At 38.7% G+C, this 69,285-nt stretch overlaps 8 protein-coding genes and 1 non-coding gene across 12 annotated transcripts in view; all 9 read left to right on the forward strand.

Annotated features, from left to right (window-relative positions):
• Positions 1-4,157: 4,157 nt before the first annotated feature.
• On the forward strand, positions 4,158-6,079 carry LOC121955507 (blue-sensitive opsin-like). Its single transcript, XM_042503504.1, has 5 exons — positions 4,158-4,568; positions 4,663-4,831; positions 4,920-5,085; positions 5,281-5,520; positions 5,604-6,079. The coding sequence occupies exons 1-5, from the start codon at positions 4,190-4,192 to the stop codon at positions 5,703-5,705; spliced, it is 1,056 nt and encodes a 351-aa protein (XP_042359438.1). The 5' UTR covers positions 4,158-4,189; the 3' UTR covers positions 5,706-6,079.
• A 2,069-nt stretch (positions 6,080-8,148) lies between these two features.
• On the forward strand, positions 8,149-10,723 carry LOC121955527 (blue-sensitive opsin-like). The gene is made up of 5 exons (XM_042503528.1): positions 8,149-8,527; positions 8,647-8,815; positions 8,908-9,073; positions 9,623-9,862; positions 10,625-10,723. The coding sequence occupies exons 1-5, from the start codon at positions 8,149-8,151 to the stop codon at positions 10,721-10,723; spliced, it is 1,053 nt and encodes a 350-aa protein (XP_042359462.1).
• Positions 10,724-12,415: 1,692 nt separating this feature from the next.
• Positions 12,416-16,599, forward strand: LOC121955517 (blue-sensitive opsin-like). Its single transcript, XM_042503516.1, has 5 exons — positions 12,416-12,794; positions 14,168-14,336; positions 14,553-14,718; positions 14,818-15,057; positions 16,405-16,599. The coding sequence occupies exons 1-5, from the start codon at positions 12,416-12,418 to the stop codon at positions 16,507-16,509; spliced, it is 1,059 nt and encodes a 352-aa protein (XP_042359450.1). The 3' UTR covers positions 16,510-16,599.
• A 6,264-nt stretch (positions 16,600-22,863) lies between these two features.
• Positions 22,864-25,476, forward strand: LOC121955532 (red-sensitive opsin). Its single transcript, XM_042503542.1, has 6 exons — positions 22,864-22,966; positions 23,618-23,914; positions 24,021-24,189; positions 24,797-24,962; positions 25,044-25,283; positions 25,378-25,476. Exons 1-6 carry the CDS (start codon positions 22,864-22,866, stop codon positions 25,474-25,476), a joined length of 1,074 nt encoding a protein of 357 aa, XP_042359476.1.
• Positions 25,477-26,563: 1,087 nt separating this feature from the next.
• On the forward strand, positions 26,564-26,636 carry trnaf-gaa. Its single transcript has one exon. It is a non-coding gene; the product is annotated as a tRNA-Phe (tRNA).
• A 501-nt stretch (positions 26,637-27,137) lies between these two features.
• Positions 27,138-33,534, forward strand: gnl3l (guanine nucleotide binding protein-like 3 (nucleolar)-like). Its single transcript, XM_042496591.1, has 15 exons — positions 27,138-27,231; positions 27,324-27,367; positions 28,770-28,880; positions 28,981-29,097; positions 29,203-29,286; positions 30,568-30,703; positions 30,853-30,956; positions 31,076-31,220; positions 31,313-31,400; positions 31,497-31,674; positions 31,760-31,902; positions 31,990-32,126; positions 32,600-32,766; positions 32,883-33,057; positions 33,428-33,534. Exons 1-15 carry the CDS (start codon positions 27,138-27,140, stop codon positions 33,493-33,495), a joined length of 1,791 nt encoding a protein of 596 aa, XP_042352525.1. The 3' UTR covers positions 33,496-33,534.
• A 1,008-nt stretch (positions 33,535-34,542) lies between these two features.
• Positions 34,543-44,791, forward strand: tfe3b (transcription factor binding to IGHM enhancer 3b). 2 transcript variants are annotated; one of them, XM_042503552.1, is made up of 9 exons: positions 34,543-34,695; positions 38,086-38,311; positions 38,397-38,621; positions 39,113-39,208; positions 40,245-40,356; positions 40,462-40,518; positions 40,692-40,767; positions 40,938-41,103; positions 42,566-44,791. In XM_042503552.1, the coding sequence occupies exons 2-9, from the start codon at positions 38,120-38,122 to the stop codon at positions 43,022-43,024; spliced, it is 1,383 nt and encodes a 460-aa protein (XP_042359486.1). In that variant the 5' UTR covers positions 34,543-34,695; positions 38,086-38,119; the 3' UTR covers positions 43,025-44,791. The 2 variants fall into 2 exon arrangements, with proteins under 2 accessions (XP_042359486.1, XP_042359495.1); XM_042503561.1 differs by having other exon boundaries at positions 40,956-41,103.
• A 4,201-nt stretch (positions 44,792-48,992) lies between these two features.
• On the forward strand, positions 48,993-56,034 carry cxxc1b (CXXC finger protein 1b). The gene is made up of 14 exons (XM_042506738.1): positions 48,993-49,408; positions 50,178-50,293; positions 50,393-50,493; positions 50,611-50,750; positions 51,352-51,507; positions 51,618-51,764; positions 51,892-51,999; positions 52,099-52,277; positions 53,131-53,338; positions 53,524-53,634; positions 53,743-53,792; positions 53,871-53,967; positions 55,218-55,370; positions 55,628-56,034. The coding sequence occupies exons 1-8, from the start codon at positions 49,406-49,408 to the stop codon at positions 52,267-52,269; spliced, it is 942 nt and encodes a 313-aa protein (XP_042362672.1). The 5' UTR covers positions 48,993-49,405; the 3' UTR covers positions 52,270-52,277; positions 53,131-53,338; positions 53,524-53,634; positions 53,743-53,792; positions 53,871-53,967; positions 55,218-55,370; positions 55,628-56,034.
• Positions 56,035-60,886: 4,852 nt separating this feature from the next.
• The window catches only part of mbd1b (methyl-CpG binding domain protein 1b), a 17,434-nt gene continuing 9,035 nt past the window's right edge, over positions 60,887-69,285 (forward strand). For all 3 annotated transcript variants that reach the window (XM_042503572.1, XM_042503580.1, XM_042503588.1), the window contains exons 1-7: positions 60,887-61,159; positions 61,585-62,204; positions 63,490-63,630; positions 64,522-64,657; positions 65,340-65,626; positions 67,618-67,700; positions 67,801-67,844. In XM_042503572.1, the coding sequence (XP_042359506.1) occupies positions 61,792-62,204; positions 63,490-63,630; positions 64,522-64,657; positions 65,340-65,626; positions 67,618-67,700; positions 67,801-67,844 (1,104 nt within the window). In that variant the 5' untranslated portion in view covers positions 60,887-61,159; positions 61,585-61,791. The remainder of the gene's footprint in view (positions 61,160-61,584; positions 62,205-63,489; positions 63,631-64,521; positions 64,658-65,339; positions 65,627-67,617; positions 67,701-67,800; positions 67,845-69,285) is intronic.

Consider the following 69,285-nt stretch of genomic DNA (forward strand, 5'->3'; position numbering starts at 1 on the left):
CGGCACCTTTTGCTTTTATTTGATAGGACAGCACAAGTATGAAAGGGGGAGAGAGAGAGGGAGTGACATGCAGCAAAGGGCTGAGGCTGGAATCGAACCTGCGGCCACTGCGCCGAGGACACAGCCTCTATACATGGGGCGTCCGCTCTATCCCCCTGCTCATCCTGGACACAAAAGTTTTACAGTTTTCCCGTGCTGTAGCGTACAATTTTGATTGTATTTGTGTCCCCTCCACTGCCACCTGGTGGCCGCTGGAAGTACTTCACCATGTGAAATGGCTCACTCCAGGGTCCAAACTCTGCATGCATTATTGTCCGACTTTCTCACAAATGAACGACCTCTTCATACCAGTACCCCCGACTTACATGGGGGTGCAAGGGCCCTTTCATCACTGCTTGCAGCTTTAATTATATTTGGATTTTCCTTCTGTTAACAATCATCATGTACAATATCAGTATCAGTATACTGAAACGTGCAATATCTATACTTCCCGCTTCTTGTTTTGCACTATCCTCTTTGCTGCTGTAACAATGCAAATTTCCCTGCTGTTGGACTTATAAAGGGTTCTCTCTTATCTCTCCCTTGAAAATAACTTCCCCAAAATTATGCAGGGGTCAAAATGTTAATTGGTCAATTGTCCAGTAGGTTGACACAAACCTTTGTGACAGAGTCCTATGTAGGCTAATGCACTCCTTTCAATTCTAATCTATTAAAATCTCTTCTTTCCTTTGACCAGGAAAGGGATTAAATTGTGATGTCGTGGAAAACACATTCAAACACATAAGAGACTCATTAGGTGCGTCATTCAGGTAGTTAATACTAAAAACACAACCGAATCTGTTTACTGACAAAATAATGGAGATGACTGAATTTTGTAAAAGCATCCATAATAATGTCAGTGTTTGACTTTTAACAAGGTGACTACTCTATACAGTTAAAACCTTCAACTCTAAATAGCTTTTATAGGATTATAATCACACAAATGTCTTTGTCAACGTCATTATTTTGACTGACGTGGTCTGACGTGAAGTCACACTTTTCATTTTCAGCCATCTTCACTTAGGTTTTTATAAAGATATACTACACAGGACTTAAAAAAAACAAAAAAACAACCCCAAAAAGTTTTAACTGACAGCAATGCAGCTCCTCAGTCTCACACTTAATCTACCGGGGTTTGAATTAAGGACGTGTTTTTCGCATGTGCTTACATATTGTTTCTTTTCATTGTCACATAATCGGTCAGCATTCATACACATGAACGCAGTGTGAGCGAGCACAGCAGCGGGTTAAACAGGTCAGTGAGCTCAGACAAACACCTTGACCTTCCCTGATACTCTGAGCTGCTGGTAATGGTTTACACACGATAAGAGTCTTAGGAAGCGGCTGGAGAACTGAACTTTAAAAGCCTAAAGAGATCATGATGTAAAGCCTCACAAGTGACATGGATCAAGGATTATGGCAGCAGGAGGTGGAGGTTTCTGAGGAGGTTTATGTGGGTCATCTATCTCCATAAACAGCACAACACATCACTCTGCTAGCCTTCCTTAAAAGAGCATTTTCTGCTGCAATATTGTGTTATCACATAACCTCCATTTGGTTGCCAAGTAGTCCGATGTTTTAAGGGATTTTTCACAAATAAAAGCACATAGTATTATCACTGTTGCGAAATAAGAAATCCAAACAATCGTAATTGTACAGAGGTCATTACACCATGGAGTCCTGTGAAAACATTCAACTGTTTCAACTTTTTCTACCAAGTGCTTATTACAGCAAAATTATAAAACCATGTACTTTTGCTTTTACTACTACTTTTACAAGTATTTCAGAAAAAAACTCCCATCCCAATGCTCTTGTAAGCCTGCTGTTTTTTTTTCAATTCTAAATGCCAATTATCCTAATTGCTTTTGTCCTCAACCTATTTGAGATGACGTCTTATGTAAAACCCCATTAACCTGCTTTGTTATGATTGTACATCATAGTACAAACACAGTACTAAAGGCTGATAGTTTACAGATTGTTTCTATTGTTTATTAGTGAGTACACATTTAAACAACATCTCTAAGTTTCCTTTTAGATGCAATATTGTTTTTGTCTTCCTCAAGAAAGACTTACTTTAAATATTCTTCAATGAACTCAAAATTCATTTTATTCTTAAAGTCTGTTCACTATCTGCTGCTATCGGTATTCGATTTTAGTTTTAGTTTCAGACAGGTACAGCTGGTCTGGCCTGAAGGGTTTGTTTTTGCACTTCAGTGGAATAAGACTGTTATAGTTTCTCTTTGCAATCAAATATAGTATTTAGAGTAATATTTATTTATTTATTTGTAAAAGTTTTTTTGCTTTTAACAAGTGCCAATATTTTTTTATCCTCTGATTCCTGTGTGTTTTTGTGCTGCTGTGTTTTGACATGTGTTTTTGTGATGCTATCTGTCCCCATTTGTACTTGTGTACAGTGACTGGTGAAAATGTGGAAATAATAACTGTGATGTATAATCAGTAACAAAATCTCAAGACAAGTGGCTGGAAACGGACACAGGTGTGAATAGCAATGTGTCCTGGCTGTCCACTTCTGTCGGTTCACCTAACTGCATTTAAAAACTAAAGTTATATGTCACAGCCAAGCAATGTAGTACAACTCTTCTGCACTTTTCTTTGTCAGTACTTAATTACAAAAATCTTTCAAAATAAAGGGGCAGTTTAGCAAATCACTTGCACACCTTTTGCAGTGCCTAACTGATAGGCAGAGCCGCAGGAACCAATAATTGCTGTTAACTATCGAAGATGTTGTTCAGCACATTAAATGTGTATATCCAACAGTAACTGAGTGTAAGTAAGAGTTCTGTTTACATATGAGATTAGACTTCCATAGTGGTAAATATGTTTCTCAAAGGTCCAGTGTGTACGATTTAGTGACATATTGGTTAAATGTTGTAGAATTGAAAGCCGTATCTTGTGTTTAGCATGTGAGAGAACTACTGTGATTGAAGCGAAAATGCAAATTCACCAAATATCTCAACGCTTATCTAGAGTCAGAGTCTGTGGAGGAAGACCCGCTCCATGTGTAAATAGTAAAGGCTCTTTCTAATGAAGAAAAAAAACACACAACAATTTTTATTTTCTGGTGATTAGAAACAAATGGCCACATTTATAAATATTATATTCTATTTCTGCCAATAAATGCCTTCAAGTCCTGGATCTTGAACTGAAGTTCAGCATTCACCTCAAATCCAATAATGTGTTAAAAAGCCTGATTCTGATGTGAGAGAAAGGAAAATACCCTGCTTTGTGCTGAGATCCACAATCAACAGCCTAGCAGCAGCTTTCCACATCCAAGACTAGCTGCCCCGTCTTCCTCCCAAAGATAACAACACATCCCCCTTTAGCATCCAGTCAATTACAGTTACTGTGGCTCACATACCTATCTCATAGGTATCTGACATGACAGATGGGCTTTACAGTGTCTAGGCTGACAACTCATGCTTACTCCTCTTACCTCTGAAAATCTCAGTGCTTCATCAACACTCATCTGAATTACTGTCTCTAAACAATAACAGATCTCACAGTGACAAAACTGGTAACACTAGTAAAATAGTTGTAAACACAGTCCATTACAATATGAAACATAAAAATGTAACAAAGCTATGGTTTGCAGAAATGCACAATGGCAACTTTTATCCCAGCAATTTAATTGCAAAATTAGGTAATCCTTTCTTGATCCTGATACGATAACTAAAGCAGAGATCATCCATCCTAATACTAACAGAAAGGAGGTTGCCTAAGGACAAATTGAATGTGATTAGCAGTCGTAATAGCACTGATAAGTGGATTGACTGATTCCAAAACAATTTTGTTGCTTCAAGATTTGCTCCCATGGAACCAGTTTGGATATTGGGAGACAAAAATGTTTGTCAATGTGGGTAAACTTTTCCTTTTGACCTGGAGGAGTGTCTCAGTGATGAGATAAGGACATGATACAATTGATAAGGAAATCTTTGAATGGCCTCAGGTCTGGTTTTATTCCAATTAATCAATTAATTTAATTAATTCAATTGACTAAACGTCCGGTCAGAAAGCCCTATAAATGTTCTCTGGTTTGTAATGGACTGCCATTACAATAAAGCAGGAGATGCTGAACTGACCATCCCATGATAAGAAAACTCTGATTTTCCGCATTTACGTTCAGGGCAAAATGAAGCACGGTCGTGTTACGGAGCTTCCGGAGGACTTCTGGATCCCCATACCTCTGGATACAGACAACATCACAGCTTTCAGCCCCTTCCTGATCCCCCAGGACCATCTAGCAAGCTCAGCCACCTACTATGGAATGGCAGCATACATGCTTTTTTTATTCACTGCGGGCACCTCCATCAATGCGCTTACAGTTGCCTGCACCATGCAAAACAAAAAGCTCCGGTCCCACCTCAACTACATCCTGGTGAACTTGGCTGTTGCAAACCTTCTTGTGGCCTGTGTCGGAACCTTTATGGCCGGCTGCGCCTTTGCATCCAGATATTTCATCTTCGGACCACTAGCATGCAAGATTGAAGGTTTTGTGGCAACACTTGGTGGTAAGACAAACACTGAGACACAGATATATAAGATTAGGACACTTTAGTTTTGATAAGCTAAAAAAAAATGTAATTCTACTTTATGTCATTCCAGGGATGGTAAGCCTGTGGTCTCTTGCTGTGATAGCTTTTGAAAGATGGTTGGTCATCTGTAAGCCACTTGGGAACTTTATTTTCAAGCCCGACCATGCCATAGCTTGCTGTGCATTCACCTGGGTGTTCGCACTAATTGCCTCAGTTCCCCCACTGTTCGGATGGAGCAGGTCAGCATTACACACACACCTTTACATTTGCACTGATCGTGATGCAAGGCTGCCATATAGACTCATGCTAATGTGACTATCCCACCAGGTATATCCCAGAAGGCATGCAGTGCTCCTGTGGTCCTGACTGGTACACCACCGACAACAAATATAACAATGAGTCCTATGTGATGTTTCTCTTCTGCTTCTGCTTTGCTGTTCCCCTCGCCACCATTGTCTTCTGCTATACCCAGCTCCTCATCACACTGAAAATGGTGAGGCAAAGTCAGAAATTGGAAACAGAGTTAAAAAAATGTTTTTCTGACTAGTGGTTGCTGTTCGAAAAGGTGTAAACTACTTCTACAAAATGCTAAATTGAACCGTATCTCCTGTGTAATGAGAATATGTGGTTTTAGGACCTCTAAGCATGCAGAAGTTTTTAGACTAAAGTCACCTCTCTCACTCAACAGGCAGCAAAGGCCCAAGCCGAATCTGCCTCCACCCAGAAGGCAGAGCGTGAAGTGACCAGGATGGTGGTTGTCATGGTGCTGGGCTTTCTGGTGTGCTGGATGCCTTACACTACCTTTGCTCTTTGGGTCGTCAACAACCGCGGGCAGCCTTTTGACCTGAGATATGCTTCTATACCTTCTGTCTTTTCCAAGTCCTCTACAGTGTACAACCCAATCATCTATGTTGTCCTCAACAAACAGGTCAGTTGGATGTCCTGTCACACTGGAAGCACATTAAGGTTTTCATGGTTTATGTTATAGTTTAATTTCTTGTCATCTTTCAGTTCCGCTCTTGCATGATGAAAATGCTGGGGATGGGTAGTGGAGAGGATGATGAATCATCGTCAACGTCAGTGACCGAAGTCTCCAAAGTTGGGCCTGCTTAGACTGAACATCAAGACTGTTGACTTCTCTGCCACCTACTCCTGTGAATTGTAAATAACAGTAAATGTACGTGTGTTTTGTCATATGAAAAAATCAGTGCGTTCTCATTCCCAGGGCGTCAAACACGGCAGCATTACCGATGACCGTTTGCATATGATTCCGACACATAAGGCACCCTTAAGCATCTGCACAGAATGTATCAGGCTATCAGCAAACTGCAGACAAAACCTATCCGCTACAATGACGGAGTATGAAGAGCAAAAAAAGTTCCCTTAGGGAAGGGAGAGGAGAGAAAGAAAGAGAAGGTGGATAGGTCAAACAAATATAATACTTTCACCCTGAAAACAACCCTTCGTGTGTTGTGTAAAACCAAAGTCAATGCTGATTTTTTTCTAAAACAACATACGTAGCTGACATCATGCTTATTAACTTTTTAAATAAAGTAAGTCAGAAACGTATTTATTTTAACCCAAACCATATTTTCTAAACTTATCCAGATAGTTTTGTTGCCTGAACCCAAAGTAGTTTTGGTGATGAATCCCACATTTTGTGTGGGCACAGTTTTTTTTATATGACATTCTGCATGAAGCAAGTAAAACCTCACATGCTGTCCCTGCACATCTAAAAATGACGCTAGAGGGGAGCATAGAGGGTCATAGTTTGAGGCTTAGGACCACCAACCAAGCTGCCATACTTGATGAGTTGGAGATGAGAACGTGTTGGAAAAAATATATGAAATGTTGCAATTCAAATAGTAAAGAAATTATAAATAATCTGCGAAGTGAAAATGAATAAAAAAAAAATACAAATATATATATGGTGTCTGTATGTTGTTGTTACTGGAAAACAAACTGGTCACTGGATTGTGACTGTTTACTGTACTTTATATACTACGTTTCTGTACATAAGCATCCTGTTGTCACACAGATATTTGCTGCAGGATGTGTGAGCATGTTACAGAAGTTGTGTCGTTAAAGTAGCTGATAATTTATTTATTGAAAATTTCTAAAAAGTGAATCCGATGACAGTAAAAAATATTTTTGTTGTTCCAGTGAAATCCATGTTAGGTTTTTCCTAGTTTCAAAAAACAGCTGCACAGTCATCAGAGCATTTGTGTTGACATTGCTGTTTTATTTATTATAATGCTGCTTTTAATGTACTGATGCAATTCGACACTTTTATTTTTTAAATTGAAATTCACCCTCTTGTCTCTGTTACATCACCTGTCTCTCTTGATATAATGATGTATAATCTCCTTCTCTGCGGCTGGTTGTTGGCTTGACAAAGTTACTGTGCAGCGAGTCCCTTATGCACTTAAACTGTTGTCTACGTCTTATGCACCCTTTAAGCTCAGGGAAGGAGGCAAAATGCCAAAAGGTAACACAAAGCTTGAGTTAAACCAACAGAGTGGATTACAAAAAGCTACAGCAAGTGAGATTATCAGAATTAACGTTACTGGAAACCGGATTAGCAGGCAAAGACCTACTGCGCTCCTCCTTAAGACAGCAGGATTAACCTGTTCAACTTGGTTTTGATGCAGTCCCAATATGATGCTTTGGGACACATGCAACATTTTTTGCCACCTTATGTTGCATCACCTTTATTCTTAGAATGTAATTATGCAAAAGAAGTTGATCATTTGAGTGCAGAGCTATGCAGAGCTTTGTGATCTGTCCCATGGACACTATTTTCATACAAACTTTAAAAACAACACCTGGAGGAGGATAAACCCAGAAGTTGGGATCTCTGGGAAGTAGGTTATGGTCCTAAGTGTTAGGTGCAACCTGCCTCCCTGACCTTGAAAGAGTAGGTGCAAGTAGCACCCAGCACCACCTCACATTTTCCAGGTAGTAAAAGACGTAGCAGGTGTATGAGCCCGTATGCAGACAATGCTATAGTCTTTATAACAGAACACCCTCTCCCTTCCTTTTTAAACCATCAATCCGTTTTCTAAATTATTTGGGTATAAAGTGAACTGGGCCAAATCAGACACACTTCCTCAGAAATGTTGCCAAATGACAATAACAGTGGCTGTTTCCTTTGAATGTGTGCCAGACATTGTCCTCAACCCTCTGAGCTTTAATGCCAAAGCTCTCTGGCAGTGCCAAACTTTTTCAAAACATCCTGGCTGTAACCTCCTTGGCAGCACAGCCAGAAGGGGAAACCACTTAATGACTTACACCAATTAATGCAAACCCCAATGAATCAGTCGATTATAGAATCAATTAACCTTTTAATGGGGATAAGCAGCATCCTTTGGCCTTTTATAAAAGTCAGTCCTCCACAAAAGAGCATCATGAGACATTAGGGACGCAGAAAACACAGCATTCATGTCTGCCTCTTAAAACTTTTGTTCCTCCTCACTATTGTATGACATAGGCAAAGCAAGAACAAGGAGCAAAAGGGTTAAACCATTGTGATTGTAACTCATATAAAAAGGAATCAATGAGGGCAAATCGTGGCATGGAGCTGCCAGAGGACTTCTGGATACCCGTCGCCCTGGACACCAACAATATCACGGCACTCAGTCCTTTCCTGGTTCCTCAGGACCACCTGGGGGGCACAGGCATCTTCTATGCCATGGCAGGATTCATGTTCTTCCTATTTATGGGTGGCACTTGCATTAACACCCTCACCATTGCATGCACTATTCAATACAAGAAACTGCGGTCCCACCTCAACTACATCCTGGTGAACTTGGCTGTTGCAAACCTTCTTGTGGCCTGTGTCGGCTCTTTCACCGCCTGCTGCTCATTTGCAACAAGATATTTCATCTTCGGACCACTAGCATGCAAGATTGAAGGTTTTGTGGCAACGCTTGGAGGTAAGAATTAAGCTGTACTTTTGTAACAGTAAACTAATTCCACTGGATCATGCCGTTCTACGTGACTTATTTATAATGGTTTGAAAAATGTTTTTAATTGTATGTCTCTGTTGTTTCAGGAATGGTTAGCCTGTGGTCTCTTGCTGTAGTAGCTTTTGAAAGATGGCTGGTTATCTGCAAGCCACTCGGTAACTTTATTTTCAAGCCCGACCATGCCATTGCCTGCTGCGCCTTCACTTGGGTGTTTGCTCTGATTGCCTCAGTTCCCCCACTGGTCGGATGGAGCAGGTCAGCAACACCAACAAACATACACTCTGAATCTCATCACAAAACTGGGAAGCCGGGATGCAAACTTAACACGCTTGTAATAATCTCACCAGGTATATCCCCGAAGGCCTGCAGTGTTCCTGTGGTCCTGACTGGTACACCACCGACAACAAATATAACAACGAGTCCTATGTGATGTTTCTCTTCTGCTTTTGCTTTGCTGTTCCCTTAGCCACCATTGTCTTCTGCTATGCCCAGCTCCTCATCACACTGAAAATGGTAAGGTAAACAAACTGACCTGGCATAAGAATGAAGTGACTGAGGGGACTGTTTAAAATTGCGAGGGCCTAGGTTTCATAAATTAGAATTAAAATCCTAGATAGGCCTTAATAACAAAAACATAAAATAATTTTTTAAAAAAACAAGCAAACATAAATTAGCTTATGATTATTATTCACTTAAGAACGCAGCACTAGCAGAGCACAATACATTTTTTGAACTTCTGAAAGACAGTCAGCAGGTGTAGGTAGGCACACCTGTCATCAAGTGCAGGCACACCTGTCAGCAGGTGCAGGCATGCATTGCAACAGCTGTTTCCAGCTTGCAGCTCTCGCTCTCTTTTTAAAAAGACTACATTTGTGACACTGTTAGTAAACATTTGCAGTGAAATGCATGTCATCCTTTGTTTTAAGCCTAAGTTAATCAGTACAAATCACCTGACTGACTTAGTAGGCTGTATCATCAACAAAGAGGGGGCTCTGCAATTGCCAGTGACACTGCTGGTTTATCAGAAACTTCTTTGACATAACTATTTCTCTTCCTCAACAGGCGGCGAAGGCCCAGGCTGAGTCTGCCTCCACCCAGAAGGCAGAGCGGGAGGTGACCAGGATGGTGGTGGTCATGGTGCTGGGCTTCCTGGTGTGCTGGATGCCGTATGCCTCCTTTGCTCTTTGGGTTGTTAACAATCGTGGGCAGCCTTTTGACCTGAGACTGGCGACTATACCCTCCTGTCTGTCTAAAGCCTCAACAGTCTACAACCCGGTCATCTACGTTCTCCTCAATAAACAGGTCTGTCAAATGTTGTGAACAACACATTTTAAAATGCACTTTGCTTTGTTGCATGAGAGAAACTGATTAAGAACGGCAAACAACAATAACAACCCCCTTATGAGGCCTAAACACACTGAGCTGAAAATGTGCCCAAATTTTCTGTGTATTACACAGGGCTGGGCAATGTGTTTTCTTTATATTGTGATATAAGGCTCGACAATGTCTTTTAAAGACTGCGTTACAATAAAGTGATGTAATTTTCTGAACTTACCAGACTGTTTTAGTTGTTCTATGATTTGCATTTACCTACTTAGCCAATATAACCACATTACTGATGATTATGTATCAGAAATGTGGTACAGTCTCTTTACACTATCAATATTGAGGTAATTGGTAAAAAAAAAAAAAAAAAAATCATATTTGATTCTTTGCATATTGCCCAGCCGTAGTATTACATATGTACGACCACATTCTCTGATGTCAGTCAGTGCAACATTTTGTTACACAATAATTATGAGTGATTGGTTGGGTAAAATCAAATTCCCGTCCCCCACAGAAATCAGTTGGGTTGCAGTGTCAGACTGAGGATGGAAATTGAGTGTAACGAGTTGACAAGTCTGTCTGATATCAGAAAACCTTTAATGTTTAAAATTACCATTTTGCTTACTTTCCTTTCCCCATTATCCTCACACATGACGCTAATAATAGATACCACGCTCTTCTTCTTCAGAAACAATGTGCGCTTTAACTGATTTGATTATCTTTTTTATTCCTTTTCAGTTCCGTTCATGCATGATGGCGATGCTGGGGATGGGTTCACTTGAGGAGGACTCCTCATCACAATCAGTGACTGAAGTCTCCAAAGTTGGACCTGCTTAAACTGAACATAGAGACTTGCTGCTAATGATTGAGAATTGTAAATAACAATAAATGTACGTATGTTTTGTCATACGAAAAAAGATATGCTCTGCTGCTGTTCGAGTGAGAAATAATAAATAATCTGCAATATGAAAAATGAAAATAAAAATATAAACATGTAAAAATAGTGTCTCTATGATTATGCTATTCGCTGGTTTGTACTGTATACAGTTTTCTTTTGGGGGTTTTGTGTTGTACAGCACATAGTAGCTGCAACATGCAAGAGAAATAAAAGAAAATGCATTGTGATGACAGTTGTTACTTTTGTTACTGGTAAAGATTTCAAACTACCACAAAAAGATTATTCAAACCAAAATATTGCAAAATGTATTTTCATGGATCTTTGCAAGGACTTCCAACAACATTTCCAACACTTTTTAAACAATCATTAGATTGTTTTAATATTAGTATTACTTGAAACATGCTCCCAAGTCTTTCTTTTATTAGGGGTGTTGAAATAATTTTAGTTATTGGGCCATATATAACCCAATGTGATTATTCTGATTATGTTCAAGGTTAACAATCACCTCTAAAAGACGAGGGAGGATACCACTAAACAAGTCCAAATTTGCAGTTGCCGCAGCCTTGTAAACTCATGCATCTACATGCGTCCCCTTTTTGCCAGTTGGCTTGAAATATTAAACCTCTGAGACCCAGAGTGACATCACTTTTCTTGTGCTGCTTTCAGAAGCCTTTTACAAGTATTTAAACCTCTGAACAGTGGGAAAATTGTATGATTTCTCTCAAAAACATGGGGAAAAAAAGGCAATGAGCAACTTTGTACAAAATGTTACACAAATTGCAAGAAAAAAAAACATCTTTGAAAAAGTTCGGGGAAAAAATATACTTACATATATACTTATATATTATCACAATAACACATTTAGTGTGTTTTTTAAAGAGTAATTATAAAGTTTAAGCACTTTCCTTTCACTTTTTAAGTCTTTTTTCCTTGCCATGTTTTTTGAAAGACAGCCAGTTTGCCCCAGTTTCAAAGGGTTAAGTCAGTTGTCCTTTGCTTAATGACCAAACTTTCCTTAAAATCATAAAAAGCCTGTGAATCAATTTGGAAGTGATGGGCATTTTTACAACAGGTCACTCCTATTACCACACACCCTGTAGCCAAGTGACATCAACACGAACATACACACAAACACACACACACACGCTTGACCCCCATTAAAAATAACATATCATGCCTGATGTAAACCAGTACAGTCTGGATCACTAGGGCCAAATGCACGCAGTGACCACCTGAACATCACTGATGATGAGCTTACATGGTTTACAAACACAGTGCTACATTCGGTTGTAATGAGATGATCCTTGCCAGTTCTGGTACTGAGCTACTAATCTCTGTTAGCCCAAAGGTGGCACATATTATCATGAGAGTGCGTGATGTGTGTGTACGTACATCAGGACAAGTATGTGTGGTCTGTGAACCAAAGCTTTAAAGCCCCTCCTTGAGCCAATTAAGTTGAGTCTGAGTAATATTCAGAGTTCCTATAAATGCACCCAACAGAATACTCTGTTGTAGGACAGTAAAATATCAAGTGTATCAGGATTATTTAAAATCAGATACAAATTTTTTAAAATTTTAAACATCTTTTTGAAAAGTGCTTGAATTTTTAATTTTATACACAATAAGTCAAAATGAGGGGAATTCGCCCTACAGAGCTCCCAGAGGACTTCTGGATTCCCATCCCTCTGGAAACAAACAACATCACAGCTCTCAGCCCGTACCTGGTTCCCCAGGATCACTTAGGGAGCCTAGGGATATTTTATTCTATGTCAGCGTTTATGTTCTTCCTGTTTGTGGCCGGTACAGGCATCAATATCCTCACTATCGCATGTACTGTTCAATATAAGAAGCTGCGGTCTCATCTGAACTACATCCTGATGAACTTGGCTGTGGCAAACCTCCTCGTCAGCTCTGTGGGCTCCTTCACCTGCTTCTACTGCTTTGCCTTCAGATACATGATTCTTGGTCCGCTGGGGTGCAAGATTGAAGGATTTACAGCAACTGTTGGTGGTAAGGATTTTAATGAATGGAATAAATCCTACTAAAGAAAAAAAAGTGGGGAGATGGAGTGATTGATATCACATTATACCAAAAGGCAAACATTTGTGCTTATGCAACTTTTGATCTATGCAATATTTTGTGCCTATGTTTATTATATTATAACTGCAAGCCTCCTATAAATTGTCTTGCAATCCCATTGTGCTGATTTTATTGTCAGACAAACCACCCTCAAATAACACATTGCCACTTCTTCCTGCAACAAGACAATCTATCATGGATAACTGCGTAGTTTATTCATCAGCATCACAGTATTAATATGCTATTTTTCTCATATGAACATACATAAAAACAGCTCTTAAAGGTTATGTGTAGGGTTTAGGGGCATCTATTGGCAGAGATGGTTTGTAATATCAATAACTATGTTTTCATTAATTTATAATCACCTGACACTAAGAACCGTTGTTTTTTCACCTTATAACCTATTTGGAGCAGGTTCTTTTTCCATGCAGTTCATCAAGTTGTTTCAACAGTAGCCCAGACATATCAAACACTGGCTCTAGACAGGGTCAATCACATTTTTTTGTTTTTGTGTCAGTCATTGTAGTTCTACGACAGCTTGGTACCCATGAAAAATTTCTGCAACCTCATGGAAAGATGCCGCGAAAGCCTACACACTGGACCTTAACTGGCACTTAATTTTTTAATATCAGTAGTCTATTGGATAATTATTTTATTAGATCTTTTCCACAGAAACAACAATTTGCAACTTCAGTGTCTCCGTCTTAAAGCTGCAGTTACAGTCTTAGCCTAAACATATAAAAACAAAATTATATTTGTCTTACGTTAACATCGTTGCTGTTGGGTTCTTGTTGGTTTATGAACTGAAATGTAAATGTTATGCCTCAGTCTCAAATAAATGCTAATCTTTTATCTGCTTGGAAAGCAACATAGAAACCTCAGGCAGAAGACTAGACATGAGTCCTTTTTCTAAACTTAAAACCAGCGTTGCAGCACTTGACATTGGTCGTGGTATCAAAGCCAGTTTTTGAAGGTCTGCATCTGGAACTTATCCACATTTTTACTCAATCTTTTCTTGGTTTTGGACAGACAAAGAGCACTTGTTAGAGTATTGAATACAGATGTTTAAGTCGACTTCAGCTTAGTGTTTGTATTTGTTTGCTAAAGAAAAAGAAAGGAAAATGCTTTCACATTAAATACACTACTGCAATGCCCTTTGATTATTTTACCAAGGCATCTTTCATGATACATTTATAAATACTGCATATGGCAATTTAAGAGGTGAATGAAAAGGATCTTTATTTTCTGGGGTAATTTTTATTGGAATTCAGATGTTTCAGATATTAATCTGTCCTGTCTTGCAGGTATGGTAAGCCTGTGGTCTCTGGCTGTGGTGGCATTTGAGAGATGGCTTGTTGTCTGCAAGCCACTCGGGAACTTCGCCTTCAAGCCTAACCATGCTATAGCTTGCTGTGCACTGACTTGGGTCTTTGCTCTGATTGCTGCAGTTCCTCCTCTGGTTGGATGGAGTAGGTCAGTGAATAAATTCAAAACAGACAGCACTTTTATTTTGTGTTTTTTTTAATAGTTGGTAAAGCAATGAAGATGAGTCTTTATCCAACTGTTTGTATTTGATACCATAATCTTGATGTTAAAAGACCTCTTGTAAGGATAATCATTTATCCAACCACTACACAAGTACTTGCAGCTCACACATGTACAGCAGTGATATTTTCTCCGTGTCTGCAGGTACATCCCAGAGGGCATGCAGTGCTCCTGTGGACCGGACTGGTACACGACTAACAATAAGTACAACAATGAGTCCTATGTGATGTTCCTCTTCTGCTTCTGCTTTTCTGTCCCTTTCTTCACCATCGTTTTCTGCTACTCACAGCTGCTTTTCATGCTGAAAGCGGTAGGCAATATGTTTGGTTTGGGTTGATATGAAAAAAAAGAAGATTTCTCCGTAGCTGCCATCAGGCCAACCGCTTTAATCTACCTTTCCGGTCAACAGGCAGCGAAGGCCCAGGCTGAGTCTGCCTCCACCCAGAAGGCAGAGCGGGAGGTGACCAGGATGGTGATCGTCATGGTGCTGGGCTTCCTGGTGTGCTATCTGCCTTACGCCTCCTTTGCTCTTTGGGTTGTTAACAATCGTGGGCAGCCTTTTGACCTGAGACTGGCGACTATACCCTCCTGTCTGTCTAAAGCCTCCACGGTCTACAATCCTATAATCTACATCTTCCTCAATAAACAGGTTGGTGCCTTGTCAAATATTCACTCAAATGTCAAAGTTATTTTCAGTCAGGAGGGTAACTGATTTCACTCGACTGAACTGTAGTTGTAGTGAATTAAGCAAGCCAATCGCCAGAATAAATATTGGCCTTGTACATTTCTGCAAACAACGGAAATGTAACATTTGTAAGTTTTAATGTAGCAGATATGTTAAAACTTATCGAACCAGCCATCAGAGCCGATCAGCGTTTACTACCTCCATTGTAAAATAAGTGATTATGTTAAGGTACAACACCAACTGGTTACTATTAGAAAATTATAATGTTTTGGGTTAAAATACCTGGTTGTCCTGGTCTCGAACAGTGGTCTGCAGCTTGGCAGATCATAGTATCCACCATCCCCTCCACATCACAATAACAGTGTCCACTCATAGAACTACATCACTTTAAACACGTGATAAAACTGTGTAGTTTGTTGGTGCTGGTTCAAAGATTAGCTGATTTAAACATTTAAACACAGGATCCAGGAAGCCATTTCAACAGTTTATTGTAGGCGTGTTAAATGAAGAGTTGTTTGTTGTTGGATGATTTTTTTCTGTATAGAGATAGGGAAATAATGAAAGAAAATATTACAGCTCTGCATGACATTAAACAAGCAATCCTAATAAATATGGTCATCATTTAACACACGTCATCAATGCATCTACTATGGCATTTTTGTTATCATTACTATTTTTTCTTCTTGACAAAAGATTCAACTCAGGAATCTTGGCAAAAGAAAACACAAAACCATCTGTTAACTTTAAGAAAATTCATTCAGTAGCAACAAAATAAACATCATAAAGGAGAAAGTCCATATTAAACTCACATCAGCTTGGCATGGTTTGGAGGGACAAGAGAGACACGGGCCTGAAAGATGGAGTTACATAATCTTGGGGAGGAGTGGTCTTGTCATGAGTAACAGTCTATGCAGTGATGCAGTAGAGGTAGAGAGTTGGAATTTAACACATTTATATGATACATCTGAAACACACAAATTTAATATATCAGTGATTTGCAGAGATAGAGTGCCAAAATTTGCTGCCAGTGTGGTGCCCTCTAATGGTGGCTTTCAAAAAATACGAAAAGCTTGCTTCAACCTAGCGGAGAACATCTAATAAGAAATTCAAAAAATTAAATTTTGAATTATTTACTAATTTGGATTATATGGACAGTTAAATTGCTGTCATGACTAAGTCACCAGATATATTGTTTCAGTTCAGTCTGTAAAGAGAATGGCCTCAAAGTTCATTATGTTATTAACGTCGAGGCACTTACAGAAAGGCATTTCCCTGACCAACAAATGTAATAACGCTGTTTTTCCCATTCAGTTCCGTCAATGTATACAGAAGATGCTGGGGATGAGTGGAGGAGACGATGAGGAATCATCAACAAGTTCCTCTGTCACTGAAGTCTCTAAAGTTGGACCGGCCTAACTTGCTCACGGCTCATTTTGATGACTTACACATTGTAAATAGCACTGAATGAACAAATATGACAAATGAGATTATATTACTGTTACAGATAAAGAGTTACATGCAAAGAAAAAGGTTTTAGAAAAAGGAAAAACAAATAAATGTCAGCAATGAAATTATCATTTGTGTCTTTACCAGGCTATTAATTCCAGATGTACATCACAAAGTGTATATCTTTTAGTCTTGTATTCTGTCCAAAGATCTTGTTTTCCTCACAAGAAAGGAAGATGTCTAACTTACGTAGGTCACTGGAAACCCATAGTAGTGAGCAAAAGCTTTATTAGGAATCTTTGTAAATGCTTTTGAAAATTTTATTCGTTTTTTTGGGATTCACATGTGTAAATGCAATCTGGAGTCCAATGGAGAATTGATAAACAGCTGACCAACAACTTTACAGCTTATGTCCATGAGACACATTTACTGACAATGTGGGCAAACACTCTGGGATCATATTATCAGATAGATAGGTTTCTGTATGTAATTCAGTATTGGTCCTGTAATTATAGGGCATATGGTCTTGCATCTGTGTATGTTATTCTCTGCTGACGTGCTCGATGGAGCACTGAACACTCTGTAAGCCTGTCAACGTTACTGACTGGAGATAAACATAGGGGAACATTAATTTTTTATTACCATTTGTTATTTCCATGATCAAGGGAAGTTCAGTCAGTATTGTGAACATGAGCTACTCTCTGTCAGTATACAATATATGATAACAGCCTTAGCAACTCCAGACTTTATGCTTGATGACTTCACAAATTTGAGTTGTAGCACTCTACTTTTTAGATTTGGGAGACAGTTGTTCATGTTTACTTATATCTTTGGACTGTCTTAGACAGTAGGAGTGCATAATATGAATTTTGGTGTACTCCCTTTTAGACAGAGAAGCCAAAACAGAAATATGTTTTGGATAAATTTACACTTCATTAAGTTTTTATATACATTAAGTATATAAAAAATGTAGCCTACCATTTCAGAGCGCAAATGTATAAGAACAATTAAGAACACTACAGAACATTCACTCAAAATCATTTCCAATACAAACACTGAAAAAAATTAAAGAAATTGCCACCAAAAGATTTTATGAAGATGAGTGATGAGATCATGAGCTCACTGTTGGCTGAACCATGCAAACTCTTTTATGTCTTTTTAAAGGAAAGTTTTCTTTAAAAATGCTAGAAATACATTTTTGAAAACATATAAAAAGATATAATAAATAGAGAGATATAATAAAAAATAAACAAATAAAATAATGATGAAGTGGAAAAAAATTAAAACATAGATTACTAGGTAGCCTAACATAACAAACATCAAAGTAATAAAATAAAATGAGATTTAAAAAAAAAATGCACGATCAATACTTTCATGTAACATCTTTCATGTATGACGCACTGGGGCCCCTACCTACATAAATCATGGACGCCAGGGGCCGTGCCCACCAACCCTGTGCCCGACCTCCATCAGCTGCCTCCATCGACAGCCTTCTCTGGCAGCCTGTAAGTGTAACCCTCCATTCCTGCTTGTGTTATAACACTAGTATGTTAGTCAACTTAGCCCACAGTTAATTAATTTTAATGTTACTACATTTTGTTTATTGCTGCAACCCTTAATGTGAATTTGCACAATGTCCGTTGGCATTATTTTCATATAACATAGATAATAGTGCTTATATATATAATATTTGCTTAAACCACTGAACTCTGCAAGCTTATGTTTGGGCCGGGTGCCTATATGGTATTGGCTTTTAATTCCTTTCACACAAAACTGTTGCTCAGAAAAGATGGAAATACATTTAAATTATTTATTTAATCTTTTGGACCTGGGAAAATTGGCTTTATTTTATTCAAAAACTTGCGTAGAAGGCAATAACATCAAAAGAAGAAATGACCCAGAGGTTACCAAGAAATTCATGAAAAATACAAGAAAATTACCCAAAAATTATAGTAAATAGACAGATAAATAGATAATAGATATATAGATAAAATAGCTGCATTTGTCTGTCATTGGTAAGTGATAAAAAAAAAACAACAACTATATGAGGGAAGAATCAGCTGGCCCCTAGGTATTTTCACATTATCTAATCCCACCCCCATTCAAAAAGTTAAGACACCCCTAATCTACGATAACAAAGGGTTAAAGGAGACTTCCATTAGCAGAGTGTGCTTCCACTCTACTCTCCCACTTGAGCCTCATCTGTCCATCTGGTGCAGTTGACATTATCTTGCAGCTCTTTTCAACCTGAAAAAAATGTACAATTTTCTTCTGCATTATCAATTAATTCATTAAAATATATACAAAATACAATAAAGGCCTATGTGATATCACTGTGGTGTAAAAAATGTAGACAAGTCAACATTCAGCCTACAGATGGCGCCATACTACCTTGTTCACAGCAGATAGCCTTTGTGCTGAAACCATACAACTGAGTAAATCACTTGAAAATACTGTCCAGGGACATAGTTTCAATGGTTTGATGAGCAATAGTTATGTCCAAGTAACATAAGGCCTATACAATATATTATATGAGATTATTACAAAAAGAGAATATTGGATTATATATTACACCGATTTTTGGATCGAGGTCATCTGTCTAATACAAACACACTGCCTCATACTGAGATTAAATACAGTCTGTCAGTCACTCTTAGAATTAAGAGATTTCAGTATACATATTATATTATTCCACAGCTCCCATGGGGTCAAAGACCGTGTCAGAGCCCTCATAGAAAAGCCTCCTCCTGTCAGTGACCATAGCATTCCTGGTTACATGGGTTGTATACAAATTTTGGTGCAATACTTTTCATATGTATGAACAGTGCATTAGTTAGTTTATGATGCAGTATAGACAGGCCACCATAGAAAGTGCTACCAACTAAGCTGTTAAAAACCTGACACAGAAACACTTGCCTCAGAATTTGTTTCCTGTTTCCAAGTAAACATATGTGGCAACATGTTGTCTGTCTGTCATGCTGCTGAGAAGAGTTGAAAATCAATTAGTCAAATCAACACTTGAGCTATGTTCGAAACCGTCCCCTCATTCACTCACTCACTATTCACTATGTGGTGTGTATTAAATAGTGCACTGTATAGGGAATAACCAAACGAGATTTCGGACACTACGTTGGAATTTTTTTCCCCTGGAAAAACACGACCGCATTGCATTGTGGTAGACGGGAGTTGAATGTAGTGTACATTGTATGTACACTCAAATTTGCTGTGCATTGTGGGCATTTTATAATGCACTATATAGTGAATGAAATTAACAGCACAGAATTCAGACACCACTACAAAATGGCGAACATATTATATAGTGCACTATATTCATGATAGGGGACCGTTTCGGACACAGCTTTGGTAATATAATTGGAATCCACTGCCTCTGGGTTTAAGGCCGTCATGGTTCATCTGTGCTGCAGGGGAAAAGTAAAGGGAAGACAAGAATAATCTGGACATCACAGCACCCCTAAACAACATCTGCATACAAATCTGAGAACAGGATTATTACCTGATGTGAAGTGAACAAGATGAGTAGGATAGGTAGACTCTGTTCACGTCACACCAGTGTAATAAACATGCACGCCACCTGCTATTCAGGGGGCGAGTGTGTACACTGGAGTTTCATACTGTGTTATGGTTGTCATGGAGATTCCCGTTGGTAGTCGGGAGCAAATCAGAGTTCTGCTAGTAGTGAACTTTTACCAACCATGAATAGTTCAGAACTAGCGGAATTCCAGACCTACCCTCGAAACATCACAGCATCACGAGGAAACAGGAATCAAGAGCGGTAAAAAAGTACAAACTAGTGCCAACTACACCTCTCAGATGATATTTAGATATACCTTAAGATACTGAAAACAAAATAGTCACCCCATCGACTTTAGTTAAAGTAATATTACGATATAAACAACTGTCAGAATTTGGTAAAGTACTAATATGAGTAGAGAAATATTTGTAAAAATAGGGAAAATAGAGGAAAACTTTACAGATCTCTTTAGTTGCAGGATCCATCCTCTTCTTGACGTGCGGTCCGTATCCTTCATGGAGTTCTTATCAAATCTGTGAGCCAGCTACTTGAGCAAGAGGTGGACTCGTGAAAAACACAGAATCAACGGATTAAAATAAACCACTACAGCAGCTTTTGTTAACCTCTGCTTTCTCCTGAAGTGAACTGTTGTTCCGGAGAGATTAAGGTGTTACGGAGTGAGCACGCCAGAAGTAATTACTCTATGTTAATCTGTTTTATGGAAGAACTCAAGTTGTCCGTATAATCTGCTTTAGTCTGCTGGGACATGAGAAATCTTCACCTGGGTCAAACAGGTTCTCATGAGAGGGCTCAACACTAAGAGGGGAGACACTGCTGTGACAACAGCTGCTACTCTACCACATCTGATACTTTTTTTTTTTTGAGTTATGTTGACAATATGATTTACTGTCAAATATCTGACTCATAAGATGTGTGGCTGTAGCACTATTGCCCATTAGATGTCACTCTTATCGCTGTTTTGTTTCCTGTATAAAATGTTCTGCATTAAATGGTAATAATACATTACAAATACAATCAATCACATTTAAACAAATGGCAAAATAACATCAAGCAATCCAGTCTGTTCTCATCCTTGAGGCTTCAAATAATGATGCTTTTTCACACCCCTTACCTTTTGATATCCCAAATAACTATGTGTTACAATGTGTTTCAGCTTTGTGTCATATAGAGACGCTAAAGGGCACCCTATGCGCTGCTATGAGATGTCGAGGGGCAGGACAAAGTGTCTGTATTTGACAACCTTGGAATGGTATTTTCATGAAAGACCATGGTCACAGCAGAGATTTTGACAAGTAGGAAAAGCAGTTATTCCTGATAACAGCTAAACTATTCAGAGTGTAAGTGAGCCAGCATCCACAAAACCAAGACCCTGAAACTGAGGAAACAAAATACAACTCACCCATCAGTTTTATTGTTTATACTTGTGCTTTACCTTCCATGACAGGTATCCTCAATAGTCGGCAACTCCAATCAAAAACTGATAAACAGCACTGCAGGCAAGAGGGAAAATCTGTATTTTTGATTTGGGGGTGATATACGTATATGATTTGTCCACGTCAGCCTCTTGCTGCCGCCATGATTTTCTCCTGATGTATCTTATTTGATGTCACAAATTCATTTGTGACTTTTGGAGGAAATCCTGTATTGTTGTCAGACAGATAGTCAATGGGCTCCAAGACTGGCTTACAGGCTAACTGGCAGCCAGTGACACAACATCAGTGGTTGTGGTTGCCAACAAAATGGCTTGCACACTGCAGGGCTCCAGTTATCACTTATTTAATGCACCAAAGTAGTCGCGAGGTTTCAAGCAACACAGCTCTTCATCAGACTCTGAGTATTTCACTCACCTTTGGTTCAGCACCTGCTCCACTTTGGATTTGATGTGCGTGCATACTTTTGCATCTGTGAATCATAGTTGTTATGCCCTTGACATGAGAACTATGACGTGAGTTGTAGGATCAAAGAAAGTCGAAAAATCCTGTGTTCTGATGTGAACCATCTTTCTGGAGGGATTAAAGGTGCCTTACCTCCCTCACATGTCAACAACTCTAACTGCCGCTATTAAAGTTTCGTGGATCGCCAGTTGTCCATTTAAGCTGCTTTAGGACTTGGCTGTCCTCTCATCCCCGCCACGGTTGACATGTATACTAACTAAGACCCCCAACTTCACACACATTATACTGTAAAGTTGTTATGCACAGTTCTGCAGTGTTTGTCTTAAATTCACAAACTATTTAACCAGCATGCAACCAATGCAATTTCCTGATACTAAGTGTCCCAGTGTTTTCCCAGAGTTTTTTTCTCTGAATCCAAAAACATAACAAAATAGTAAATTGCTGGGAAGCTTAAGTTTTCAGTTGATACACATTTTATCACTTAATAATTTATGTGTTGCTATAGTTGTAATAAATAGGCAATATCGGCTACGGCAGGTCTCAATGAAGGCAAATGATGGCTCAGAATTGATATTAAAGGTCTTGCAGCTAATCTGGAGTTGGCGGATATCCGCTTTCAAACGAGATTATTTGGCCATTTTGTGTCTTAAGGTAATAAGCTGATAGTTTTAATTACAGTTCAAAGAGGTTTGCCTAGGGTTGCCCTGCCGCCGAGTATCACTGCCAAGCAAGACACTACAGCTAACCTAACCATCTAATCCTATCAGAGGTCTCTGAAGTATAAAAGCTAAAGTCAGATGTGTGGCACCATTCACCCAAGGAGGCTGTAAGAGTCAATAAAGTTTAACTACTGAGGTCCGTCCGCTATACATTAGAATGGCAGAAGAGTGGGGAAAACAGGTTTTTGCTGCCAGGCGGTACCACGAGGAGACAACAAGAGGATCTGCCTTCGTTTACACAAATAGCAATCATACCAGAGGTACAGTATTGTTGTTTCTATTCATTTACTAATTAAACAGTAGTGTTGAAATACCTAATTTAATATTATTGATTTACCTTTGTACTTTTAAAGGAATACAAAATGAGCATTTGTAGGTCAGTTAATGATGCTGTGTTACCTTCAGTTAGTGAAAAAAAAAACTTTGTTTTACTCATTTACCTCCATGCAAGAAAATGGCAATCATATTGAGTTACTGATTGATTGGGGACCACGTTCAGCAGCAGCAGAGCCTCATAAAAACATCAGTTTACAAACTCACACACAACTTGTGCAGTATAATCCAAATATCTTTTGGTTTTCACAAAAACCAACAATTTAGTTTTGGAGTCAGGATTAGTGTGGTGTGCTCCCCCCAGCTTTAATTATAATCTGATTCAAATGACATGCAGTTAATATTGTTGTATATTCACATTTTACAAGTTTGAATTGCAAAACTAAGCTTTTATCTCATTCTTTTTAGGTACAAGGCAGATAATGTAGTTTCATTATCATTACATACAGTATATTCAACATTACATCTATAAAATATGTGCTTTCTCTAAAAGGTGATGTTTCTAATGCCTTACAAAATAAGACTACTAATGGACTACAAAATTGTGAGACTAAATATGAGATTGCTTTTTTTTTCAGATCCTTTTGAGGGTCCCAATTACCACATTGCTCCCCGATGGGCTTACAATGTGGCAACAGTCTGGATGTTTGTTGTAGTCGTCTTATCAGTCTTCACAAATGGTCTTGTCTTAGTGGCCACGGCAAAATTCAAGAAACTCCGTCACCCTCTGAATTGGATCTTGGTCAATCTTGCAGTTGCTGATCTCGGAGAGACGGTTTTTGCCAGCACCATCAGTGTATGCAACCAATTTTTTGGTTACTTTATTCTGGGACACCCAATGTGCATCTTTGAGGGATACGTTGTCTCAGTGTGTGGTAAGTGGTTAATGTTTTTTAAAAAGTTTGGAAAATGCGGATTGTTGCATATGTTATCAGGCTGAGAGTTATATATCTTGACTAAGCATCCTTATTCTTTACACAGGCATCACTGCTCTCTGGTCCCTGACTATCATCTCCTGGGAGAGATGGATAGTAGTTTGCAAACCTTTTGGAAACATCAAGTTTGATGCTAAATGGGCCACAGGTGGAATAGTCTTCTCCTGGGTTTGGTCAGCAGTGTGGTGTGCTCCCCCCATTTTTGGATGGAGCAGGTAGCCTGGTGTTTTTACTCTAAAAAACTGTGTTTTAAAGGTCCAATGTAGATTATTTTGGGTGGTATATTAGCAGAAATGAGAAATATAGTATATGAACCCCTGGAAATAAGGATACTAGTGTTTTCGATACCTTGGAATGAGCCATTTTTATCTACATAGGAAGCAGTGCTCGTCTATGGATCTTGCCATGTTGCACTGCCAAGTTTCTACAGTAACCTAGAACGGACAAACCAAAAACTAACATTAGATAGCCCCATTTGTGTTTTTGTGTCTGCCACAGTGGTAGGCAGCCCCTCCGCAACTAGAGGGTCGAAACACTTGGCTCTCAATAAAAACCTTCTAAATGTCATGATCTTAAGTTATCAAAGTAAAAAGGTGAATCACATGGTCCATTTTTTCTGAGGGAGAGAACTCTGTGAGTATTTCATCTCCCAGTAAAAACCTTTTGAACAATGAACATTGAGGGAATTTTAATCGAGAGAAGTTTCAGCTGGTTGCAATCTGCAACCCTCACTGCTAGATGCCAATAAATCCCCCTGAATCTTACACACTGTTCCTTTAAATGAATCAGTGGACCTGTAAACTTAACATTTTCTTGCATCAGGTACTGGCCTCATGGACTTAAGACTTCCTGTGGACCTGATGTATTCAGTGGAAGTGATGACCCTGGTGTCCAGTCCTACATGATTGTTCTTATGATCACGTGTTGTCTCATTCCTCTGGCTATCATCATCTTGTGCTACTTGGCCGTCTGGTTGGCGATCCGTGCGGTAAGTTATCTTATTTATAGTTTTATCCTCTATTAGATCAGAGCCTGGCAGAATCTCAGACTGGTAATTTTTGGCTCACAGGTTGCCCTGCAGCAGAAGGAATCAGAGTCAACCCAAAAAGCAGAGAAAGAAGTATCCAGAATGGTCGTTGTCATGATCCTGGCATACTGTTTCTGCTGGGGACCATACACCTTTTTTGCCTGCTTTGCCGCTGCGAACCCTGGATATGCCTTCCATCCTCTGGCTGCTGCCATGCCTGCATACTTCGCCAAGAGCGCCACCATCTACAACCCAGTTATCTATGTCTTTATGAACCGGCAGGTGGGCACAATGTCACATCGATCAACTCTCTCTGTCTAAATCAGATGTGTTCGGTTTACATTGTTAACATACTTATGTGGTCTCTCCCTTTCAGTTCCGTGTGTGTATCATGCAGCTCTTTGGCAAACAAGTGGATGATGGCTCTGAAGTATCCACATCAAAGACAGAAGTCTCCTCTGTGGCTCCTGCATAAAGCTGTTTATCTACTTTTTGGGGGAAAAAAACAACATTTGTGATTTGTACAGTAAATATGTATTGTTTCATTTATTTATTTTTTGTAGTAATAGCTGTCCTGCAAATATAAAAACATTACATAAAAATATACATAAAGCAAATGAATCCTGAAGTCGGACTGGTCTTTTTTTCAGATGATCATAAAAATATCAAAGATACTCAAAGTTTTCCTTTTTAATAACTATCAATGCATTTTTGAAAAAAATGGTTTATGGAGCTGCTCCAGATATCTGTTGCCCAAACTGGTGAAGGAACAATTTACTGACATTTTCCCAAAACCTTTCAAGTGTTTAGAGAAAATATTGGAGGATAAACGAACACATATCTTTGAATGCAGTGCAGGAAAAAATATTTTTCTCCTATAGTGACCTCGCTCTGGAGTTTAGGCCATCAGGCTCTGATACACCAGATTAAATCATTACAGCAGCTTTGGTAAACCTCTGCTTGTCCCTGAAGTGAACTGTGTCTTCTGAAAGTTTAAAGGGTTGCTATTTAACATGTTAGAGGTAATTGACCGAAACAATAACTTGGGGCAACCTGAGGTGTCCCTGTAATCTGATTTGGTCTATGGAGAGATAACAAAGGGCCATAACAGGTAGAAACTGAAATGACAGCTGCCCAGCCCCTGCATCATTACTTTAACAAAACATAAACTTAATTATTTGATATCTATAGCTAATACACCTTTATTCCTAAGGCTTTCCTCAATGTTTCCTCCCCCTTTTCCCTAACCTCTTGTCTTATTGTACTTAGGCCTACCCTATAAGTATTTAATTGATGCTGTGTTGATACTCAAATTGCACTGTGATTTATAGTACGTAATCTAAAGTGTTACTAAATCACTGGAAACAAGTTACAGAATATTTACCATTGCAACTAATTAAAACTTGTGGTTAATTCTAATTGCATTATTCATTGCAGCTAAAGTATACATTCTAAATGACATAAGTCATTTAGAGTCATAAGTAAATATGTGCCAAAATATCTTTATTTTCGTTTACGATGCTTTCAATCTGTATTCAGGGCCACGATTTACACTTGTCGGAGCCGAAATAGCTCAGTTGGGAGAGCGTTAGACTGAAGATCTAAAGGTCCCTGGTTCGATCCCGGGTTTCGGCAGTGATCCAGTCCCAGATTTTATAACAAATCACCTTGTTGGTTAATGCAATAGATTTAACCCCAATGCTATGCAACAAGGTCTCTATTGCTGTTTCTATAGCAGGTCTTCCTCATAGGTTTCCCGCAAAGCAATCATGAATTCATGGATTCATGTAGGCACAACTCGGCTATCCTTAGTCCATTGTTCGCTTTGATATTTAAAATGAAAATGGGCATTTTGAAGTCTTTGTATTCAGATTCCTTTTTATCAGATAACGTAGGCTGAGGGCTGTACAGAGTCCAAATTACTAAATTGTATGACGGTCCTTTTGGTGCACACACCAGGGGTGCTTTCAGCCCCCCCAAAACGTAGCTTAACCAGGAAACAACCTGGAAAACAGCAACAACAAAAAAATATCGGAAATCTGAAGAACTCAGCTTTATATACAGATAAAATCGAGGTTCAACGACTCCTGCATAGTTTGGGAACCAAGTCGCTCTTTTATTTTGACATTCAGCCGGATGTTGTTGATGACGCCATTGTGTGCGCGTGTCCACCCTCCTGCCACACACGTGAGGTCGGAGGAGAAAACGGGCGAGGTTATGTCTAAAGCTAGTACGTATTTATCGGTACTCACTAAATGTTGTCACTTACTACATGACAGTGTGTGGTTTTAAAAGGATGTTGTCGTTTCTGATGTTTTACAGAACAAAAACGAGCCAAACGTCTCGGCTTCCTCGGAAAATTTAAGGTAAGCGCTGCCGGCTAATGTTGTCTGTGGCTAACTTTTACTGCTGGAGCTACGAGTCAAAGCTCAAAACCATGAAAATATAATAGTCTGATGATGCCAGGACAACAAAAGTATACTGTAACGGACGCTTTTCTGTCACTAGTACTGGCTGGTACACTGCTCTGACTGCAAAGTGCCAGCAAAGATTGGTAAAATATTGTCTCAGCTCCTGTCATCACTATACTTGGGTGTAAATGTATTATTCGGCACCTCGTGTCACTATGCGTGTCTCCATGAAAAAACAAACTGTGCAGTGTTTATGGATGAGATACTGTAAAGCATAAACTGCGTGGCCATAATTTACACAGCAGTTGGTACAGTCAGATGAGAGGGCTGCTCTTTATTCTTGAATGGTGTTGTATGCTATTAGGTTTTTAAGTCCTCTCTTCAAGTAAATGTTACTTTGTGTGACGGGTTTTCAAAAAAGGAATGTAAATGAAACGCTAACCTGACAGCTGAAAGGACAGAAAGAGACAAAGATAGCCTAAGTAAGAGTAGAAGAGATGTCATTAGTAAACAATATAAGCTTAGCATCAAAAGCTGTGCAGATTTAACAGGAGCAAATAGCTGTTTAAGTGTAAATGCACAATAATGCTTATATTGAGATGGTGTCAACACTCAGCCTGTTGCTGTAGCAAAGTTCTGACAACAGATTTTCACAACAGAAACAGAAGTTTACTCAGAAGTTTAATTTTTGCACTAGGGAATATGAGCTCAGTATATTTTGGTCTGATAAATCACACTTTAAACCTTTTCTACCTAACCACTGAGTGCACCCCAAAAATATTTAGACCCCGATTGTGCCGTAGATCCTCAATGATGGTCAAGGATCACTTAAATGAATTGAATTGGAAAACAGAATGAAAATGAAATCAACGCAACACTGGGGACATCAACCAATTGGAAGTTTTAATCACTGAATTATTCCTCCTTTGGGGCCAAAACTACTGAAGATGTAATGATACATATGGTGTCTGAATGATGCTGTTTTTATGTCTGTTCAAATGGCCATTATTGGAAAGAAAGAAGAAAAACATAAATAGGTGACTTCATACTTTGTAACAGTGGTATATAGCATGCTAGAGCACACACACACACACACACTATCAGAGAAAGTCTTGAAGTGTTGTACAAGTCTGTTGCATTACTCTTTACCATTTCATATTTATTATTTATATTTTAAAGAGATTTTTAGGCTGTTTTGATTATATTTTGCATTGTTTGCTCAGTGAAATGTGTGAGCTTCTTATTCAATTTACAACACCTCACAGATGCTGTGATGAAATGAATGTTTGGGTCCCTACGTTGCATCTTCATGCCTTTATAATAAACTAATAGCCTTTACGTGTTTTCCGGCCTGCAGAATAAAGGTGTACAGAAGAACGATGCCTCGGGGCAGACAAAGAGTTCAGAGCAGTCCTCCGCGCAGCACGTCAAAGACCACAGAAAACCAGAGGAAATCAGGAAGCAAAGGGTGAACATTTCAAAGTCTTGCATGGACTCATGTTTGAGGTTACACTGCTGCTATTTTATTGCGTTAAACCAAACTCTCAATTTGTATGTTTCCTAATTAGGTTCAGGAACTTCAGGACCGGCAGAAAATCTCTAGAGAACGAGAGCTGATGAAGAGGAGGAATTTGCAAAGCTATCAGAATGACATCCTACAGCGACAAAGACAGTTTGAGCAGAGGGTATATGTCAGCCTATTTAATGTAAATTTACTGCAGTAAGAAAAGCTGCAGACAGGAGAAAAATGCCATTGTAGTGATTTCTGTTTTCGTCTTTGTTTTCCACAGGAAATTGAGATGCAGAGTTTGGAGAAGAATGTGAATTTTGAAAATGAGAATTCAAGAAAGGCGTATTACAGAGAATTTAAAAAGGTATGTAGTTGCTCTGCACATGCAACAAACTGGCTAATATCTGATGAATATTACAATATAAGGGGTGTATACCTGGAATTATTACTTCAGTTCAGTACTTTTTGTCATCACAGTTTTAAAAGCAGCTGAAAGTCAGTGAATGTTGGGAAAAAGTTATTACACCTCACACCACCTTAAAACAGGCAACTGTCTTTTAATGAATGCATTTGCTCTCACATGGTGAATCAAAAATGTGCAGTCTCGAGTGTTTAGGCTGGTACGGATTTCCTGCCTCATAAAACACCCTGTCCTTAATTATATAGATATTTCTGAATGCAGGTATTTCCTCCTTGGTTAAAATAACCTTTGTTTTACAAAATGTCTCAGTATACACTAAAACACAGAAACGGCCCCCAATGCTCGCTGGTCATACTCCATTTGTCTATGCGGTGGTCCAGCAATACTGAGTTTAAGTGTAAAGTAGTCATTAGTCCAAGCACTGCAACCTTGTAGTTTGCTGCTGTTATTTCTAGCGTATTATCAATACACATAACAACCATGAGCATGAATTAAGGAGATTGAATTTGCACATTAGAAGGTGTTAAAAATTGTGTTTATTAAACTAATTTTTTAACACCTTCTGATGGCAGGCGGCTGTAAGGCTGGACTATTGTGATGCAGAAAGAATGGACTAGTTATAATTATTTCTGTTAAAGAAAAGTTATAGTGTCATTCAGACTGCACTAATTTTACTGTAAGATGTTTTGTTGGACTGCTAGGTTTGAGGTTTGTTACCATAACAAAGAGTAACTGTTTGTCACTCCTCCTAAAAGTGACTTGAGTTTTACATTGTTTTATATATTTTGCTATTGGATTGCTAAATGTAGATGCACTATATTCCTTTTACTTGAGTGGAACAAGCTCTTGCATTAATTTTATTTTGGAGAGACTTTATATTAGACTGTAAAACACAGATTACCAGTTATTGCGCTATTTTTTGTTGGAGAATAATGCCCTGCAGCGTTTTAAAATGTTGTTTTCGGTAAATTTGTTGTTATATTAATTGATTAATAACAAAATAATAGTTAGATCAATAAAAAAAAATTGATAGATTAATCGATAAAAAAAAGAATTGTTAGGTGCAGCCCTAGTGTTAAATCGACCTGAAACTCTGTTTGTGTATGGAAAAGAGGCCAAAACCTAAAGGAAAATATCTTCTTTCAAAAACCTCTGAATACGTGGACAAATAGACTTTTGAACATGAACACTGTTTTAAAATATGTTTGGTTTTTTTTTTTAAAGGTAGTGGAGGCCTCAGATGTGATTTTGGAGGTTTTGGATGCACGTGACCCTCTTGGCTGCAGATGTCCTCAGGTGGAGCAGGCAGTCATCCAAAGCGGAACAAACAAGAAGATAGTTTTAGTTCTCAATAAAATTGGTGAGTTTACTAAAAACATTTAGAACGTATTTCTTTAATGGATTGTCTATATGCATATTTAATTGAACAGCAAATTAGTTACAAGTGTTTTATTTATTGTGTCAAATATTTACTGCTTGACTAAGATGTTTTTTTACTTTTGATTATAGATTTGGTGTCAAAGGAAATTGTGGAAAAGTGGATTAAATATCTTCGTAATGAGTTTCCTACAGTAGCTTTCAAAGCATCCACTCAGCAACAGACCAAGAACTTGGTATGCAGTCAAATATTTATATTTTGATAATCTAACAATACGATTGAAACTCACATTATCAAACCTATAGAATAACATATTTTCGAACAATGTTTCCCTGTGTCTCGTGCCATGGACAGAAACGCAGTAACGTACCAGTGACACAGGCCACCACAGAGCTTCTTAGTACCAGTGCTTGTGTTGGGGCAGATTGCTTGATGAAGCTACTTGGAAACTACTGCCGCAACCTCGACATAAAGACGGCCATCACTGTAGGAGTTGTAGGTAAGCATCACATCCAGCATTACACCAGGTTCTCTCTGAGTGTAAGACGAGGTCTTCTAGAGTGAAATAATGGTGCCACTCCTGTTTCGTAGGTTTTCCTAATGTGGGAAAGAGTAGTTTGATCAACAGTTTGAAACGGGCACGAGCGTGCAATGTCGGAGCCACTCCTGGAGTTACGAAGTGAGTGACTATAGTACCGTCAGCTGTTAATCCTGCACTCCTGTGAAATCCTGCTTGTTCCCTACTAGCCTTGCTGATGGGTTTGATGGATTTCAGGTGCCTTCAAGAGGTGCATTTGGACAAACACATTAAGCTTCTAGATTGCCCCGGCATCGTCATGGCAACTTCAACGACGGATGCAGCAATGATTCTTCGTAACTGTGTGAAAATCGAACAGCTTGTAGATCCCCTTCCCCCTGTTGAAGCAATCCTTCGACGCTGCAACAAGGAGCAGGTATGTCGTTGTTACAGTGTTTTCATACGTTGCCTAATTTTGTCTTTTGCACACTGCGATTACGGTCATTATGCTGGACTTACAGATCATGGAGCACTATGGAGTGTCAGACTTTCACACAGCTCAGGAGTTCTTGGCAATGCTTGCTCGACGTCAAGGCAAGCTAAGAAAGGGAGGACTCCCCGACACAGACAAAGCAGCAAAGAGTGTGTTAATGGACTGGACAGGGTGGGTAACAGTTAGGATTTTGGAAGTTTGACAAATCCACCAGTTTTTATAGGTACTGTATTAATTTCAGCATGTTATGTTATTTAGGGGAAGGATCAGCTACTTCACCCACCCTCCAGAGACACACACTCTTCCCACACACGTCAGCGCCGAGATTGTGACAGAGATGGGAAAAGCGTTTGACTGGGATGAGCTGGAAAAAGGAAATCAGGAGGTTCTTGCAGGTAAAGTTCACCTCTAGTGGAATCTTGAATCTTGAGCTGCTAACATCTGGCTTTTATATGCAAATGAGAATGCATGCAATCAGCGTTCACACCCAGGTCAGATGATGAAATGACGGTGTGATGAAATGACGCACCATCACTAATTACCGTCCGTCTCCTCCGAAGCTGCGCACAAACATTATTCCAAGTTAGTCTGCACCACATTTGAAAGAGAGACTGAATAAGTATGACACCAACAAAACACACACACGCCAGCTGACAGAAAAACACAGTCCTGCGGTGAGTTCACTGGCAGTGGGAATATGGCCAATCACCTGTATTTAGCTGGTTTACTTAAGTTTTTTTAAAAAATGCATGCACACACTAATTTTGGTGAGAGAGGGGTATTGGTTTTGTCAGATTATCTGGGATCCTAAATATCCAAAAGTAACAGCAGTTGCTGTAAATGTGGTGTCTTTTTGATTGTCTTTCAGAGTCATCTTGCCCTGATATCCAAATGGGATTTTGCATGGAAACCACTGGAATGACACAAGGTGGTCGGGCTGAACCACCTTCTGACATGGATATGTTGGGAGGGTCCTTGAAAGAGACCGAACTCCAGGATGAAACTCAGTCTATGGAGGATGACCAGGACCCAGAGGTGTGAACAGTGCAGTCATTACAGCTGCAGTGCCTTTTTAATCACAGTATTTTGTGCACTTAAAATCAGTAAAAATGTGGCTGAATTTACTTAACTTTCTGTCCTGCTCAAAACAGTTTGGACCAATGACAGTGGAGATAAAATCACAGAAGTCAAAGACTGACTTACCTGCAAATGAGGCAGTTCCCAGGGCTCCAGATCTGAAGGATATCTTTGGTGTTGATCCTCTACAGCAGGGCCAGGCGCTCCTGGCGGCCAGCAAGAAGAGGAAAAAGCAACAGAAAAGATCTGGTTTGTATAAATGTAGTACTCAATCTGATACCACAGTATGTCATTTTGTTTGTGGTGTGGTGTATTCATGATGTGATTTCTTTAAATGCCTCAAAGCAAAGTAAACAAAAAAAACAGGACTTAAATATGGTTTTATCAGTTTATACAGGGTATTATTGTTATTATTATACATCGGTGTTAATGTGGCTAAGCGTGCCTGAATGTGGCCTTATGTCTGCCCCTGTAGCTGATGGTCAAAATGTGTGCATCAAGATGAAATCACTTGCACACGCGCACATACACACACAGAATGGCATAATGTGTTTTCTTGATACCTGACACTGATTATATTTAATCATGCAAAGTTTTTTTTTTTTTTTTTTCTCTGCAGACAAAATTGCCACCAAACTTTCAGACACCTTGACAGCTGCAATGGACTTCTCATTTTCAGATAGCTGATTTAAATTTAAAATGGATTGAAATAAAAGATCAAAAGAATAGAGCATTTGTGTTTGTCTTTTTTTAATTTACATTAGTACTCTAAGGATGTACTTTAAATATTCTGATGTAAAAAAGTGTTACAATCCGCATGCAAAACCCACAATCCCCTTTCCCCTATTAATTTTTGGAAATGTAATAGGTTACTTATTACTTGTTACCCTGTTAAAAATATAAGTAATGCAACTACTTTGATTCGTTCAAAGTAATGAACCTATAACATTTAATTACTTTTCCAACAAATGTTTTAAAGTAGGCAGTGAAGCTGAAAATTTTCCAGAAACAGGCTATGCAAAAAGAAGGCATTTCTGCATGTTGAAAAGATGCAAAGCAACGATATGATTATTTTATTCTACATTTCATCACATGCACCTAATTACATGTAACTATTTATTTATAGAGTTTATTTGTTTGGAACATTGTGAATTACATTGTGCAACTTAAGCCTATTACAAACAAGCGGTAGCAGCTGATATTTCACATGTAGAGATAATAGCTATTGCAAATTCCCAACTCCTGTCCTGAGTTAGGCTTTTAGTTAAAAAAAAGAAGAAAATAAGATATCAAGGTTATACACAATAGTGTGCATACAATAACAGTAATGGTAAAAAATATATATACAAAAAGGTAAATATTTACATCAAGATTGCATAGAATTACAGTTATATTTTTAAAAAGACAAATATCAATGTACATAAAACTAATATTAATTTAACTAATATCAATGTTACTCCCCAATGCTGTTTGTGAAAATAATATTCTTTCATAGTAGTTTTTCAACTCCTGCTATTTGGAAAGTTTTGCTTTCAGTAAATCACAGTTTTTTAATAGTTTGCACCTGCAGGGCGTTGACACTTCCGTATCTAGGAGCTATTGCACTTAATTGCACTTTAACTTGAGATCAAGTAAACACATAACTTTTCATTGAAACACAACAGTTAAGGCTGTTTTGAAAATTCAATAACCCCAAAGCAGTCAACCACTTCCGGGTGACCTGTGTGGGATGACCTCAGCCCATCGGCCCCAGATAAACAACACTGCTTAGAGCTGCGGCTAACGACTGCTGAAGAGCTCGCATTTACCGATTTAAACGATGGCAAAGAAACCGGAGGACTTCGGAGATTAATGGCTGTGATCACGTTTAAGAAATCTATTGCCACAGTATGTTTTTATCTTCTCTCTGATATAAGGTATCCAGCTAGGTAGCATTAGCTTGTTGGGCAACTAACGGATGCTAGGTAGCTAGCTCTTTTAGCTAATCTGCAACTTCCTATTTTCACTTTGCCGCGGCTGTGTGTTAGGGCGCTGTCAAAATACACACCACAGATTTCAGCGAAAATAGCCAACCTCCTCCCAGTTCGTGTCTGGTATGTAACCAAAAAGAGGCTTCTGTAGAAAGTCGGCGGTGTAAACAGTAGTTAGCTTTTAGTGTCAGTTGATGTTGGCCCGCTAGCATCACGGAGCTGTCAAGTGAAATCTGCTAGCATGACGCGAGATTAGAGCTCACCAAAAATAGACATTACGAAAACCGCCAAAAGTAAGATAGTTATCCATTTCATGTATATAACTGGCATTAGAGAAACATAAGTCTACCCACGAATCAATATGTCGTGAAGTAACTGAGTTTATACGGTGTTTTGGCAGAGTGGGGACCATTGCTCGCCAACATAACGGCGCTGTCAAATTACTTTCACATAGTGTTAGCTAACTGACCCACAGGAGGAAGCTTTACTGGCAGCCTGCTGTCGACTCTTCAGACGTCTAATGTTACACGACTAGTAACGAAGTGCTTTGAATTCTATTACTGCATTTTGTTTTGATACGTTGGATGTGAATATAACGAAATCTGAAATCAGAGTCACACCTTAGAAAACATGCGAGCATTAAAGGTCCCACGTTGTGTGTATTTCCAGGTTTATACTTGTATTTAGGGTTTCTAACAGAACATGTTTACATGCTTTAATGTTTTCAAAAACCTTTTTTTTCACATGCTGTCTGCCTGAATACATCTGTATTCACCATATTGTCTTAGCGTCTGTCTCTTTAAACCCCTCCAGTCCTAAAAAAAAAACTCAGTTTCTTTAGCCTTGTTTACACAGATATTGAACTAAACTGAGTCCCTTCTTCATGCCTCCTTTGCTTGCTTACAAAGAACGTGGATGTATTAAGAAAACCTGGATACAGCATGGAGGCGGGCCTGTTTAGTCCTATGAGAGCTGCTTAGTAGCACATGTAGCAAAAAATACTCAATTTTTTGTACCCAGACCTTCTGCTTATGGAACCCGGTTTAGCATCCCGCTAGCCTGAGTGGCAATCAAGTAACTTAATGTTGCGGCTCTTATAGACTTTCTAAATGTTATCAATCTGAATGGATTAAATCATGACAGTGAAATTAGTAATTTTGTGGAGGTTTTGAGGCTCAAAAAATGTATCCACTGACTTACAGACAGCTCTTTCCCAGTGGAAGTCTTTGGGGGAAAAGTCTTTTAGGCCCTATGGCAACAAGTAACAGTGTAATTCCACTTTTGGCCACTATGTAAAATTTCCTTCAAAGCCTGGCACTCTTCCTGGGGACTAACACAGAACCAAACGATGGAGACATCACTTTACTCCAGTTTGTGATTTTAAATCACATCCAGCATTGCGCAACCAAAAGAGATGTGACAGGTGTGATGTTTAACACAACAGTGTCGGTGCATCGTGTGACAAATAATATACGTGTTGGCAGCCCTTTCTAAACAATGACAGTGGTATAATGTGGCAATTTTCCACCTTGAATTAGCAACTAATTGCTGCTAGCTGCTTATTATGTCTCTATGTCTCCTGCGGTGCATTGCACATATAACGAGCCCATCTTGCTGGCTGTCCTTTTTTAACAGAGATCATCTCATCATGGTTACTACCTCCTATGGCAGCTTAAAGGCGAGACCACTCTGTCCTCCCATTCTGCGATCATACTTTAAATGCCAAATGGCGAGGCGGCATAACGGCTGATATTCTCACCTCAAACAGGCAGTGTAAAAGTAGCTCATCGTTAGTGAGTTTTTGCAGGTCTTCAAGTCTGCGCTCCCAGCATCTCTACACTATCATTGCAGCTGGGCAATGACTGTAACAGCACTGTAGCAGCAGTTTCTACCTATATATTACATTGTAGTGACATCACAACTTCATTGAAGTCATGGCGACTCATATAATGGAACGGTTCTGAATACAGGCTGTAGGCTTTTCTCTTTGGATTGAGCATTTTGATAGTTTTTATGAAGCACCTATACCTGCTTTATAGCAATAATAGAGACAGAAATCTGACTTTATACACACGGGACCTTTAAGAATCACTTGGTAATGTCTCGTAGCTTTGTAAAAAGTAATGACCCATGTTTATACACAGTAAAGGATCCAATGTTAGAGGACAATTCTAGATATTGGCTGTCGATGCAGGCTTGAGATGTAAAGGCTGGTTTGTTTGTAAGTTAGCAGCATTAGGTTAGAGCCTGAGGAGGTCTTTCTGAGTCCACATAGTATCTCAGAGGAAGGAGTTGGAACAGAAAAAGGCAAACAAATTAGATCCAACTGAAGATGAGAGGTACTGGCATGACAGTTAAAAAGGTAACAAGGCATCATTAAGGCCAAAAAAAGCATTAAAGATAACAAATGAGAGACTCTGGACTGGAGCTCAAAAATATTGCTACTGAGTACCTTTAGAAGTCCTTCCACTTTCAGTAACATCTTTTTGTCAAATGAATGGCGGTTTGGTACTTCAAGGAATACTTCACCAACAAAATGACTATTTGTATATCAAAATCTTGCCTCCATGAAAAAATATTGATGTACTGATTGGTCGAGGACCACATTTAACAACAGTTAAACTATCAAAACATCTGTTTGCAAAGTCTTACACAACTCGTGCAGACTAATCCTGATGTCTTTTATCCAGTTGAATGCTCAGTACTTCCTTAACATATTGCTATTTCCCTGAGAGCGTGCTGTTTAAAACTGAATTGAAAGTGAAACGTATTTATGCTCTCTTCAAAGTGAGACCTCAAATATTTAAAAGGGGGAACTGCACCCATTTTCAAAATTCACACGTTTTTTCTATGATCAAAGACAGTCAAAAAAAACTAGTAAACATGAGCAACACCCTCCCAAATCTAAAAACCAGAGTGCTAACATTCACATTTGCAATGTCATAGTGTAGAAAGTCTGTAGCTGCTCCTTAGACAATGAATGGTGAAAGATGTTGCCGATGACACAAAGCACCCAGGGAAATGTTCTAAGTACGGGTACATTTTCTGTTTCAGAACTGAAACTTAGAGCCAACGGTTGGCTTGGTGCGTCGCTGCCTTTAGGGTGGTCTCTAATAAATAAATGTTCGCATTTTTCTGTGTAGGCATGCGAGAAAAACAAAGTTTTTCCTCCTCAAATGTATCATCACCAGCATACAAAAGAGGATGTTTTAAAGAACTGAGCTGTGTATAACACATTAACATTACATACTTTTAAATACTGTTTTTACCTTCTAAAATGCTCCTTTGCTTTGTGTTTGTTTTCCAGCTCCATCGCTAGGTCTGGATAGCCCTCTTCAGCCATGTCGTCACGTGTGTTGCTGCGGCAGCAGCTGATGCGAGAACAAGCCCAGGAGCAGGAGAGACGTGAGGCTCAGCAGCAGGCCTCTGCCTCTCAGCTCCGGGCCTCTGACTCCACTCCTGCCATCTCTGTCACACTGCCCCCAAATGCTGCCCGCCCTCCTCCAGCACAGGTGCCTGTGGAGGTGCTGAAAGTAAGAGCGTTCTGTTTATATGTTCGTCACTTGTGTTTAGTGAAGTGCGTTTATGTCAGAACTTAACAACTCTTTAAATGATCAGGTGCAGACCCACTTGGAGAACCCCACCAAGTACCACATCCAGCAGGCACAGAGGCAGCAGGTGAAGCAGTACCTCTCGACCACTTTGGGCAACAACGCCGTCACTCAGACCCTGGGCGTGTCCCCTGTGCAGCAGTCCAGCTCTGCCCCTGAAGTTGCTCCTTCTGCCAGCAGTGCCCCTAACAGTCCTATGGCTCTGCTCAATATCGGCTCTAACAAGGAGGAAGTATGGGAAATTCCTGCTTTTGATAGTGGTTTAACTTGTTGTGTGTGGTTTTTGGTTTGCTGGAACAGCAGATTACACAACCACGTCAACAGTTGTCTTTCTGCAAACTAATAGTTCAGTTTTGGAGAAGTTAAATGTCTTACCCTCTGCTCACTTAGGGCTTAATTACTTTTTGTTTGCTCTGCAATGAGTTGTCCGAAGGTCCCACTGCGCTGATGCATACCTTTAGTCATGGTACCCTGGTTGGCCTGCTGTCACAATAAGATGTTAAATACTGCACCTACAGTTTAACCATGCCAGCACTTCTCTTGCACGCACCCCCTCTTTGAAATCAGGCCTCTTTGGTTAAAGTAGTTTAAAGGTTTTAATGACAGCCTTTAAAACTGTTATAGATTAAGAAGCACATTATATACAAATTTGTTGACACATTTGACCCTGATGACTTAACTGACTTGATACCACTGGTGTTTTCTGTCTTCTGCTCTATCTAGATTGACGATGTGATCGACGACATCATTAGTCTTGAATCCAGTTTTAATGATGACATCATTACATTGATTGACTCAGGTCTTCAGCTGCCTAGTACGGTATGAAGAACAATGTACTTATTTGACCATGTGTACTTCCTATTGAAAGTTTCCGCTAGAGATCACAGGTCCTTCTTTCGGTGAACAGTGGCAGGACAACGCAGTGGATTTTAGGTGTAACCCTCTAACTTTTTATACCCAAAGTGTTTTTTCTGTGAATGGACGGTCTCTTTTATGTGTGGAATTCTGAAGTCGTAGGAGTAAATATATACTTTTGGCACTGAGTTACTATTCGTCACAAAAGTGCTGCCTGGGCGGAGTAAAGGTATCAGAGGATACAAGACAGGGAGAAGCGAGTCCGAGTGGATTGCTCATAAAAAGAACATCGTAGCTGCCAAGTTGACAGCTAGGTTTTTAGATAGAAGGAGTTTGCCAAAATTTTGCTGCATAACAAAAAAATGAGGATTATGGTGAGGCTGCTGGAAGAAAAGAAAAAGAAGCACAGTGAGGTAAATGCTTTTTATGATTTTTGAAATAGTACTAAATAATGTTATTCAGCTTTAATATGTAAGAAGGTACTATACATTGTTGAATTTTGTGGTTTATCCTTAGACAGCATATATTGATTAAAAACTTAGTTTTATAATTTTATGGTAATGCCAACCTTTTCTTTGTGGCATGGTCACTGGATGCAATATGTAGTAGCATTTATCTGATGCAACAAACTGATTTGATTAGTTTTTTAATTTTATTTTAAACTTTTGAAGTGACAATTCAACCTAAAATCTTAAATATATATTTTTCCTCTTATTTTTGCTATTTATCAATCTAGATAGTTTTCTAGTCCAGTTTCTGGAAAGAGACAATGAGCGTGTATTAGAGAGAAGGCAGATATCTCTTATCTCCAACACCTCACAACAGAACAATCTAGACTGATAAATAGCACTACAGGTAAGAGGAAAAACATTTTTATTTTGGGAATAAACGGTCCCTTTAAGCAGCAATGGGGAAGACATACTTTTTATGCATTTGCCTCTAGGCTTGTAGTTGTCAGTTACCAGTAATGACATATATTTTAACATGTTATGTCCTGTAGCTCCCAGGAAACCTGTTGGATGTTTACCATAGCCCTGGAATGGCAGCACCTACTCTCACTGTCAGCAACTCCTGCCCTGCTGATCTTCCAAAAATTAAAAGGGAAATTACTGGTAGGTTAACTTAAATTATAATGGTGTCTTTTTCATGTCTAGGATAACCTTTTCTTAAGTTAAATAGTATTTTATTGTGTGGAACACTATGGATTTGTTTTGCAGACGCAGATGCCAAAGCACTAATGAAAGAAAGGCAGAAGAAAGACAACCATAACCTCAGTAAGTCGAGCTTTATTTCAGCCATTCTGTGCACTTTGTTGAATGTGAATACAGTAACATCAGGAACACAGTTAAAATGTAACATGCAGAGCCATGCAGATTCAAAATGATAACATGAACATAACCAATGTGTTGCTCTTCCTCTCTGCCTTGTCATTCTTGCTTGTCTACAGTTGAGAGGAGGCGGAGATTCAACATCAATGACCGTATAAAGGAGTTGGGTACTCTTATACCCAAGTCGAATGACCCGTAAGCGCAGTCTGATTTTTCAGGGCATTGATTTTCCTTTGTTTAATCATCGAAAAGACAGTATTTGTATTAGAATTGAGTGTGTACAACTACTGTGTAGTAAAAATCTTTTTTTTTCTGTTTCTGTTGTGTTTTGTTTTCTCTGCTGCCTCTACAATATATGTTTACTGATATCACAATGATATCAGCGAGATGCGCTGGAACAAAGGCACCATCCTGAAAGCCTCCGTGGACTACATCAGGAAATTACAGAAGGAGCAGCAGAGAGCCAAGGATATCGATATGCGTCAGAAAAAGCTGGAGCAAGCCAACCACAGTCTAATGCTACGCATCCAGGTCAGTATCTGTTAGTCGACTAGTTGTTGTCGTTGAATTTGGCTACATACCTGAAGGGCACATTGTGGAGTTTTGAACTACTAGCTTTACTGTGGGTCCCCAAAAACGCAAATATGCACATGCCTATTGCAGAGATGATAAAGCAAATGTGTGTTGTTGTAAGGATTTATTTTACTAATTTATTATAGGTGAAGTTGAGATAGAATTAAGCTTACCTCCATAAAAAAAACTTGACATATTTTGGTATTAAAATATTTAAATATATATATATATTACATGTTAACAGATTAGCCTGTGGGTCAAATTGTTTGTCTGGTCTTCTCTTATTTAATCAAAAAAAGTAATATGACAGTCATGATATTCCTCATACGGACAGTTTTTAGCAGTAATGTACCATAAAGCAGCATGTGCTACTACAGGAGGAATAAAAGAAAATCGCTATCCGATAAAAAACGGTTTGTTCACCTAACTAAAATGGAAGGAGTCTGTCTGCCATTGGTTTTCTCGACAACCATTAATCTGATGGACTTCACAATTTTGAGTATTGCTGAGGACCCAAGGAGGTACAGTGTGTAGTTTGAACTCTTGCAATCTACAGGACATACTTATTAGTAGTGCATAACTACCAACAGAAGTATACACTGTGTGGTGTTTTGAGAGGGGACCCCTATCAACTGTTTAACTATTGAGTGGCACGCTGGGTACAGCTTGCACTTTGCTGCCTGTTACAGTACATTCATGAACAGATGAAGAAAGAGAGACAGAGATGTTACATTGTAGCAAACTCAAACATTTTATTCATCAGCGACGTAACTTTGGGAATTAACGCTTTTATTGCCTGAATATAATCTGGTCCCGAATAGCTTGCTGATAGCAAATTTTGCGTTTCCTCTTGCATTTCTGGTTAGAAACCAAGAAAGAGCAGCAGCGAGTGTGAAGTTGTTTAAATGACTAGTTTATTAGAAAGCCAGCAACAATACCAGAGGGCTAGCAGTCAGCCAGTTAGAACAGGCTTAATTTTGAGTGGACACTCAGTGATTAAAAATATAAGATAAGAAAGGAACAAAAATTGAAACAAAACTGCATTTGTTTGCAAGAAAAGTACACCAGGTGAAATTGGCATTAGTGGCATGGCCTAAAGACAGTACAGCTTAACAATCAGCCACAACAGAAGTGATGTTTCAGTCCAAGAAATGTGCAGTTTTCATCAGTTCTCGACCAGTTCTTGACTCGATTAGCCCTCACTGCCACTTTGCATCACCACAGTGCTGATTTGCTTTGTGCAGTTTAAACCAATCTCATTTAGGCAACAAAGCTAAAATTTACCTTTTTAAGTGTTGTTTATTGTAGGGAATTTACTTTCTATGTGCAAAATGCATAAACAGTTGCCAGTAACATAATAACACATTCAGTCATTCCAGGACAGAGCATCTGAGTTTGAATGTGTTGCTGTTCTTTTCAGGAGCTGGAAATGCAGGCACGACTCCACGGCCTCTCCACCTCCAGTGGCATCTCATCTGGTCTGAGCTCTGATCCCTCTCTGCTCCACCAGCAGCAGGTCCCACAAAGCGGCCCGTCTCTGCCTCCCGCTGCAGTGTCCTCCCAAAACCTGCTGAGTATGGGCGCAGCAGTCATTGGACAGTCTCTGCCGGCCTCTTTCCTGTCCCCGCCCTCCTCGGACTCTCCTGCAGGAGTCACCCTCAGCAGCCCTCTGGACCTGGGCAGCCTGAGTTTCGCCGAGCTAGACGACACCTCCGCCTCAGCACTCTACCCTGACGTGGGCTTGGGAGACATTCTTATGGACGACGGGTGTACCCTGTCTCCAGAGCGGGTGGCTGAGCCGCTGTTTTCTCCTTTGTCACCAGGTGCCTCTAAAACCAGCAGTCGCAGGAGCAGCCTTGACATGGACGAGGACTTGTGATGGGCTCTGTGTGGCAGTCAGAGACTGTCTGTAGGGACAAGAATGTCAGGAAGTGCAGTCTACCCTTAAATAACACGAGTCTGTTTATAGGACTGTAGAAATGAGCTTGTAGAAGCAGAAATAGCTAACATTAAGATCAAAACTAACAAACGTTGGAAAAAGTAAGTTCTTGATTTTTTTGCCATACAGACCTTATTATTATTGTTCCTGTTTGGAGCTGGTCAGATGATCATGTCTGGGTTTATAAATACAATCTTACTAAAATGGAATATTATATATTAAGGGCATGGACTTAGAATTATGAGATAATACATTCTTAAATAGTTTTTAAGGTTTTCTTCAGAGATTTAAGAGGGATATAAAGTTTGCTTGAATTTATTATGTGCTCATTTATAGGGAAGAAAGCTGTGAGGTTTATTTTTCACAACAAGACTGGCATAACAAACTGATCAAGAGATGCCAACATACAGTTTATTTTGTTTTTTGTTTCAACTGACTGGAATCAGGGTTTGTTAATAGCAGTCGCATCCGTGTTGGGTTGTTTCACCAGCAGCTACAGAAGGGATCTTTGTAAGGTGAATTGGCACATTGTGAAATATTAACTGCATATTGTATATAAGAATATTTTATTTTGAGCAATTTTATTGCACCTTATTTTATGGCAGTCTATGCATTTTATGAGAGCTTTTGTCTGTTTTTATTACTATCACACACAGTGGACAGCTAATGCCCAGGTTGCATGTCTTTGTAATAAACCTTAAAAAGCAATGGAAAATCACTTGCTGCTGCAGCTAGTTAGCCAAAGCAGGACTTCTTCCAGAGTAGCTACAAATTACAAATCAGCATTTTATTTTTGAATATATTCACTCAGTCAATGGAAATGTAAGACAGTATGAGAAATGCAGAACAATTTTATCTTTTACAATAGTACTGTAGATCATTACATTTTAGTTTTCTTTTTTTTGATACCTGAATAATAGTTTGATAAGTAGTTTCTCCTGACTAATATCTGTGTTGTCAGTGATTGTTTGTCTCTGTTAACCTCCATGGTCACTGAGTGATTTTACTGGTTAGCATGTTCTACCAAGATTGTGGCTTTTTTTTTTTGATGACGATCAAAAGTGATATATCTAATAATGCATTTTTGCTCATTGTAGTATGAATTCAGAGGGCTTTGACCTTCTTTTAAACCAACCACTAGCCTCACCTCTGTAATGATAAGATATAACTGTTTGTTGTGTGAAACCTGCAATGCAATTATTATTCTATAAAACAGCCACAAACTTTAGAAAGGCATTTAATTTTTGTCGGATGCTTAACGCAACCTTATGTACAGTTAATGAATGTGTGTGAAAAAGTACCTGCATAAGTGTAGTTGTTCTTGTTTTTTTTTTTTTTTTTTTTAACATTGACGCACTGTATTTTTGTTCCTCAAACACACCCTCCGACGTTTATAATACACATCTATTTTTATTTTTTTCAGCAGCCAAAAACATACTGTTCTGGTGGTTACGCAGATTTTAAGGTGTCCTCTTCAGGTCATTCAGGACTTTTGAGCTAAAAGCAGCTCTACTCCAGAGCTCAGTTCCCCCTAAGTACCCATGATCAGCTTTTTCCACTTAATGGCTCTCCACAATATTAACCACGTCTTACCCTGACATATATTTGAGTGCTGACATCGACTGTTTACCATAAACAGGTAGCATTTGTGTCTTATCCTTACAAGTTGGCTTTCGGAAGATTTTAACAAATAAATGATTCCCATTGGTTCATGTCTGGATGTGATTTTTGTTGTTTACAGTTGGCGTTAGTGGTAAAGCATTTGAGAGATTTCCATAGCGAGGTCCAGGCACTCTGTAGCCTGGAGGCAGATGTCGCAGACGGGACAGTCACACGTGAAGCAGCGAACACCCAGACACGTGCAGAGGTCACAGTGGTGAGTGATGTCCAGGAGAGGCTGCAGGGTGTTGGGCTCACAGCCACACAAGTACGAGCACAGAGACCAAACACACTCGTTACAGCCTCTCGTCACGGCCAGTAAACAGTCCAGTGGGTGACAGAAGAGGCAGGCCAAAAGGACGGCAGCACAAAGGTCTCGGGCAAGGAAAGGTAGTGAACGAGAAAAGGGGCAAAGTTAGAGAAGAATGCTTTAAAAGAGGAAATTTTTTACAAGAGATTAACAAGGAAACAGTTTTGTGTCCTTACCGTCAACATCTGGTTCAGTGGGGACCGTAGTGTTTGTGACACTGTCTCGGCTCCTGCTGATGGATGTGAATTGCTGACTCACTTCATGAACTGTGCAGGTTTCCAGTGAGGATGGCAGCAGGGCACATAGAGGCTTTGGCTGGCGTTGCTCCACAGAGCATGAGCTACAGGTGGATGCTGCTCTGCTCAATCCACCTTTTGGTTTATTATGCAAGCTGGTTTCAACAGAGGCTTCTGCACCAGACATTAAAATAATAAATATTCATGAAAACTTTCTCAGGAACTAGCCATTAAAGGAACACTTCACCCCCAAATGATCACTTGTTTGCCAGTTATTCACCCTCATGTTATGCTGAATTTGGGAAGAAAACTTTTTTTTCCTCGCATGCCTCTGTGGTGACCACAGAATCCAGAAATGGTGAATATTCTTGATGAGTTGAAGTCATAGGGGTCCATGAGTGCGGGAACATATTTTGGCTCAGAGGTGCTGCACAGTATAAGTGTAGGCACATGACTGAGTATGTGCACATGCATACAGGAGCCGCAGGAAAACATCTCAGACGTATTTACATCAGCGGTTCCATCAGCTGCTGGTCACACAACGTGCACTCCCTCTCCTCAGACAGTTTCTCTCTGGACTCAATGTGGCAACATTTAATTTGAATGGTGTCGCACATCCAGTTGTCTCATGTCCCTGGACAAATTATACATTCCCTCATTGTCCGCTCCATCATTCATGTTAGCTGCTATGAAACTCCATTCTACTGTTTTTTCCCCCGCAGTGAAGGTCCCTTGTGTCAATGGTATTTTATTTTAATGGGTTTAAAAAGCAGCTCTCTGAAATTTTCTGGTCTTTCTTATCCCGTCTGTGCAAATGATTTGCTCCGTTCTCTTTATTCATCCATGATCAGCTTCTGCAACGGCAAATCTCTCACTAAATTTAGATGACCCCGACCCTTGCATTTCAACCCGAGTGCTGCTATTGTCATGCTAGATTGGAGGAATTAATAAAATTCCCATATTATACTTTTTTTTTTTCATATGTTTACAGACAGGCACCATCATATGCTGTTCAAAAATTAAAACAAATGTTCAAATAGCCTGTTGTACCTTGCAGCACCTGCTTTCCCCATGTAGGGATCCACCTTAAACAACAACAAAACTATTTAAAAATATGTGTCTACAAACTCTCACTATATTATATATATTAATATTTCAAGTCTTATCTATGCAGTTGTATGCTCAGTACTCCCCAGTCATACATTTTCACTGCAACTGGATAAATGAGACTTTGATTATACTGCACGGGCTCTGTGAGATATTGTAAACAGATGTTTTGTTGTAGTTTTGCTGTTGTTAAATGTGGACCCCTGTGACTTAAACTCAGCAAGAACTTTCTGCTTTTGGACTCTTCGTTCATAGAGGAGGCCGATTTCAACATAACAGTATTGTGGTGAGTCACTGACATACAAATGATCATTTTGTTGGGTGAAGTAGTAGTAGCTCATAGATACCGTTGACTTTTTTCAGGACTATATTCACAGAGATGTCAGCTGGAGATAATTCAGTGTCCTCGGTGGAGATCTGCTCTGAAAAACTTGTGACTTCAGTCAAAGATCCTGCATGAAAGGAAAGTTCAGCTTTTCTACGCAACTGCAACTCATTACTTGATTTATTATATAAACCATGTTCTCTGTAAACATACCTGATGGGCCTGCAATAGAGCTGTCAGGTATTATGGGCAACTTTGAAGCGGAAGTTAATGAGTCATCGTCACTTCTATCATCAGTCTTCTCATTCATATCTGTAGAATCCAGTTTAGCATCCATTGTAACTTCCAGTGATATATATTACCCGTTTCAGTCTCTGAAGAACATAAAAGACAACCAACCAGGGCTGTGAGTGAGGACAAGAGAACTAGAGCCTGGACTTGTCAATATGAGAGAAAATTATAATGCTTTAATTTTAAATCTTTAATAAATTAAGCTGGAATAACATACTTACTAATATGAAAATGTCAATTTCATCCTCCTCATTCTCTGCAGGTACCACAGACCCAGATTCAGATCTGCAGCTGAGGTTTCGTAGCCGTTAGTGATGAGTGGACATCTTGGAAATGGCAGTGAAGTTAATCTATTATTAATCACCATTTTGGAAACATTTATAATGTAGATGAAAGGCAGCACAGGGATATCCTGACAGCTATATGAGGATGTGAGATCTTGATTTTGCAAGCCATTAATGATTCATGTCTTCAAGTAATATTTACATTATGTGAAATTTTATTTTATTTTATTTACATATACAGCAGAGGAATACACCGTCAGTTCAGTTATCTGAAGTATTTTATATGGTTTTTTAAACTCATTGTTATAGTTTAACAAATAACTTTAGGTATACAGAAAAAATACAAAGCATGTACACAGGGTGTAATGTAGAATCATGTCAAGCTGAATGGGACAAATCCTAAATTATTAACATTTAATAAACCTTACTTCAGCTGATCTGAATAGAGTTGATAGTCACAGTAAATTAATTAATCATACTCTGCTTCTAAATGCATTGGAAATACATTTTATGTCATTAATCACTCTTATGTACAGGAATCCACAAAGCCAACTTTGTTTATGTCTCATAGTTGCGCTCTGCATGTTAAGAATTTTGAAAGAAACATATTGTACTCACTTTTCATGGCATATTTTAGAAGTAGGCGATCCAGCATGATTGTTAATCACAGACCTGACGGCTCAGCCTCAGCCAGGTTTAACTGCATCACACAGGCTCTTTCACAGCCTGTCTCTCCGCTCTAGTGTGTGTGTGTGTGTGTGTGTGTGTGTGTGTGTGTACACCATAGAAATAGAATGACATTTTGTTTCTATGATGTGTGTAATAGCCACAAGAGCAAGAACTGTTGTGTTAATATTGATTAATAAGTGTAATTGTCCATCTGTACAACTAATAGGCAGCAATTTAAGCAAGTATTAACATGATTTTAAATAAATATATTATCACATATTCTCCATATTTCTATAATATATTATACACATACATACATACATATTACATTTAAATCTGCAGGAGACAATATGACTATAATTGTAACACTGATTGTCATAGTGTGTCTGGAGTAATTTCCTCCTTTAACCCTGTGAAACCTGAGCAAATCTGTCTGATTTCTTTCAAAAACATCAGAGAAAGCAATGTGCTACAAAAGAGAAAATGACCCAAAGATTTGCAAGAAATCAGTAAAAAAGTACAAGAAAGTTACGGGAAAAGTTTTAGAAAAAAGAAGGGGAAAAAAAGAAAAAAAGAAGGTTAAAAAAAACTACAACAAAGAAACTGTTTTCAAAAAAGTGTTTAAAAATTAGTATAATTTAAATAATTTTGTAACTTAATCTTAAATATGTAATATTCAGAATTATATAGTTGTTCTTTTTCTTTTATTTCCTGAGACAATTTCTCCTAGCCTTTTTATATATATTTTTTAATCAGCTAATTTCTTGCACTTTGTAAAACACTTCCTACCTAGTTGCTCATAGCCTTTTTTCCCCATATTTTGAAAGAAATCAGGGCAATTTGCTCAGGGTTCAGAGTTTTAAATACTTCTAAAAGGCATCTGACAGCAGCAAGAGAAAAGTGATGTTACAGTTTTGAAAGACTTAAGAAACGCAATTCATAACAATTCCAACAGGTGGCGCTGTTAGGTATTTAATTTGGCACCAGCGAAGAAGAATTTTTACGAGCTGTAACGAGGTCAGCCGATTGTTGCCGATGTTGTTTGGTTTCAGGAGAATGAACAGCAACTATTGAGAGACGCTTTCAGGCTCTCTCACTCAGCCGAGAAGTAGTTCAGATACGTTAGAGAAGGAGCAGGATAGGTGGGGGTATTGTGAATATTGTTATTATGATTGTTGGTATTGTTATTCGTACCTAGTTAGTAAAGATCCCGGGTTGAATTCAGTAGGTGGCGGTAATGCGACTTTATGGACGCCAACCGCCGTTAAACGCAGCAGAAGAAGAAAAAGAAGAAGTGGCCGATGTTGTGAACCTCAGCCGAAAGCTAGCCGTAGAGCTAACAGCTTCACCGTTTCGGTGTTGTATTTGTTGCCTTAATATTATATGATATAACTTATATCTTCAAAACGACAAAATAGTGGAACTTGCAGATCTCACACAATGGTAAGTATGAGCTAAAAACAGCGTTACGGTTTGGCAAAGTTAACTATTTGGCAACGAATAACGTTCACACGGCGGTAAGTTTTCATCCCACAGGAGCATGTTATGATCCTAGTTATACCCTGTAAGTATAAGTCCTAATAATGATAAATATTAACACCCAAGCGTTAGTGAAATGGACATTTGTATCGACAAGTTGTGTGATACAGCAAAATAAGCTAGCTGGTAAACGTTAACTGTCGTTAAAAGTCAGGTTAGCTAGCTGATGCTAACTGTACTATGTACGCTAACTGAAGCTCAGTGACGTTTGTGTGTAAACAAAGCAGTTTATATGTTTTTTCGAGTTTTCCTTTTACTGTCGGTGCTCATTAGCTGGCTGACTCCTTTAATTTTGAATATTTTACAAATTTTAACACGTCAAGTTATCTTTATAGCTATTGAAATCTAAATATGATTCACTAAACTATAGTTTACGACGTAACGTTAGCTATAAAATCGGCTTCTTTACCACACCTTGCTCCTTACAGTGTGTTAAACATGATCGTGTTGCACAAACAATAATGTAAGAGTGGGAGAGTCGAGAGCATAAACTTGTATTTGCTTCTAAGCACAGTAGCTGCTTTAAAAACAAAATAATGTTTTATTATATGCTTATAAAGCCCTCTGCTCACCTTAAGAACAATGTCCTGCAGTATAATGATTAGTTATCAGTGGTGTTAAGTACAATTTTACCCTTTGTAATGTGGTTTGTTGTGCATATTGTAATTTTTAGGACAGCGAAATGTCTGACATTGACCCTGCACCAGGGCCTGAGACCAGCAGTATGGAGGGCGAGAACGCACCTCTGTACTGTATTTGCCGGAAACCAGACATCAACTGCTTCATGATGTAAGTTCACAACACAAATGCTGTTTTTTTAATCATCACTGTGTAAAGATGCAACCACGCTTATACATTACCATCTTCATTTGTGTCTCCCACTCACAGTGGTTGTGATAACTGTAATGAGTGGTTTCATGGCCACTGCATTAACATCACAGAGAAGATGGCGAAGGCAATCCGGGAATGGTATTGCATGAGATGCAGAGGTGATGAAAAAAAAAAATTGTTTCATGGCTGTTTTTAGTGTCATTCTTAAAATTAAATATGTCACTTATAATTGAAAAACAAACATAAAATTGTCTTGTTATTCTCCCTGTCACCAGATAAAAACTCCTCATTGGAAATAAAGTATAGATCAAAGAAAAACCGAGAGAAGGAAGCTGAGGTTGACAGAGGATCCGATAAACAGTACAGCACCCCCAGTACTCCTGACTATAAGAGTGAAAGGCGGCGTGGATCTAAAGTAAGTTTCATCTATTCTTAGTGTTTAGACTGCAAAAAATACACAAATTAGACCATTTTTTCTTCCATCTTTAAAGTCTAACATCAGCCATTTCATACTGACATGAACAACAATAACATTACTATTAGCATGTATTTATTTGCTTATGTAATAACATATGATTCTATCTGATTTTTGAAAAATATTTTTCACAAGAAGAAAAAGGATATGTCTATTGCATATAAATAAAAACACTTATCAAGGTTACTACAAATATTCCTGATTTACAGTAATTTGAAAGTATAAGCATGTGTTGCATGGTGTAGTAATGCAGAAGCTTCTCACAGTGAGTCACATGAAGCTAAAGGGCAGACTTATTTTTTGTGGAATTATTTTAAAATGTCACTCATGATTGCCACATTGATCAGATGATTTTACTGTCTTTCATCCTCCTCAATTTTATAGTTTTGTACACAAGTTTTAAACTTGTAACCTAATTTTAAACTGAACATGACAGAAAATATCACCTTAGTATTAGATGAATACTGTATGTAGGGTGTAAAACAATTGACCTTTCTTAAGATGCAGTGGCTCTTATGGCTCATTTTTTGATATTCCTCAGGTGAAGCGTTCGGTCCGAATGTGTGGGGAATGTGAGCCCTGCAGAAGGACGGAGGACTGTGCTCAGTGTGACTTCTGCAAGGACATGAAGAAGTTTGGAGGCCCCAACAAAATCAGACAGAAGTGCAGGTTCAGGCAATGTGAGGTTCGAGCCAGGGTAAGTCCCTTTATCTCTATTTTGTTTTCAAATGAGATTATCCCACAGAAGTGTAGAAGAACAACTGGCAACTTTGAAATGTGAAACCTGTTGCTTGTTGTTTTGCTCAGAAAATGCTGCGAGTGAAGGATGAGGAAATGTCTTTGCAAGAAAGGAGGGACAATTCCTACCACAGACGGAGACGATACTCCGAGGACTACGACAGTGAGGCGGACCTGTACCAGCAGTACAAGGCAGCCGGGCTGAACAACGACATGGTAGCAGAAAATTTGAAACCATATTGTTGTGTATAAATCAGCTCATGTTAGATACACTTAATCAGCAGCTAAAACAAGTAGTTAGGAACTGTATGTTTAGTCTTTTTTTTGCTGTCCTCTCATCAAGGCTTGGAACAGTGATGAAGACGATGAGCCGCCTTTCAGTCCTGTCATGCGTAAGAAGGCTGTGAAGGTGAAGCATGTCAAGAGACGAGAAAAGAAGTTTGACAAGAAAGTAAGACTTGTTTCCTTATAGAATATATCATCGTTATTTGCCAGGTGTTTATGTAAATACGACATCTGGTCTTCTTCCCTTTCTTTTTCTACATTCCAGAAGGAGTCAAGACGCCACAAACAGAAGCAGAAGCACAAAGACAGAACCAGATACAGCGAGAAAGGCGACCTCCGAGATAACACCGGACAGCGACAGTGTTTGGGGCCAAGCTGTGTGGAGGCTGCAAGAGCCAACTCAAAATACTGCTCTGAGGACTGTGGCATGAAGTGAGCTGCAAAGTAAGAACTTTTACCTTTAGTGCATTAGTGTATTTTTTTTTTTAGGATAGATACTTATTCTGGAGACCTGCTTAGAACAGATGAAGCCAACATCTCTGTGGATTTAAATACCCAGATGTTTTATTTTATTTCATTTATTTTTTTCCAAAACATTTTTTTAATTAAATACACCTCTGTTTAGTATTAAGGGCACAGACAAACAGCGTTGATTTGTACTGTATATCCAGTTGATGATCAGATTTATGGTCATGCATTAGCTTTTGCTGGGAAATTCTAAACCTGAACAAAAATTTAAACTCACAATTTGTCACTAAATGTCACAATGTATTCTTCTGCTTTCTGCCTCCTTCTTATCATTATCCTCAGTGTAGTGTCCCATTAAAAGTGTTTCTGAGGCTTTTCATTATGATTGACTAAATTACGACCACAACAATATCCTGATCATGTTGACTTTTTAGCATTGTTGGCTTTTCATTGTTCATTGTTGCCAGTGGCACTAAATATGTTGTCTGCTCTGACAAAAACAAAAAAACCTTCCATCACTCCAAAAAGTAAATTAATTTATTCAACAGAGTCAAAAGCGTGTGCCTACGTTACCTCCCTTTGACAGCTACAGGTGGGACCGTCACAACATGCCTCTATAAGTCTCTATAATATACGAAATATATAAAATTTTCATTAATTTAAGCAAATGCAACCCAAAGATAAAATAAAACAAATTCATATTAAACTTAGTTTGAATACCACAAAATATACTAAAATATTTGACATATAAGCAAATTTAAACCTTTTTCTTAAAAACAGTTACAGCAAACATGTATATGCATTAATCTGTGTGCATTTTGTTCCACAGTAGGATCTATGAGATCCTCCCTCAGCGTATCCAGCAGTGGCAGCAGAGTCCCTGCATCGCTGAGGAGCACGGTAAGAAGCAGCTGGAGCGCATTCGGCGAGAACAGCAGAACGCCCGGCTGCGTCTCACAGAGATGGAACGACGCTTCCACGAACTGGAAGGCATCATCGCCAAGGCCAAGCAGCAGGCAGTTCAGCAGGACGAGGAGGTGAGCTGGCAGCAGCCTGCGTGCTTGTTCTGTCGCAGCTGCCTTTTCCTGACAGTTCCCCGAGGATCTTGTCAAAGTCAAGGCCAGCTTTAAAAATATAATCTCAGACATTATTTGCTTGTTTCATGCCGTTAATAAAGAACAGTGGTGACATTTTCCGATGAATGCTCTGGTTCTGTGTGCAGGTGAATGAAGGTGACAGCGAGGACACAGACCTGCAGATTTTCTGCGTGTCTTGTAGTCATCCCATCAATCCAAAAGTGGCGCTGAGACATATGGAGAGATGTTACGCAAAGGTGAGTACATTTTAAATTCCTGTTTCTGCCTCTAAGCATCAAATATAAATGCAAATAAAGCATTTGGGCTACGTGTAACGTTTCTTTCTCTGACCATTATCTTGCCAGTATGAGAGTCAGACCTCCTTTGGTTCCATGTACCCTACAAGGATCGAGGGGTAAGAAAAACAATCCCACTCAAAGATTTAGACAATTTCTCATTCAGTTGCTTTGCTAACAGTTGTTGTTTTCCACAGAGCAACCAGACTCTTTTGTGATGTGTACAATCCCCAAAGCAAAACATATTGTAAGAGGCTTCAGGTTTTGTGTCCAGAACATTCCAGAGATCCAAAGGTCAGTGGAAACCCCTCAGACACCCGCATGAATCATGATTCACTAAAAAATACTCACTTTCACCACATTTCATCCGTTGTTCCACTTCCCCTCATTCACTTCCTTTCAGCCCTTTTGTTTTCTTTAACAACAAATGTTACACAGAGGCAAGGTTGGAAATTAACTTTTTAGTCCACCTGCCACCATGGCTAATAGATTCCAAAATCCACCACTCACTCAATAGATTACCATTGTGTTTTCGGCTGTTGAGTGAAGCATATCTAGCAGCCACTTGCATATTTTACTAGCGTTCGGCTGGTGACTGGTGCTTATTTCCAACCCTGCATGGAGACCATTTGGAGAGCAGATGGAAAGTGGACATGGGAGGAGCAGCGGATTTAAATGGAGCACACACTTTCAGCCCAAACTATCATCACTCAGATGCGGTCTCAGTGCTATACTGCTTTTCACAAATCATCAGAAAGACCTGAAAACTCATTTAATGAAATGAAGACGTCTTCTTCGAGTAATTGCAATACATTTGTACTAATTAGCTGCATCAGTTTCTGTTTTAGAGTTTTCTGATTGTGATTTGTATCCCGGTTATCATAACTATTATTACTGTGGGTTTATAATAGTCATTTTCCATGTGGTTACAGATAATGTCGGGAATAAAGAAATCACACAATCTGAACAGTGCAACAATTTAAATAAATATTAACTGTAATTAATTATATGACACTTTTCACTATATATCAAGTAATCAATATGCTTTTCTCAAGAAACTCTATTTGGTGAACCTGTACACATGTAAGCATATCTACATCGACCTATAAGATATATTTTTAAAAAAAACTGAAAATGGCAATCATGTCAGATTGTGAATTTATTTTATTTTTAGGCATTTCTCATTTATTTATTTTCCCATTTAAACATCTCTTTCTTCTGTGGTTCAACCAGAGTTTTACGCACATTACTTACACCTAACCATGAAGGATTTCCTGCATCAAATTCATAAGTACGATGCATTTCTGGAGTGACCATCGTTGTTTACTCGCTCCCTCGGCCCTCTGATGGTCGGTCTCACCAATTTGGAATGACAAATATTATGGCGGTGGAAATTTCCTCGAGTGGAAGTGAGCAAGGGAATGTTGAACAACTAATGAAACCTCTGTCTGAAACTTATATTACTGACAGTAATATTCTGCTAAACATTAAGTAACATTTTGATGATATTTTCTATTTGTTTTTCTATTTTCCTTCTTGACTAGATCCCAGTGGACGAGGTGTGTGGATGTCCTCTGGTGAAGAACGTGTTTGAGCTGACTGGAGAGTACTGCAGGGTTTCCAAAAGGAAATGCAACAAACATTACAACTGGGAAAAGCTTCGGAGAGCAGAGGTGGACTTGGAGCGAGTCCGGGTGGTAAGTCAAACTGTTGCTTTGGGTTTAACAGACAGAACTGGTTTTATTTTTTGAAAATTCCCCATATCTTTAATTGGAAACATCAAAGAAGAGTTATGTTGGTAACTTTGAAATTAGACCTGTTTAAAGCGAATGCCTCCTGGTCCTCGACCTTCAATGAGGAGATTGATAATTATCCGACTTTGTTGATAAATAAGCTAAATCGTTGATTAGACCTTATCTTCAGCTGTAACCTTTTTTGTTATTTTCACCCTCAGTGGTACAAGTTGGATGAGCTCTTTGAACAAGAGCGTAACGTCAGGACTGCTATGACCAACAGAGCCGGGCTGCTCGCTCTGATGTTGCACCAGACAATTCAGCATGACCCCATGACGACCGATCTCCGTAGCAACAAGGATAGGTAGTCGACCTAGTCCGCACCAGTTTTCGGATCTGTGACTCACTGTGTGTAACATGACATCTGTGTGTTAAAGATTTAAAGGATAACCACCATTTGGATAAAAACGTATTTTGTAACTAGATAATTATTTTAAAACCTTTGTATGATAGTTAACTGTAAGAGGTAAATGGATCTATATTTTTCCTGACAGTGACAGACGAACTTCTGCTGATTGAAAGCAGTTGCTTTTGGTATGATCGCCCTGAATAAACACCCTAAACTTTGCTCCGGTTACGTATTTGTTCCATCTTTTTTATTGGCCTTTCTACACAATTTTCACAGGGTCCTTTTGATTATTGTGACAATTTGGCTTGAAGTGCAGCAATTGCAAAACTTAAATATATGCCAAAGCTATTGTTTGCTTAAACCACTGAACTCAGGTGAGAGAGGCGTCTATATGTACTACTTTTCTGCTTTTGCTCAGCAAAGATGGAAATAACAATCAAAAAGTTTATTTAAAACTTTTTGCATCTCTTGTTTACAATGCTGGTATTACAGTCTTCTTTGGTTTCAACAAAATGAAATGAATGATTGAATTATAGAGAATCTTACCAAGCTAACCATGTATGTAGCGTGTTTATATTGACAAAAGTTTAACATTTCTATTTTTATGTGCGATCTAAGCAGCCAACTAAAGTTGTCTCCAGCAGGTAGCCAACAATCTGGTTTTATACATTCAAAGAACTTCTGTGAAAATAAACTGCATGATAACCAGACCGGGCCTCTAATTGCGACAGGTGTGTATTTGTCAAAACATGTCACCACACCCACCTAGTACAAGGAACTGTGAGCTTAATTGGGACTATTTTTTTTTGGTAAATCAAGAATGTATATGTCCTTAAAATGTGCTTTAAAATGAAGCCCATTTGTACCGGTTCATCCTTAATTACCATGAAGAAGAGTACAGCACACCAGAACAATCACTGCTATCTTCAGAGGGGGGAAAAAATAGTTTCCAGAGTATATGACTGGATGTAAAGGAGGACAGGCTGAGAAAAAAATGTTTCAAAGGCAGTAAAATAACACAATATTTCAGGGTCAATATGCCCCTGTCATTTTTCTAATTCTGTGTTTAGCCTCCTATAAATTTAACTAAAGAACCACTAGAAGATGCATAGGAACTGGACCCTGAGATACAGAACAAAGAAACTTTACAACTGCAGTATAAAGTGCTTTATCTTGAACAGTGCAGACAGTACAGCACAGATCTCACCTGATATCAGACAGAACTCAGAATGAAAAACAACATTTCTCCCGCCATCATATTTCAAACCTCTCATACTACGCTCCTCCTGATGGGATGGGATGTTCCTGATTGGTCAAGAATAATCAAACGCGGAGCTCTCTGATTGGTATGATTTAGAGACGGAGGATCATGTGACATTTCCCCTCCCTGTGTTCTTCTTGAGCATGATTATACTGGCTTTCAGAATCAGCTTTATTTGCCAGGTGTACACCTAAGAGGAATATGACTCTGGTCTCTGTTGCTCTCAGTGTTTGTTCATAGAAATAGACAAACGGCTACAAAAAGGACCACAAAGATGGACACAGTAGAATATTTAAAGGAATGCTATGCAGGATTATTAGTTAGTTATTGTAGTGTAAAAACACTTGCAAGCAAAAGTGAAAGTAAGTAAAAGACTCCACTGCTCTGGTAAAAAAAAAAAGGCTCAACATTACCTCTTCTTTCTAAGGACACACAGGAAAACCAACCTATCTGTGAAACTGCTTGTTCCTTTCAATCACTGCTCTATAAAGACTGGTGACGTGGTATATTACAGTATGGTATGCCAGCTATTCAGCAGCAGACAGAAGAGCTCTCTGGAGAGTCGTAAACAAAGTCCAGAGAATAATTGTAATTCCCCTGTCCTCACCGGGAGACATCTTCAGATCTCGCTGCCTCTGCAGAGCCAGCAGCATTGTGAAGGCTGCAGCTTTTCCCATCACCATCTCCTCCTCTCTCTGCTGCCATCTGGAAGGCGCTACAGGGTGTTAAAGACCAACACTTCCAAGCTCAAAAACAACTCCTACCCCAGAGCCATAATTGAACTGAACTCCACAAAAAACAGCCCCAGCTATCACCATCCGAACATCATCTCAACACTCCACAGGACTAACAACTGGACCGCTGTTTTCCATACAAATCAGGAAATGTGCAATATCTGTGTAAAAAGCACAATGATATCTTTATAAGGGGCAATACCAATTGGCACAATATACAAAAAGTAGCTTCTGTCTTTTTTATGTAACTTTTAATTTCATTATTATTTGGCATTTATCCCAAACCAACCCATCAAGCAATTTCAAAAAGTCAACAAGTAACAAAAAACAGAACAAACAACAACAGTAACAAAAGCAAAAATAGCAACAGCAACAGCTACACAATTAATAACTAAATAGTCAGTTGAGTCTTTAAATTAGGAAGACAAACAAATAAATAAATAAGAACTTACTATCTTACTGTAGGAAGGAGATATATGAGCGTCAGACAAACTGCTTGCTTTATGTGACCATATTGAGTTATACTCATCTACTGAGCCTATATTCATATTAATTATTTTTTCTAAGTTAGCTATTTTCAACAGTGTATCAGTATTGAACGTGTGGAGCACTGCTGTCTCACCATTACAAAAAAAAAGTAATTTTTGGCAACAGCAAAAGTTACAGATATCTACATATTATGCTGTTGGTTAGACAATCTTAACACAACCCCTATTTTACGGAGCACAAACTTTGGTCGCAACACAAATCTCCCGGTTCCTCTGTCTTTTTTCATCTTTTTGTTATATTACTATTTGTAAGGCAGGTGTTGGTGGGTGTAAGTGTGTTTACATGTGTGTAATGTTAATGTAATGTTTTTTTTTAGTAGCTGTATGGCAAAGTTTGCTTTAAAATTTGTGACAACAATGAAGAAATTCTGTTCTATTGTATTACACCGTTGTACAGGGATTGTTCCTGACGCCACATGACTGATGTTACCTGTTCATCACAGTGACAGGGTATGGAAACAAACGCTGCTGATGTCTATATTGGTAATATTGCACTTGAATCTAACTTTGCCCCTTCCACCTCAAAACGCTGACACTGTTAAAACAAAACAAAAATCAAAAATCATAGGGACTGTTTGTTATTTATGAGAGGGGAATTGTTTGTGCAGAAAGGGGGAGTCATTTTTTTCTTCTAATCACTGGGGAGGGAGTTGTGTTTTTTTGGCTCGGAGGAGGGGCATGCAAATTTAAATGGTTGTATTTTGTATTTCTTTTACTGCTGTTTTTTGAAGATAGTATGCCTTCCAAGCCAAAACATTTAGAGAACATGTTGTTTTCTTCTATCTTTTATTAGATACTACAGAAATTATTGTTGGATGATTACATCTCCAATGGTAAAAAAAAAAAAAAAAAAAGAAAAACAACAACAACAAAACTGAGCTGAAATTTTTTTTAATGTATTTTACATGTCTCATTTGTAATGTTTCTAAAAATTAAAAGTTTTTTTCAACTTCAGGATTTTGTTTTCAGCTTTTTACTTTCAAGCATCAAAGGGTGGGCTACATTTTAAAATCTTACAACTAATTTATGGTGGAGGGTCACTCAGGGAGGTTCAAGAAAAAATATTGTGGCATTGGGGAAGACAAAGTCACATCCCAGCCACTCTGATAAATAAAGAGCTGTCCCATTGAATCTTGTTTGTTTATCGGCTGAATAGCAGTAACTTACAGTTTTATGCAAAGGTTCCTTTGTACTGTTGCACAACTTTTTAAAACCGCATACTTTAATTATAATACAGCCTATTTTTTAGTAAAAAGCTAACAGCTCCTCATTAAGCACGGTTGCCTTCAAGTGCTCCTCATAAATTCCTGCTTCTCAGGCGAAAATGTGCGCACTTTCGTTGCGTGTGATTTGGCTTGAGAGTAAAATCATACAAAGGACTATAACATGAAAGGCCAAATTATATGGTATTACAAATTAATTTTAATGGTAGAAAATTTTTTCCCAGCTATGCGTCCTGTAATGTCACGTCACTGTCAGGACAATTTTAGGGTTATCTATATGTCCAGCGCGCTCTCATTTCTGTCTAATGACCCGTGAAGGCAGCACCGTTAATGACAAAAGATGAAGCGTGCTGTTAGAGAGGATGAAGGCGGAGTGAGAGCACTCACTCCCGTCCGTCTGCTGATGGGACGAGTCGTACTTTAACGTGAGATCCGCTGTTTTTTATTTAACTTTTTCTTTCCTAACCAAATGTTTGCATGACACGAGTCATGTTTGTAAATAAGCAAGCAACGAAACAATGCTTCATCGACTGGTTGTGTGATGAAAATGAAAACAGATATGAACTGTTAAAGTACTTGGTATCAGGAGGTCATTTTCTTTCAGAATTTTAAAAGGAAACTATCATTACATTTAATTCATGGTATTTAATTATTTCTGGATGTGTATTTCATTTTTTTCTTTTACTCTTTGCATTGTGTTTTATGTATTTCTTGTTTTAAAACTGGATTCATGTTCACTGATTGTTTACTTTTTATGCTTAATGTGCCCTTTGTTGTCAATTATCTTTTGTTGTATTTTTCTGCAAAATTTTAGTTTAGATTTGTGTTTTCATATGTTTGCTTGGGCGTCCGATTGTATAAGCCTCTGGCTTCTTGACCTCTCCTGACACATTTCTTATTGTTATTATTCCGGATTTTATGAGTTGTTTTTTTTTAAAAATTGTGTGTAAATTAACTAAACTAAAATATAAAAGAGCCTGCATGTTGATGTTCACAATAATGTGTACTATTATCAGTGAAAATATAAAAATGACTAGATATGTAGATACATTCAAGTGTATTTAAAATATGGAACAGGGCATATTAATGAACATTTACGTTTGAATATAAACTCAGTAGATCTCGGAGTGATTATATTGATGCCATTCCCACTGAGTGTGTTTGATATATTATGGGTGGCTGACTCCATGGTCGTTGTGTGGAGTTGGTAGTCCTCTCTGTGAGTGGGTGAGACAGATTTGCATCTTCACCGTCTCCACTTCTTTGGTCCTACTACCGTTTCCGTTTATGCTAACCGCTAAGCTAGCTGCATTAGCTCCTCCTCGTACAGTGAAGTGGTACCTGTGGGGACTACATTGCCAAGGAACTATCTGTGAAATATTATTACCACAAAAGTGTACGTGTGTGTGTTTTGCTGTCCCACCTAACGGTTAACATAGCGACACACGGCTCTCATCTCAGAGGAACAATTTCAGCGTACAGGACACAGAAATCACAGAGGAACCGTGAAGCTAACTGTGGCTAACGTTACCCCCGCTTTCTGTTTCAGTGTTACTACTCCAGCTGTTGGTGCTAACGGTATGTGATATGTCACTAAACTAATGTTACGTGTTAAAAAATAATTTCAGATAAGAAGTACATTCAGTAACAGCACATTTAGCAGTGGGGGCTAGCTTGTGTCGTTAACGTTGTGCTTGCAGGATAATATTGGCTGCAACCCAGTGCTAGCTACTTCACCAAGGCTATGTGATTCATGAAAGCTAGCGATAGCGTTTACCAGACTCATTATTTTATATTTTATACACTCTAACATGCTTTGCTGAGTAAACGCAACTTTGAATCTCTGATCAAAAGTTGTTGCTGTTCACCTGGAAACATATGTCTGAGAAGCTTGTTGCTAAGCTAATATTACCTTACAGTAACCATTGAGCTGGGTTAAGGTTGCACACTGTGCTGGACAGACGGCGTGTTTACATTTTCTAAGCAGTGTCATCTTTTTCTAGGTTCTCCCATAAGAAGCTGAGCAGCTGTCAACCACCCTGACTGTTCATCTGCCTGCCCAAACCTCTGTGCCCAAGGTCAGGTGGCTGCATCCACCTTCTGTGTGAAAATACATCACTTTAAATGGGATGCAAGTGCGACTGTAGAGGTTATTTTATTGATCTCCAGCAGAACACTTTGAACAGTTTGTAGCCTGCACTGGTGCATCAATGAACGAGGAACCACCTGAGACCCCGTTCCCCGGCAGTGAGCCTGTGGAAGAAGACGTGGAAGAAGATGTGGAAGAAGATGTGGAACAAATCACAGACGAAAAAAGAGAAGAGAAGAACAGCAGCGAAGCAGAAAACACCTCTGAGTCGCCTCTAGCACAGGAGCCTGTGGCACTCCTAGAAAGTCCAGAGACAAAGGAAAACCCTAGCTCAGATCCTGTGAAGGAAATTCCAGGAGATGCAAAAGATGAGGCTAAGGCCACTAGTGGTGAGCCTCCTGTTGACTGGTTCGAGCCTCTTGAGGATGATGATGATGACTTTGGTAGGAATGAAGAAGAAGAAAGCTTGGCAGGAGAAAGTGAAAAGAGCGAGAGCGTGGGAGGCGGCGAGCAGAGCATGAAAAGGGTTTATCAGTAGGTTGAATAATGTTGAATTACAGCAATCTGTGGTCATGTAGTAATGAGGGATGCACAATATCTGTATCGGTCGATATCAGATGTAAAATGCAATGTCAGAATCGGCCAACATGCTTATTGCTGCCAATATCACAACCTAATTTTTTTTCTTTTCTCACTGACAGTGAACATGTACAAAACATCAACCCTAAATTGAGGTGTTTTTTCTTGTTATATGAAGTTGCTTCCACTACAAAAGAGACTTGATGATCACTTAAATTAGGTGGGGGAAAAGTGGATATATCAACATCGGTTATTGGCCAAATGAGTTGCTATATTTTGGCATATCGGATATTAACAAAAAATCCAATATCGTGCATCCCTAGTAATAATAGGGAAATATGCTGTCACATGGTTGTCTGCTGAGTCCTTATATTTTAGTCAGTAGTCTGATAAAGAACAGCATTATCTTTCAGTTAGATTTGGATATTTATATCCAAGTGCAAACAAAGTGTATTTAGTTAAAGGGAGTGGTGTAACGATGATGTCCACTAGCAAGGTGTTTATATAGCTGCTTGCTTGGAAATGGGACATAATCATGTGTGTCGAGATTAATTCAGGGTTCCCGCAGATTCTTAAAAGTCGTACAAGGCATTGGATTTATTAATCTGAAAACAAGGCCTTAATTGGTATTAAAATATCGTAAATCCATCGTTCAGAAGTCTTTGAAATGCTAAGACATTTCATGGTTTTTGTTTGATGTTGCATGGAAAAATCTTAAAATAATTCATTTTTAAAAATAATAAGAATTTACAGAATTCCTTTTGCATTAACGTCACCAAAAAGTAATGTTTTATGTTACAATAAATATTTTGGCAAACTGCTGCCTGATAATAAGTAAGTAATGTCGGTTCAAGTTTTTTTTTTTTTTTTTTTTTTTTTCAATTTCGGTTTTTGTAATCTTAAGTTGAATTCACACTGTAATTAAGTCGTTAAGTCTTTAAACATCATTAATCCCACTTGCCTTTAGCTGTTAAATGCAGGTCTTCAGAGAACTGCCAATTGGACATCCGAGGGCTTTTGAATGTCTTGTTATTTGTTGAACTACTGTCACTTGATCAAAGAATCATCTAATCTCAAACTTCCAGGCAAACCTGCTTCAATCTATTGAAACTAAGCAGCTATACAACAAAACATCACTTAGCGTATTAACATCATCTTGGATGTCTTCACGTGCAGTCTGTTTCTCCCATGTGGTGTTTACATTTCTAATATGTATTCTTCCCATCTCCTTTATATTAAGGCTTCAGTTTCCCCGCCGTAAGCGAACGCACCCTGATGAAGGATGGGACGAATGGCCAATACTGGGAGAGGGTTGGAAACGCAAAGAAGTTGTTCGGCGCTCAGGTTCCAGCATAGGACAGAAGGATGTTTACTACATGAGGTAAATACTGCAAATGTAAATGAATGTACAGCTGTTTATAATTCAGAGGGCAGAATACACTTATCATATATTTTCTTTGTGGTCAACTGTTTTGATGGTAGTGTTGAGATTTTACTTTTTTTTTTTTCTTTTTAAATTTCTTTCTGCCACTTCTTTTACTCTTTGTAGTTTGCAATCAGTCACTTAACACTGTTGGCTAAGCAATATGACAAAAAAATCGGTATCAGAAAAACCGTATGTATATACCACAAAGAATGAATAGGTGATAATAATACATTTTAGAGCCTAGATTTAGCCTAAAGTCTTAATATTAGCTTGTATAAGTTTCTCAGATCTTTTCTTTTATATGATTGTAGTTTGAATATTTTTAGGTTTTCAACAGGTTAGACACTATAATTAACTTGCATGTTTTCTTTTTTTCACATTTAAAATATTATAATTTTAATCAAAAAAGTGACCAGCAGATACATCCATGATAAAAATGTAATTTAGTTGCTGCTACAATACATTTTTAAAGGGGGTTTAAGGTCCATAGTGTAGGATTTACGAGTATCTGTTGGCAGACAGTATGTTGTCATTTGTGTATAATTACATGAAACTAGTAGTTGTCGTTTTTTTCCTAGAATGAGACGTTTAATGTGTTTTGTGTCTGTTACATTACCTGAAGGCCGCCAGCCACATGCTTAGAAAGAGAGGAGTGAGGGGAGCGGTATTCAGTTACAGCTAGATTTCACTAAATCCTACACACTGCTACTTTAAATGAAAAATTATATTCTCTAACTATCGTAGAAGCAGAGGCATGGGACTGGATGACAACTGGAAGTTGTAGTGTTTAGTAGTTTTCATCCAGCTTTTTCCAGTTGTAATTGTTTTTTTTTTTTTTCTTTGCAGTCCACGCGGTGATCGAGTGAGAAGCCGAGTAGAACTGGCTGGAGTGCTGGATCTGGACTTGTCAAACTTTGAGTACAAGACGGGAAAATTTTACGAGGGAGAAGCGCCACCCGTTAGAATTCGACACAGAGGGAAGGTATTGTCCTCTTTTATCACTCAAAGAGAAACCATGCCCTAGCGCCATATCATTAATTATTATTATTATAATTTTATTGCTTTCCAATTTGTCATATGGCCATATACTCAATGGTGTCAATCCGTGTAATGTAGGTAAAGGCCAGGTAACATACACAAACACTGCGTGCTGCACATATAACGTTACGTAGTTGAAGACTTGCCATAATGACAGTGCTCCGTCTGGTAACATTACATCTATAGTATTTAAGGGAGTGCTGAGGGATTTCAATTTGACACCTGATAACTGACCTTTTATTGGCTTTATCCATATTACATAATATTGATCAGGGATAACCGAGCCCCAAATCAACCCAGCCTCAGCAAACTGTGAAAAAAATAAAATGACAGTGTTTCAAATTTGGATTTATGCTGATGTCTGACAATTGTTGATGCTTTTTATTATGCGTGTAAGACCCTAAATTACATATTAAGAAAGCTTTGGATGATTTTGTGTTGTAGTAGTAGACCTATTATCCTGGTTTCTGTCTTCGAGAGAGAGTAACCCATGTTCACAAATATTCACTAAACTTGGGAATAACATTTTAGAATTCATAATTTAGGTGATGTTCCCCTTTAAAACTTACAATATTTAAGATGCGTGAATCTCACAGTCACTTTTCTTCTCTTTTTTTATCTGATAGAGAAAGATACGGGAGCGCTCTTCCTCAGAGTCCAGCATGATGGAGAGAGGAGAGGGGGCCGACACTCCAGACTCACACCACAGGCTCACCCCCATTCAGGGGCCCAAAACCTCTCCATACAACCAGACGAGTCTCTCCGCGCACAGTACAGTTGCAATTCCAAATGCAAGCACCCGTAAGGAGGAAAAATCAGATGAAGATAGGATTAAACTTCCTCCTCCGTCATCCTCCAGAGTGTTCTTGCAACCCGCCATAAATGGAGAAATTGGGTCAGAGGAAAACACACTGTGAGTCCATTATTACTTCTGTTTGTATGTTAGTTATTTAAATGGTCTGTGTGTGAAGATTTAGAGCATTAACGCAGCAACAAACCACAATTTGCTAATAATGGGAAGCTTACATTTGAAATGTAATAGGTTACAGATTACTAGTTGCCCTTCCTAAAATGTAATAAGTAATCTAACTATTGTAATTACTTTAAGATAAGATGGTACTTTATTGTCAGATCACGGAAATTGACTTGCATCCTTAAACGGTCAAACAATCAACAGAATGACATAAAAACAAGAAAAACAAAGACATCTGTAAGGTCACCCTTCAGCAGTCATCAAGAAGACTGCAGGAAGCGACTATATGACCCTCTGACAAACACTGTTAAAACAAGTCTCCAGCTGAGCAGTGCCTCTTCTAATGCCTTTATCAGAGAAATGTAACTTGTTACATTTGATTAAAGTGAATTACTTTTCAAACAGTTGTTTTCATCTGGGCAATAAAGCTGAAAAATGTCCAGAAATTGGGTTTACCAAAATAATTCCCGCATGGCAAAAAGATGCAAAGCAGCAGAATGAATGTTGAAGTCTATATATTATTTTTTTTCAACCTAAAATATATTAGGATACAACCTTTTGATTGGTAACTGTAATTTGATTACATATTTTCTCTGTAACTGATTACAATTAAATTTACTTTTTAATTCAATTACATGTAACTAATTACTTTTAAAACGGTTATTATAATGGCGTGTCAGTAGAGCTGAGGGGGGGGGGGCTGACATTTTTTGGGGGAAACCTGTGGGTCACAGGAATCCTGTGGCATTCCTCAGTTCACTATTCGTCACGTGACTGGGACTGGACAGGGAAAAAAAGTCCCCGTGAGCAGGAGGGACGGTAACACTGGGAATCATAACAACAAAACTGCGCTAGCAATGAGAAGTAAATCAGCAGCTGTTAGCTCGTTTTCACAGAGCGCAGGGACTGCATGCCTGTAAGTACGAGCGCACGCGTCATTTAATGTGAAACATATGGAGTAAATGGATGGTTTGTTAAGATAATACTGTCGCGATCGCGATGCTAATTTCCGTTAGCGTGTTTACGGTAATTCACATTGTGTGTTAGCATCGAGCTATGCGCTGGTTTGTTTGCCACATGGTTGTAGCAGTCAGAATTAGTAACAGCATTATTACTGAGTAGGTTTGCACTTGCCAGGAATTTTCCTTGGTGTTTGGTGCATACAATAAACATATTATTGGCAAATAAATGTAAAGGTAAAGAACATACAAACAGAATAGGAAAAAATAGAATAAATATATGAAAAAGATACTATAAAAATAAATGTGTACATCATAGCTGCTTTGTTAGGAGTTATATCAGCATAATGCTATACTGTAAAACTGATACATGAATATGCATGTGTGTGTATGTGTGTGTATATAAATACATGTATATATATACATAATAAATGCTATTTTCATAATTTTTTTTAAAAACAGCAATGGAATGGGATGAAATGGGAGAAAAATAACTAAAATAAATCAGTTTATTTTATTTTATATTTTATATATTTTATATAAATCCATAATACATCCATGGTTGCTGCATGTGTGTATTCCACTGGCTAGCTGTTTTCCACTTTTCACCGTACATATAAGGTGGTTACTGCTAATATCAGGATGGCCTTGATGTGGAAGCGTAGCACCCACCCTCCAGTTTCCTTCTGGTTAATACCATAAGCTCTGTCGGCACTGTTGCAGTTGTTAAGTGTTGTTCATCGAGTTAACACCGTTAGCTGCTAGTCGCTGACTCAGCCATCTCCATGTTGAGAACCGTGTCCAGACAACTCATACTTTTTGAATTTAACACAGAGCCCCTTTAATCATATTATTAAAACTGATGATGTAATCACCAAGTCACTTTAACTCATCACAAGCATACTCTTTTGATTGAATTGAAATACTAAAGATACTTACAGATGGACTGAGCATTATCATGTTTCCCTGCAGGGTCTGTGCCCGATGTGGCATTTCCTTTACAGGCACATGGTATGACAAACAAAGGAAAAGGCCTTGCTGTCCCAGTTGTTGGGGTATGTCAATTTATGAGTGTATTTTATAAATAGGAAAAAACCATGGATATAGCTGAGGTGTGGTACTCACTCTACAATCTTTATTTCTTTATAATTACAGCGGCCTCAAAGACCAAGGAGCATCCAATGGTTCGTTTCAGAAAGGTAAAGCATTGTCCATGAACAACTGCATTTTAGCCACTTTAACTAGGCAAAAATATAGAATATTAATAACACATTGTTAAACCACAAATTCAGAATGTTTTGTTTTTTAATGACAAAATTCCATTGTTGAAACTGACTGGACATTAGGGCTGGGCGATTAATCGAAAAGTAATCGAAACCGACTTCAGAACCTCAAACCGGCGTAATCTTGCCCATGTCGGTTATTTCAATTATATAAAAATTCAGTTAATCCTTTCCCCGTAAGGTCTGCCAACTTTCACTCATCTGGCATGATTCTCATGCTCTCAGGACACCAAAGAAAATCTCATGGCAAAACACTGCGACAGCAGAAGAGTTGAATAATTGTATAATGCAGTGAACAAATTTGACTCTACAATACAGCTGAGTATTTGACAGCCGAGTCGTATGTGCTTCCACAGCGTTTGATTATCACGGATCAAACAGCTGATGGTCTGACAGAGCTGCACGGTTAGAATGAGACAGACTTTCAGAGCGGAGCTTCTCCTCACAGCACCAAAGTGCCTGAATGAACAAACAGCCAAATACTCAGCAGTGGAAAGCGTCTTCTTTAGACTTCTACATACGATTTTGCTTTAGTTTCAGGTTCAGTCAGACTTTGGATAAAATTACTTAGAAATACCAGGACGCATCACTCCATGTCTCATCTAGCCGGTCGTATTGAGCTCTCGTTATTATTACCAGGGGCAGATGTAGTGATTTGGGGGCCAGGGGCCACAGACACATTGCCTTATTTTCACCCTTTCTCTAACTGCAGTGTTTCCCATTAATTACTAGACTATGGTGGGCTGCATAGTTTAATTTAGTCTCAATGAATGGAGCTGGACTATTAATTACTTGCAGTATTATAATATATACACCATTTGGTTATTTACAGCGCAGTAGTGGCAGAGAGGATCAGCAGAATGTCAGGTGCATTAAAAGCAAAGCTAAACCGTTCACTCTGCTGGGCCTAAAACTCTCTTTCACTTACAAAAATCTGTAAATATCCATCGAGAGATAAAAAGAACTGTGCTGCATTCAGGGACCCACAAAAAATGTTGGATATTAGAGTGACACCACTGACATCGCACCCTCTGTTGTCCTCATCCGCTACTGTCACAGATTCACAGGCAGAAACACTGAACTGAGAATGTTTGCAGCTATCGAAGGATAGGCCTACTCAAACCTTTTTTTCCCAAAGTAAAACGATTGATCCAGGTAAAATGTTCAGTTAATCATGATATTGATTTTAGGTATAATCGCCCAGCCCTACTGGAAATGAAAGTTAGTTTTTTCACCTTGTATAGAGAAAAGCTGAAAACTCATATTTTTCAGCACAAAGAACACACATTTCCTCAGTTTTTCTAGAATTAGGATAAAGAAATGTTCTAAAAAATAAAGAAAAATGGATATTATAAAT

This window comes from Plectropomus leopardus, chromosome 2, assembly GCF_008729295.1.
Source record: "Plectropomus leopardus isolate mb chromosome 2, YSFRI_Pleo_2.0, whole genome shotgun sequence".
Classification (NCBI taxonomy): Eukaryota; Metazoa; Chordata; class Actinopteri; order Perciformes; family Serranidae; genus Plectropomus; species Plectropomus leopardus.

What these genes read in the sequence shown, in the direction of transcription:
- LOC121955507 (XM_042503504.1), top strand. Translation starts at nt 4,190, where the DNA reads ATGAAGCACGGTCGTGTTACGGAGCTTCCGGAGGACTTCTGGATCCCC. An exon ending in TCCTCATCACACTGAAAATG is followed by an intron (nt 5,086 to 5,280) that starts GTGAGGCAAAGT and finishes CTCACTCAACAG; the next exon opens with GCAGCAAAGGCCCAAGCCGA. An exon ending in ATGTTGTCCTCAACAAACAG is followed by an intron (nt 5,521 to 5,603) that starts GTCAGTTGGATG and finishes GTCATCTTTCAG; the next exon opens with TTCCGCTCTTGCATGATGAA.
- LOC121955527 (XM_042503528.1), top strand. Translation starts at nt 8,149, where the DNA reads ATGAGGGCAAATCGTGGCATGGAGCTGCCAGAGGACTTCTGGATACCC. An exon ending in TTTTGTGGCAACGCTTGGAG is followed by an intron (nt 8,528 to 8,646) that starts GTAAGAATTAAG and finishes CTGTTGTTTCAG; the next exon opens with GAATGGTTAGCCTGTGGTCT. An exon ending in ACGTTCTCCTCAATAAACAG is followed by an intron (nt 9,863 to 10,624) that starts GTCTGTCAAATG and finishes ATTCCTTTTCAG; the next exon opens with TTCCGTTCATGCATGATGGC.
- LOC121955517 (XM_042503516.1), top strand. Translation starts at nt 12,416, where the DNA reads ATGAGGGGAATTCGCCCTACAGAGCTCCCAGAGGACTTCTGGATTCCC. An exon ending in CCTCTGGTTGGATGGAGTAG is followed by an intron (nt 14,337 to 14,552) that starts GTCAGTGAATAA and finishes CCGTGTCTGCAG; the next exon opens with GTACATCCCAGAGGGCATGC. An exon ending in TGCTTTTCATGCTGAAAGCG is followed by an intron (nt 14,719 to 14,817) that starts GTAGGCAATATG and finishes TCCGGTCAACAG; the next exon opens with GCAGCGAAGGCCCAGGCTGA.
- LOC121955532 (XM_042503542.1), top strand. Translation starts at nt 22,864, where the DNA reads ATGGCAGAAGAGTGGGGAAAACAGGTTTTTGCTGCCAGGCGGTACCAC. An exon ending in CCCATTTTTGGATGGAGCAG is followed by an intron (nt 24,190 to 24,796) that starts GTAGCCTGGTGT and finishes TTCTTGCATCAG; the next exon opens with GTACTGGCCTCATGGACTTA. An exon ending in TCTGGTTGGCGATCCGTGCG is followed by an intron (nt 24,963 to 25,043) that starts GTAAGTTATCTT and finishes TTTGGCTCACAG; the next exon opens with GTTGCCCTGCAGCAGAAGGA.
- gnl3l (XM_042496591.1), top strand. Translation starts at nt 27,138, where the DNA reads ATGTTGTTGATGACGCCATTGTGTGCGCGTGTCCACCCTCCTGCCACA. An exon ending in CGAGGTTATGTCTAAAGCTA is followed by an intron (nt 27,232 to 27,323) that starts GTACGTATTTAT and finishes GATGTTTTACAG; the next exon opens with AACAAAAACGAGCCAAACGT. An exon ending in GCTTCCTCGGAAAATTTAAG is followed by an intron (nt 27,368 to 28,769) that starts GTAAGCGCTGCC and finishes TCCGGCCTGCAG; the next exon opens with AATAAAGGTGTACAGAAGAA.
- tfe3b (XM_042503552.1), top strand. Translation starts at nt 38,120, where the DNA reads ATGTCGTCACGTGTGTTGCTGCGGCAGCAGCTGATGCGAGAACAAGCC. An exon ending in GTCTTCAGCTGCCTAGTACG is followed by an intron (nt 39,209 to 40,244) that starts GTATGAAGAACA and finishes TATGTCCTGTAG; the next exon opens with CTCCCAGGAAACCTGTTGGA. An exon ending in AATTAAAAGGGAAATTACTG is followed by an intron (nt 40,357 to 40,461) that starts GTAGGTTAACTT and finishes TTTGTTTTGCAG; the next exon opens with ACGCAGATGCCAAAGCACTA.
- cxxc1b (XM_042506738.1), top strand. An exon ending in GACATCAACTGCTTCATGAT is followed by an intron (nt 50,294 to 50,392) that starts GTAAGTTCACAA and finishes TCCCACTCACAG; the next exon opens with TGGTTGTGATAACTGTAATG. An exon ending in CCGGGCTGAACAACGACATG is followed by an intron (nt 51,765 to 51,891) that starts GTAGCAGAAAAT and finishes CCTCTCATCAAG; the next exon opens with GCTTGGAACAGTGATGAAGA.